The 70238-nt window shown below is 42.9% G+C and overlaps 6 protein-coding genes across 11 annotated transcripts in view; 2 read left to right on the top strand and 4 right to left on the bottom strand.

The window, feature by feature from the left end:
* LOC117769278 (transmembrane protein 182-like) overlaps positions 1–6991 on the bottom strand; it is a 9422-nt gene extending 2431 nt beyond the window's left edge. Inside the window, exons 1-3 of the mRNA XM_034598091.1 lie at positions 6629–6991; positions 655–781; positions 231–329 (exon numbers count right to left, since the gene is read on the bottom strand). Coding sequence (XP_034453982.1) covers positions 231–329; positions 655–781; positions 6629–6802 — 400 coding nt within the window. The 5' untranslated portion in view covers positions 6803–6991. The remainder of the gene's footprint in view (positions 1–230; positions 330–654; positions 782–6628) is intronic.
* LOC117769277 overlaps positions 1–17852 on the bottom strand; it is a 20588-nt gene extending 2736 nt beyond the window's left edge. The window contains exons 1-4 of one of the 2 annotated variants that reach the window (XR_004615190.1): positions 17589–17852; positions 16199–16910; positions 13783–13794; positions 9959–9968 (exon numbers count right to left, since the gene is read on the bottom strand). Coding sequence is in view for 1 of the 2 variants with exons in the window: in XM_034598090.1 (XP_034453981.1) it covers positions 16228–16910; positions 17589–17751 (846 nt within the window). In the remaining variant the exon portion in view is untranslated. Of the gene's footprint in view, positions 1–9958; positions 9969–13782; positions 13795–16165; positions 16911–17588 lie in introns of those variants that run through there. The other variant, XM_034598090.1, reaches the window with a different exon arrangement.
* Positions 17853–18966: 1114 nt separating this feature from the next.
* Positions 18967–32235, bottom strand: sh3bgrl (SH3 domain binding glutamate-rich protein like). The gene is made up of 4 exons (XM_034598092.1): positions 31963–32235; positions 22395–22580; positions 20296–20376; positions 18967–19904 (listed from the first exon to the last, which is right to left on the bottom strand). Exons 1-4 carry the CDS (start codon positions 32005–32007, stop codon positions 19869–19871), a joined length of 348 nt encoding a protein of 115 aa, XP_034453983.1. The 5' UTR covers positions 32008–32235; the 3' UTR covers positions 18967–19868.
* A 961-nt stretch (positions 32236–33196) lies between these two features.
* Positions 33197–36564, top strand: LOC117769280 (non-histone chromosomal protein HMG-14A-like). Of its 2 annotated transcripts, none has more exons than XM_034598094.1 (6): positions 33197–33352; positions 34331–34357; positions 34528–34557; positions 35227–35274; positions 35365–35484; positions 35575–36564. In XM_034598094.1, exons 1-6 carry the CDS (start codon positions 33338–33340, stop codon positions 35620–35622), a joined length of 288 nt encoding a protein of 95 aa, XP_034453985.1. In that variant the 5' UTR covers positions 33197–33337; the 3' UTR covers positions 35623–36564. The 2 variants fall into 2 exon arrangements, with proteins under 2 accessions (XP_034453985.1, XP_034453984.1); XM_034598093.1 differs by having other exon boundaries at positions 35224–35274.
* Positions 36565–46674: 10110 nt separating this feature from the next.
* LOC117768852 (histone-lysine N-methyltransferase 2D) lies at positions 46675–55718 on the bottom strand. 3 transcript variants are annotated; one of them, XM_034597258.1, is made up of 5 exons: positions 55515–55718; positions 53738–54215; positions 51104–51418; positions 47367–50737; positions 46675–47320 (listed from the first exon to the last, which is right to left on the bottom strand). In XM_034597258.1, exons 3-4 carry the CDS (start codon positions 51407–51409, stop codon positions 47399–47401), a joined length of 3645 nt encoding a protein of 1214 aa, XP_034453149.1. In that variant the 5' UTR covers positions 51410–51418; positions 53738–54215; positions 55515–55718; the 3' UTR covers positions 46675–47320; positions 47367–47398. The 3 variants fall into 3 exon arrangements, with proteins under 3 accessions (XP_034453149.1, XP_034453146.1, XP_034453148.1); XM_034597255.1 differs by having other exon boundaries at positions 46675–50737; XM_034597257.1 differs by lacking the exon at positions 55515–55718 and having other exon boundaries at positions 46675–50737; positions 53738–54423.
* Positions 55719–55989: 271 nt separating this feature from the next.
* Positions 55990–63279, top strand: LOC117768858 (charged multivesicular body protein 1b-like). 2 transcript variants are annotated; one of them, XR_004615111.1, is made up of 9 exons: positions 55990–56431; positions 57222–57319; positions 57439–57585; positions 58846–58914; positions 59013–59120; positions 59239–59282; positions 59566–59638; positions 62131–62302; positions 62960–63279. XR_004615111.1 is itself a non-coding variant. In XM_034597269.1 (8 exons), the coding sequence occupies exons 1-8, from the start codon at positions 56416–56418 to the stop codon at positions 62176–62178; spliced, it is 603 nt and encodes a 200-aa protein (XP_034453160.1). In that variant the 5' UTR covers positions 55990–56415; the 3' UTR covers positions 62179–62323. The 2 variants fall into 2 exon arrangements, 1 of the variants encoding a protein (XP_034453160.1); XM_034597269.1 differs by lacking the exon at positions 62960–63279 and having other exon boundaries at positions 62131–62323.
* The last annotated feature ends 6959 nt before the right edge of the window (positions 63280–70238 follow it).

Below are 70238 nucleotides of genomic sequence, written 5' to 3'. Positions count from 1 at the left end.
AAACCAAATACATTAATATTAATAATCCAATTTATTACAAAATTTGGCTGTGGGGAGGCTTTTAAGGACTTCACTATTTTACTTTTGAATATGAAATGATGTGATCTTAGCTTATCTTAGTAACTGTATAATGTAAATGGCCTTAATGTCAATTGTGCATGTGTGTGTGTGCAAGTTGTTGAAATACTGGCATGTATCTATGTGATTGTGTTTGGGACTTTGGGACTTACCTGCTGTTGTGTCATAACTGGGATGAGGCACCTGTCCAAGTGCGACAGGTAGAGGGAACAGGTAACCATGGCTACACACCTTGGACTCTGGCTGGTTCGCTACAGTTAAAAAGTAATGGTATTTTTAAAAGCTCAAAACCTAAAAAGGAAAACACAATGTGGTTCTAGCAATGACTTCATGCGGTTGAGTACAGCAAAAACTAAGATACGCCACAAAAGTGCAAAAGAAAATAAACCTATAACCTGTAATAAATGCCGACATATTCGTATTACTCTCCTGCTGTATATATTCTGTCAAATATCCAAATTATAGACATTTTTCCTTCCTGCACATGTGAGCGTGTCGAGCAGACCACACCACTGAGCATGAGACATTCAACCACATTGGACAAGCACCAGCAAAAACCTTGTTTTTTCTACGTACTGAAGAGAGTGGCCACGACTGCATGTGCTGCAGGCTCCACCTGGAACACACAGCGCCAGAAGAAGCCCTCATGGTGGAGGGTGAGCAACCTCTGAGGAACAGTGACTGGTTCCACTTCTGACTGGACCTAAGGGGGGGAAGGAGATTGTAGACAAACACAGACAGACACTAGAAAATAATTCAAGATGGATGAACTTTTATATGTTTCATCATCTGTCAGCACTTGTCTGTTAGCCGCTCTGTGTGAGTCTGTGCTTCAGCCGAGCTGTGGCATTAAACGTGGTTCTGATTATGGCCTGCTGCTCCGTGAGGTTTTTCAAGGGGGAACTTATGAAACACGCATGAGTGATACTCTCCGCTGGCTTGTCAAAAACATGATTGATGGCGCTGAATAACACACAGCAACTTTAATCATCCTCTTTTATTGAAAATGAAAGACTTTGTCGTTCACAGGGGATTTAGCTTTTAAAAATATATCCCTTACTTTGCATTTCATGAACTCTCTCACACATGTGGCACGAAAGAATAGAAAAATTTAAGAAAATTAAAGGGGCAGCACAGGAAGATCAGGTGACTCGCCATGGGGGAGTCAGCCAATGAAAGCAGTTGTATTTTCATGACTCTAAAGGAGCGTGGCCACGTCTGAGAAAAATAACCCTGGTGATGTCATCAGGATTATTTTTTATTTTTTTATCTTGCACCTTGAAACGTAGTCACAAGGGGAAGTGGTGGAAATCTTCCCCTACGAATTGTGACAGCCCTTCAAGAAGCCGTTACATCATAAGCAGTCGTCGGGGAAACCCGACACATCATCAGTAGTCATCGATGTATACAGACGAGACAGTTTTGCCGGGGATGTCATTGTAATAACATTGTTGAGATCTTAAATAAACCAATGCTATTGATTGCAGTTACTAAAGTGACAAACCTATAATATCAAAATAACATCTATGCTAATGCAGGTGAATCAATCACATTTGAAATTGAAAAGCTTGGATGTTCTGCATTATTTCACATATGAATCAAAAGCACACAGGCTGCTAGGAGTGGTCTATAGACAACCCTGCCAGGATACTTTGTTATTAGAGGATCAGTTAAGTTCAGTTACATCGCCACTATACGAGGGTTCAATCAAGTGCATCGTGTGTCTTCAAAGGGGGGGGGGGGGTGCATGCAAGGCATTCTGGGTTACCTCTAAGTTTGAAGTGTGGGTCAGAAAAATCGCAGTTTGGAGGGGTATAAAGCCCTACCCCTCGGCCCTACCCCTCGGCCCTACCCCTCAGCCCTACCCCTCAGCCCTACCCCTCAGCCCTACCCCTCAGCCCTACCCCTCAGCCCTACCCAACAGGGATTGAGACAGCCTACCCCTACACATGAATGTGAAAAATGAAGGGGTAGGGCCAAGGGGTGAAATGGGATTGGGCCTAAGATCCAGTGTTTTTAACTCTTACTACAAGTCACTAAAGTCAGATTAAAAACCAGGATGTCTCAGTCTCTGCTGCATGTTCGCGTATGAAAGTGAAATACCAAATCACTTCAGTATTAAATATAAATATCTTACTGTGACATGCACCCCACTGTCTACACCAGATCAGGTTCCCCAGAGGTATTTTTGTGGTTATGTGATGTGTCACAGTTAAAAATAATGTACTGCTGTGACTATTATTATATGCAGTTGTTTAGCTGGAGTTCACCAAACAGTTCTGAAAGCCAGCAGCAAGGTTTGCATTCAGTATGTGTATTTGTTTTGTAGAAGTGAACAATTACTTGCGTGCGTGCACACACACACATACTGGTTTCCATGGTCCATTTATCATCACCTGTGGGGACCACCCTTTCTAAAGGTTCTAGAGGTATGAAAAAAAACAGGGCCACTAACCATAACTTTGTTAGTTTATACACACCTTAAAATATCTAAATTGATGAGGTAGTGTTTTGACTAGTAGTGTGTTTTTGACCCCAAAATGGGGAAAAAAATTGTAAGCATGGCTGATGGGGACCTCATTTACATATTGTTTGCATGACTCGCACAACTTGTCATTAGACTAATGGGGACCTTGCTGCAATAAAGCTTATTTTTACTGATAAACAACCTATATCAAGTAAGTCCTTCCATTATTACATTTGTTAGAGCTGTTTGTTTAAAACTAACAAAGTTTAAACTAAAAAAGAACCAAAAGAAACTGCAGTATTACATTGATAACAATTTATCTGGGCTCAGTTGTCAATAGATAATGTTGATATATAACCTGTAAACGGTGGTAGGGATGAAAACCATCACTTTGCACAGAAAACCTTGTGCTGCTTATGTACTCATCTTCACATGAAGCAGAATTTAAGTTCAGTGTAACGTGGTTGAAGTGAATATTAATAGATGAAACTGTGACAGGCTGTCTCTATTTGTACAAAGAATACATCGTCAAAATAATTAAAACATATATTTTAATATTCAGAGCAACAGCTTACTACTATTCAATCACCCGACACTTCAATTCCATGAGATTAAACTCACATTTAAATTGTATAATTAAACTTGTATTGAATTCCACTTCACAGAAAAACTCAAAAGATTTGGTTGAATGAACCTCAAAACAAATTCAAGTTATCTGAGTTCTAAGGAATTCTTAAACAAATACAATTTCAAGTTTTGCTGATCCTTCCTTTTTAAATAACATATAAATTTTGGCCATTATTGGCACTTCAGTACAGAACAATATAATACAAAATGTTCAAATGCCTCTTAAAACATAGTAAATAAACACTTTCAGTAGACCTTTAGGACCAAGGTAGTGTCAGCCATACGGATCGATTCATGTGCCTTTCCACTGCTTTCACTTCTGTCTGCTTCCAGGGTGTTTTCTTCTTTTGGGCAGCTGTACCTTAAAGTGGTCAGAAAAACCCATTTGTAATGACAAGGATACCGAAGTGTGTGTGTCTGTTAAAATTCTGATCCAAAGTTATAAATCCTACACAGTGTATACTAGCCTCTAAAGTATAAGAAAAATGATCTGCACTCTAACTATATACATAATTACATTGCCAGGCAAACACTGATTTGTGCCTTCTGCCTGAAATTATCAGTGGTAAAGAGGAAATTATTAGGATTCAATTTTCTTATAAGCTGTACATGCTGTGTTATGTTAAAAAATAAATTGTTTATTCTAATCACCGACATTGGCTCACCTTTCCTGACATCAATTTCTCAAATCTTTCAGGAAGAAAAAAATGTATTTATAAAACTTTGGATCTGTTGGATAAATTTATCTAGGTTCCAAATGGTGATGGTGATTATGTTTAGTTGCTTTCGCAGTAGGAGTAATACTGTAAGTTATTACTATGTAACCATACACTCAGTATAAAATGGCATACCCAAAAAAATATCTGATTTATAGAACCTTGCACACGCAATGTTCACTTTATAAATCACAGTCCACCTGGAAACGTTGGTATGTGAATCTGCCTCATATCCCTCCCTCCACACGCCCACATTCAACCATAAATGCTCAATGCAAAGCACCTCATGAATATTGAATTATCCTGCTGACCAATGGGTTTCTACTGTGAATCATGGCATCAAGCAATGAGAAGAGGAAGCAGAATATTCTGACACTGACATCGAGGTGTTTGGTAGTGAGGTGGAGATGAAGAGCGATTTTATGGGACAGCAGTGATGTCCTTAATAAAGAAAATACACTGACACACTGCTGCTGATAATACAGTGAGTGAGAGTGAGGACGATAAAAAGAACGGAGCATGAAATAAAAAAAGATCTAATTCAAAGGCAGAGGCAAAAGTGAGTACAAATAATGCTGTTGGATGAAGTGGATCAATAATCTGGTCTCAGTTCATCACCTCAGGTCTGCATTAAAATTTTCCCATCTCCAAAATGTTCCTACGCATGGGTCAGAGTTAGCGTGGGAGTGCGCACATTCACCCATCAAGTTTGTTTTTATAAATCCCAACGTTTGCTTGACAAGTGGCCTACGCAAGTTTCAGGCACTCGTTTTGTGTGTACGCAACGGTTATAAATGAGGCCCCTGGTCTGTGGATGGATGCTTGTGCAAAAAATTGTGGGATTAGAAATATTTTAAGAGCGTTGTGTTAATAGTTTGTTTAATAGGCAGAGGAACAGTTTGTGAGATTTGCACATAATTTAATAATTTGGCTAAATTTCCAAGATGTGCTTCTTTCTTTTTATGACTGCTATCTAACACATTTGGCAATTTCTAGTTTAATTGTGCAGTTAAAATCCATATCCAAAAAAGAACTACACATAATTAATACTGATATTAAAAACATAGCAGAGGTACTATCGGTCAAAAGTTTAGACTTTAGAGGAAGGCCTCATCGTATTGACTCCTGAAGGTACCTCACCATTTAATGATATTGCTTTTGGTATATTGGGTGGTTGTGGCTACATTTCATTCCTCTCAGTGGGAGGAAGTGACTCCTCTGCTGTTGGTGCTATAAAAGTAAAACACTAATTTTTTTAATAACAAAATTATAAACAGCTTAAAGGTGGTCAGGGATCAGGTCGTTTCTTTTTCTGTGTCCATATGGCTGCTATGACATTGCCATATATGCCATTTCTAGTTTAATTCAAACAATGACAATTCATATCAAAAAAGAAGAATACACAATCATTACTGACATACAAAAGATAAAAGAAAAGTGTCATGAGTTCACCTCTAGAGAATAATAACAGAATTATTTTTGAATTATGGAATGTTCTGAAAAAGATCAACTTGGGGTCAAAGAAAAACTGATGAGCACCTTAAAGTGATTATACTTTACAGACTACATGATTTAAAATGTAAAAATATAATCCACTGAATTAATTGAAATAATCCAATTTGTGATTGCAGCTCTAAACACATTTGCAGCTCACCTCACATTCAGAACTTACTGACATTTTGTTATTCCGTCTCAGTCTTGGTACAAAAGTCTCATTTTCATTTTGGAACTGTGACACAATCTGTAAATAAAAGGTAAATGCACAATTATTTACATATAGTAATGTGCATTATAAGAATATTTCCAGCCAAACAAAAATGTTTGAAATAATAATAAGAGTTTGCCTTTCACATATGAAGAACACAGCAGGAGAATTCAAATAGGGGGAGGCACCTGGGTAGGGCAAGCCAGAGGCATGACATGATGTACGACTTCAGTAGCAGAAAGCATAGTGTTTTTGTTTACAGCACATCGAAGATGATGAGAAAAGAATAGTCATTATGTTTAGTTTTACGTTGACACCAATGCTACTAACATTTGGACAACAAAGAGTCAAAAGGGAGATTTTTTATTTGTATTCTCCCAGCCTCACATCTGTGGGGTGTTGGAAACGCTATGAACTTGCCTACTCACTGGCTCTGAATCCTTCGGATTATCTCCTGCTGTGTTCTCTCATTGGCTCATTCAGACAATCTGCAGAGTTTTTACTGGGGGGCTGACAGGAGAAAATATACAAATCTGCTTACCTTGTGCTTCACTTTTGCTCCTCTGCACAAGTTATTATCTTCTTCGCTGGTATCTTCAGCAAATAATCTTAAATGATTACCACCTGTAATGCTGAAAATGTCCACCCTGCTTAAAACCTTCCTAATGAGTACCAGGAAGTCGGTGGTACCCAACCATATTTGGAAGATGTGTGTATGTGTGTGTGTGTGTGTGTGTGTGTGTGTGTGTGTGTGTGTGTGTGTGTGTGTGAAGCAGTGGGTGCAGTACTAGCCAGAAACAAGTAGGGGCACTAATGAGCAATGCACACACACACACACACACACACACACACACACACACAGACTTACCAAAACACATGCCATATGGGCCGATGCTAAAAACTTCACAGGCACCTTCAGAGTAGATCCTGTATTTATTTAAAAGGGTTATCCTTATGGGGACTGGATTTTTGGTCCCCACACCGCAGCCGGTACCCATGACGTGACTGACACACACACACACACATTTGTCCTACCTCAGTCCCATTGACATCTTTCCCTCCTGTCAGGGTTGTTTGTGTCGGCCATGTATGTGGTCCACAGTTGTCACTGGCCACCAGCCAGTAGTCTGTACCAAAGGCCAGGAGGAAACACAGGGTCCCCACTGCCCCAAAAATCCCCCCAGCCAAGGCCGCAGCTCCCACCCTCATGACTCCGGCTGAAAATCTCCTCCTCTGTGCCCCTCTCTCCTCAGCTTACAGTCCTCAGGTCAGTGACTTGTCAAGACCCCTCACCGGTGTCCACTGTGCAGCCCTCTGCCCCAGCCCTGGTCCTAAAGAAAACAGTGTGGATCTCCTAGCCACTCCCTGCAGGAGCTGTGGTGGGAAAAGAGAGAGACCACAGCAACTGAGGAGGTCAAAGTGGGGGTGGGTGAGTGGATGGTGGGGGGGCTATTTTTAGGAGGCTGTCCTTGTCAAATTACCACTGGGTGTGCTGTGCATTTAGAAAGAAAACAAGGAGAGGCAGGACTGATTTGTGTGTGTGTGTTACAGTGTGGACGGCCTGTATCAGCGTTTATGGCTGCAAGGTATTTCTAAGGTGGGTGTAACTCTTGGAGAGGCACTTTGAAATTAAATTAGACTGCAGATGCAAATGACCCTCAAACCAGAGCTGTTCAAGAGGTGAAACACGAAGAGCAAAGCTTTGTCACTGGCAAACATTCAAAATGATAAAGCCCGAAGGTGAAATATTGAACACTTTTAATTGGAGGATGTCCATGAAATTGCTAAAAATCCTTCATAAACCCAGTCTCCACACCCCACAAGTAGTAACTTATAATTTTATGGAGCCAAAATACTGTAGCTGAACACACTGAAGTCATTGCTTTACATTCCTTTCTCACAGTCTGTGCTCATTGCTGCTTCTCGTTCTCGAAAACTGTCAGAGTTAAGGTGTGCAGGTGGACCCAAAAATGCAGAAGCAAAGTTCAGTAGCAAAACAAAAAGTGTCCTTTAATAAACGTACTAACAAAATACAAAGTCTCAAAACAGAAAAACACTGGAAATTAGAAAAGACTCAAGAAAGGCTAAACTGAAAAAACAGAAAAAACTAGGAACAAAAAGACACTGGAAACAAGACAGCGAAAATCCGTGACGAACCAACGACGACGAACTGACAAAGAGAAGCACAGGGACTTGGGACAAGGGAGGCAGAGTTGAATACAGGTGAAACACATGAGGAACAGGTGCAGACGATCACAGGGGAGGGAAGCAGGACAAAGGCAGGAAGTAAAGTGACAGACACAGAAGGAGCAAAATTTCACAATAAAACAGGGTAACATAACTGAAAATGAACACATATCCAAACACAAGGAAAAAACTGGTAAAAGTCAATAAACAAAAAGAGACCATAATCAAAGGAATCCAACCCTGGGCCGACAACGACCCATCTCCACTCATGGACGTCCTGTATAGTGGCCAAACCCAGGAAGATGAAGATCAGTATTTCACACACACTGCAACCCATCTTCTGGAAGAACTGGAGTTAGCTGGTGTTGCTGCTCTCCGACACGTTTGCCTCCACATACGGTCTCATGGTGACGGCAAAGGTCACAATGCTAAAGGAAGATCCTTCAAAATCCAATTTTACCAGACAAGGCATTGAGAAAACAAGATTTGGGGGTTGAAGTTAGTATTCTGCAGCACTCACGTTATGATACCAGAGAGGTGAAGCATCTCTTAGATCAGGTACGACATGCATGAGTAGAGGAAAACAAAGAGTGGGGCGATAACATCGGCTCTAGGGGTGAATTTTCATGTCAGGGCTGCCACCAGGCCAAAAGAGAGGCCTACACACAGGCTGTCGAGGCCCACCACCACCAACCTGCATCCACCCAGCAACAAGTCCAGCCGGGAACGACTCAAAGAGCTTGTAGAGCACCTTAGAGAAAGAGAAGTATGTTACATACAGTATAAAACTCTTTAATTCACAAATACATGTACATGTGAAGCTCCTCTGCCCTCACCCCAGTAATGGCATCATTTAGCAGCGACACATAAGGCAGTGAAGAAGAGCGGCAGCACACACACACCGTACAGAGACAGGCCGATCCCCAGCAGGATCCATAACATTCCAAGCCCTGCATAGCTGGATACATGAACAGAATCAGCTGTTTTATTGCACACAGGAATTTGGTAGAGACGAACCAACTACATTGAACTGACAAAGAGAAGCACAGAGACTTGTATACACAAGGGAGGCAGGGTTGATTTAACGCAATTGAAACAGGTGCATATGGTCATAGGGGCAGGAAACACGACAAAGGCAGGAAATAAAGTTACAGACACACAAGGAGCAACATTTTGAAAATAAAACAGAACTCAGAATAAACACGAACCCAAACACAAGGAAAACACAGGTTAATGTCAATAAACAAAAAGAGACCATAATCAGTCGGACAAAAAATCCAAAAACTCTTCATCTCAGAGTTTAGTCATGACAAAAGCGAAGCTGAGCTGTTTCCTGGGGAATCTTCTCAAAGGGGTTCTTGATGTCATGGAGAGATCTGATCCTCTCCGGCAGCTGAGGATTTTGGATCCAAGGTTGTTGGGCATGATGTTTCCTGGAGGGTGGGCCTCAGGCTTGTGGAGCACTCTGTGGAGAGAGAGGAGAAGCTAAAGGACTTAAGAGCATGTGTATGCTTAAAACTATTATTTCTTCAAAGCTAATTTGAGTACTAATATTTGTGCTGTTGAACTCTGACAACTATTTTCCAGAAACTGTCAAGTTTTGCGGTATTATTTTAGATACAAACAAACAAAGATTTACATGATTCTGTATATAAAAGTCTTTAGGACCTTGGTCCAGAGGATGTTAAACCCAAAGACGACCCTGCATTTGGTTTTATAAATGAATTAATTTGCATGTTACCTGTGTGAGGCCTGCCGAGTCCTGCTCTCACTCTGTGTGATCTATCGAACTCTCCATCGTCCTGCTGTTTTAATGGAAACAGAGGAAAAGGTTTAGTTTTTCTAAATATAATTCCCATTGCTATCTGCTATTATTTTGGCTAATTTCGCTTTAAGGGTACCATTAACTTGTTCTACTGTTCCCTGTGACTGAGGGTGATACACACACCCAAATTTTAGCTTGGTTCCTAGCATTCTGATCACTTGGGCCACGACATGTGGTCCATTGTCTGAACTGACAGTCACAGGCAGTCGAAATCGTGGAAAAACTTCCTTACATAGAAACTTATAGCTGCTGATTTGTGGTCGTGTTGTTTGCGTCGCCTCGATCCATCTGCTAAATCTATCGACTACAACCAGAATGTATCTCATTCTTCCTATTTTTTGGATCATGTCCACATAATCTATCATCAGATGCCTGCATGGGCCAACTGGTGGTGGGATGTGTGCTATTAGACCTGAAAATGATTTTCTTGTGTTGCATTGCGCACATATGTCACATTCATGCAACGTTCTATCTACTGTGGTTGCCATAAAAGGTGACCACCAAACCGCTTGGAGATGTTTGATAACCTCCCCCCTTGCGCAATGGTCAGAATCATGCACATTTCTAATTGTAAACCATAACAATGTAATGGGCAATACCTAATGTCCACGAGCGCTTCTCCGTAAACCTTTTTGAGGACTAACTTGCATGATTTTGATAGCTCCCCTTTTTAACAAAAAATGCGTTTTCGTGGACATCAGCCCTATCTTGCGCCAATATTGGGGAAAATAAAGATGTAAGGGGTTCACAATCTTCAGCTATGTTATAATCTTTAGCTACTAGGGAATCTGTTTTTTGATGCGCTGGGCATTTAATGATCGCAAGAGCTTTTGGTAGGTGCATTGCTTCTATAAGTTTGGATACGGCTTCTCCGTGCAATAGCTTGGTGCCATCAGCTCTAAGGAAGCCTCTCTGCTTCCAGATGTTACCGTGTACATGACATACACCGTACGCATATGCTGAATCTGTATACACAAACAACGTGAGATGTGTAATGACAGTTTAGATATGATTATAATCGCCACACATCACTGTTGTTAACAGTTCTCATATTTATTATGTTCATGTTTTCACACTGAGAGAAGTCAAGGGACTTGATGTGGACTGTTATCAACAGCACCGTGAGAGATTATCACCTTGATTATTACAGATGAGGAAGAAAGACATTTTATATATTTGTATAATATGTTTATTTCTTTCAGTACATCAGTTCTGGCTGAGATGATCTGTGGTGCTTCCACCTGCTGAACACAGAATAAACTGTAAGTACCAGTCTTGGCTAATTAACACAACTGATATTGCATGTGTCAAAAGTATTGTAATTATTAATTGTATTGTACAGTATCTTGGCAGTCATTGCTAAGTGTCATGGATAATATTGAGTCAATTTCTATATTCATTATGGTTGGTAAAAATAAATGAACACTGATTTGATACACTTTCGATATAAACCCAGTTTCTGATTTTTCTTCTTTGCCATAAGAGACAGAACACGGTCAGCACAGCTGTGTCCTTCAGGCTCGTCCATCCCTAATAAAATGACAGGAAACATAAAAGTATGGCATTATTGTAGACGAAGTGTTACTTATGAACAAAGTTTGTATCCTTATTTTCTGTGGATATTCAACTATGTATTTGAATATGGTTTTGGATTAAACAGTGCACTACCAAGACAATGAATGTACAGTATGGAGTTCTTTCACATTAATAGTATTGCATATATAATTTAATGCATTATGTATTATGTGCAATACTTTGCTTTGATTGTTTGTAAGTTATGAAAACAGGTCTGTACCTGGAGTCAGTGTTGAAGTGATGACTCAGTGTTCAGTCTGGTTGGAGTCCAGTTCTGTCTCATGTTGGACATCCACATCCAAAAATAAAAGTTTATTACTTCAAAGTTCATCAGATCATAATCACTTCATCTTAGGAAGCAGGTGGTGGACATCAGCCTCAGATTCTCTCTGTGACTGTCTATTCTAGTAAAATTACACTTCCTATAATTTATTTATATGTGACAAACAAATACATCCTTCTGCATGTTCACTTATTTAACAAACGAATGACAGATTCAGTAAAGTCGAGGCTATCAGAGCTAAGCTAACAAGCCAAGTACAGAGACACCAATACCTGCTCATCACTACTAACACATAAATAAAATACTGACCTAAGGAACTGGACCACAGACGTCTAATAATCTTCAGTTGTAAGTGTTCCCTTCATTTTTTTGAGCAGTGTATATTAAAGGCAATGAAACATTGGGGCACAGTGAAAGAATGTAATATGGAGACAGAAAACACCACGACCCCTGCCAATTCTTTCAATCCGAAAAAAACATGTTAATCATTTATATCCACCTCATGATCACTAATATACTGCTCCTGATGTGTTCTGTCTTAGAAACAGTCAGTATATCAGGATCTGTTTGAGGGACCAATATTTTCAAGTATAGTTTTTGCTGCTGGAGTAGACCTCTGCTGTGTAAATTAGTCAATCCTAGTCTTAAACTCAAAAGGAATTATTGAGACAGGCAGTAGGCTGTGTAGTAGGAGGCCCACCAAGCCACATGGTGGAGCCAGAGGGGGCATAATGTGTGGGCTGCCTGGAGAAGACAGCAGACATCTGAAGGTGGCACGCTATACTCCTCCTTACTATATACCTTAGTCTCATTGATTAGGTTCATAAAAACAATCAGCTTTGCAAATTTAAGAGCTGCTAATAATACTAATAATTCTAATGAATAGATGTCAACGGCACAACCCTTTTGGTTTTCTTATTATATTATATTATTACAGCCGGTGTCAAGTATAACATTGCGGGTGCAGGGGTGTTACTTAGACCCACTGAGTAGATCAGACCACCTCTATGCCTTTTTAAACTAAACACAACATAGGCAGCAGAGTCAAAAGCTGTCCTGTTTAAGGAACTACCTAAAATGTGGTTGCAATGAAAGTAAGATAAAAATAAATAAAGGAAATAACACAGTAGTACCAGAGTTACAAATCGCATGCATGTTAAAAATGAATTCTTATAAAAATACGTTTTTAGCAGTGATTTAAAGACAGGTAGTGAGTTGGGGAGCCTAACCTCGTCAGGCAGGGAGTTCAAGAGCCTCTGGGCCCTGACAGAGAAAGCACCAGGTCCCCCTGAGTAGTCAGCCTTGACCTAGGGACAGCCAACAGGGACAGGCTAGCTGATCTCAGGTTGCGAATAGGATTGCAGGGAGTCAAGAGCTGTAAAACGTAAGTAGGGGCAAGTTGAGCTTTGAAAGTTATTAAAAGAATATTTAATTCAATCCTGAATGTAACTGGCAACCAGTGAAGGGAAGCAAGGATTGGCCTGATATGAGACCTACTGTTTGTTTTAGTTAAAATACGAGCAACAGCATTTTGAACAAGCTGCAAATGAGTTACTAAGGTTTGACTAAGGCATGTATACAGGGCGTTGCAAAAGTCCAGACGGGAAAAGACAAAGGCATGTATTAGCTTTTCTAAGTCAGGGAGAGATAGGACTGATTTAATCTGGATATATTTCGTAGATAGAAGTAGCAGGATGTAATGATTTCATTAACGTGTGTTTTAAGATTCAGTTGGGAATCGAACGTGACACCTAGATTTTTGACTGTTTTAATATTGGTTGCCAGGGGACCGAGAAACTGTAGGAGTTTGCCTGCTGATCGGGACTGATGATTATTATTTCTGTTTTGTTTGAATTTAACTGAAGAATGTTAAGTGACATCCATTCCTTAATGACAGTTAGGCACTCACACGGCTGACAGGTACAGTAGATTCGGGTGTCATCGGCATAGGAATGATAAGTGATCCTGTTGTTGCCCAAGCTGCCCCAGCTCTGGCCACTGGGAAGAAATGGACATCCGGCAGAAGTAACCAAGCTGGCAGAGGTAGCGCTCAAGCACAGGGACATTGTGGGCTGAGTACGGCAAGGGAGGAGTGGTCTTGGCCTTGGGACCAGCACATCAACCTGGAACAAGGCTACTTTGTCTCAGAGGCTCAGCGGTGCAAAAGATACGCCAGCAGGAAGAGGCAACAAGGTGTGCAAAAGCCATCGCACAGGCCAGGCAAGGACAGTGGATGAGATGGGAGGGAGTGAGCAAGGGAAAGATCTCAGAAAGAGTTGTGGGAGATGTAGACATTCAGATCAAGCTTAACCATCAAGGTATCTATCTATGATGTCTTGCTGTCTCCCAAAAATCTCAGCCAGTGGTACAGAGACGACCCCACATGCTCTCTCTGCCCAACGCCAGTCACACTAAAACACATCCTGGTGGTTAACAAAACCAGCCTTACTCAAGGCCAATACACCTGGCGGTGTACCTGGCAGTACTAGAAAGTCGGCGGATGAGAGTCAATGCCCTTCCTCCTCCTTCACCCTGCTGGGCAGCAACAGCATTTGTTTGGGAAGGTGAGGGTCAAGCCAGACTCGCCACTTCAGGACCAGACACAGGGCAGCTAGTCGGAGCACATGACTGGGAGTTAATGGCAGACATATGGTAGAGACTCTGCTTTCCAGCTGAGATCGCTGCAACCAACCTCAGTACAGACCTTGTGCTATGGTCGGCCTCACTCCGGCTCGTTTACATCATCGAGCCTACTGTACCCTGGGAGGATGCAGTGGAGGAGGCCTACAAGCGTAAGAAGCTGAAGTATGCAGAGCTCTCGGGTTAAGTGCAACAATAAGGCTGGAAAGTATATATATATATATGAGTGTGGGCAATTTGGTTCAAGATCAAAATAAAAATCTGTATCTAGTGAATTTAAATGTGGTTTCATAAGGTGATACGGCCTTGGCAGAGGTATGCACTCTACTGAGAGTCATTCTAGTTTATAATGGCCCTGCAGTGTCCCGGTGAGGGAGCTGGGCTCGTTGTTCAGGTTAAACATCTCCAAAGAATTTATTCTTATTCCTATTTCTTTTTCTTTGTATTTAGTTTTTAGATTCACAGCACTGCATTATCTGGAAATTAACAAATAAATGCTCTAATTTCTGAACTGAAACTGTATAAAGCCTTAGAGACACCATCCTCTCTGGTCTGATAATTACGGATTTCCATCTTTTTGCACAGATGAGTGAATTGGCTCAGGTTTCCGAAAAGCCAACGTGTGTGTCAGTGCACGTTAATGGATCACCACTTCCCTCGCTACGTGTGCTCTGATAGGCCCAGATATGAGGAGCTGGGCCTCGCACTTCACAAATCAACCTCAAGCAGGCAGATGCATCATAAATCCACAGGCCTCTGTCGGTTCATGTTGGACCTCACTGTGATCTGCAGGTGCATTTTAAAGAGCTGCTGACTCCAAACAGACTCAACATGTCAACATGCTGGAAATAGACCATTTCGTCAGGTTGTGATGCACAGCTCCTCAATAAAGTACTTTTATATTTTACAGTTAAGTAAAAAATACAGAATCTAGCTCCTGACTGGCTGTGGCTCAGGAGATAGAATGGGTCGTCCACTAATCAGATGGTTTGTGGTTCAATCCCCAGCTCCATTTTGCATTCCCAGGTGTCATTGGGCAAGATATTGAAACACCAATTTCCCCTGAGGGCTGGGCTGAAGGTGTGTGAATGGTATGTGATAAAAAAGGTGCTGTGTACAGAAGCGCTGTATGAATGTGTGTGTGTGAAAGAGCGAATGCGACTTGTATTGTAAGTGGTTCATAAGACTGGAAAAGCTATATATAAACAGTCCATTTTACATTTACACAGGCAATATCTCCATAATGTAAATATCAAAATATGAATATTAACCTGTGGTACCATCACGTTGGCTGTAGTTGATCCGTCTAAATTTAAATCTTATGATCAGTTTGTATATTTAGAGGTTTGTCATGAAACAGGACAGATTGAGAGCTGTGGTTGAGGAATTATGTTTTGTAAATTATTGTTTAAAGATATTTTTAAAAAAACATGTAGACTGTAATTTCAGATTATCATCAGGTTCCACTCCCACATTTAAGAATTTTTGTATTCTGGCAACATGTAATGTGGCATTTACATTTGTGCTTTAGCTCATGTTCTATTATATATCTCCTGCTTCGCTCTGGTACTGAAAATGGAAATGATGAGCAAACTGAAATACTGCAAACAGCCGCTGTCGATCTCCATATTTAATGTTACAGCCTGGATGTGGCTCTGTGTTTCCCGGTTTGTGGATGTGTCAGAGCTCAGACAGCCTGTCATTAAGATCACTGATGATTTAATGTTTCTCTCATTGAGTTGGTTTACAGCAGAGGGGTTGTTTACAGACATATACATGACTATGCGTACACGAGGACTCTCCAGGGTGCAGTATAACACTTTACACTTTGCTCTGTTATATTACCTACCTTACACACACCCACTGTAAATGTCAGGAAAATAACTTCTCATGAACTACAGGTAAAGTTACTGTGGTGTAGTACAACAATTCAACAGCAGGTGGCACATGAAAGCAGGTCAAATTGAGGCATCATTTTTTATCAAGCAAGTAAACAAAGATGATGTAGATACAGAAATAGAAAATTAAAAAAAATATTTTTTACTGATCTGTGTCAAAAGAAAGAGTCAGTAGAATCAATAGAGTCAGCTACATTTCATTTTGCCTGATGTGTTCCTTCATGTTTCATTTCAGATGAGTATTATCATTCTCTGAAATCCTCAGCACAGGGGAGCTGAAGTTAGACGAGTAGGGAACTACGTTGTGGGTGCTCAGATAACTGATTTTCTTTTCCGCTCCTCCTCCTGGTCCTTCCTCCAGACTGACCTCCAGTGAGTCGGGCCCCTGTGGCAGCACTAGGCCACGCAGGAGGCTGTTCTCCAGGTACGGGTTGCATCGAACCAAGTTGTCGGTCAGGTGCTGCATGTACACCTCCTCCAGCTGTTTCTCCAGCAGCCCGTTCAGAACCGAGTTCGACATGGGCTCCAAGCCAGATCCAGGCAGGCCCAGGCTCACATTCACACTGGACCCCATGACCAGATATCCCTGGTCTGGTATGGATGAAACAGGCTCCCTCTGCAGCTCCTGCTGGGCTGCCCTCTCTGCGTGACGTTGAACTTCAAAGACAGGTGTGTACAAACCATGCTGGGCGATGGCGGCTCTCAGCGGGTTGTGCGAGATGCGGCCTGAGTCTGCCACCTGTAGGTCTGGATACAGTTCCAACAGGCTACAGTCGTCTATGCAAACTGTGAAGTCCTGGTCCAGGGTGAGGGCAGGTGGACATCCAGGGATTGAAAGGCCTATGGGGCCTGGAGGCCCAACTCTCAGTCGCTGGGGTTGGGTGGAGTCTAACTCTTCCTGATTTGGATCTGGTTACACAACATAAACTAGTCGTTTTCAGTTTCAGTTTGATTCTCATCAGAACTTTAAAACACATGTTAATCAAATCATGAAATCCTGCTTTCATCTACGAAACATTTCTAAAATCAAATCGGTTTTATCTCTCCCGGACTTAGAAAAACTAATACATGCCTTTGTTTTCTCCCGCCTGGATTACTGCAAAGCCCTGTATACATGCCTCAGCCAAACCATAGTTACTCGTTTGCAGCTTGTTCAAAACACTGCTGCTCGTATTTTAACAAAAACAGGGGCTCATATCAGGCCAATTCTCGCGTCCCATCACTGGTTACCAGTTAAATTCAAGATTCTTTTAATAACTTTTAAAGCTCAACATGGGCTGGCCCCCACATACATTTCGCAGCTCTTGACTCCCTGTGATCCCGGTCGTAACCTCAGATCGGCCAGCCTGTCCCTGTTGGCTGTCCCTAGGTCATGGCTGGCTACTCAAGGTGACCGGGCTTTCTCTGGAACTCAACAACACTCAGTCTCATAGTGTTCAAGTGTGATGTTCCTGATCCCCCCCCCCCACCCCATCTCTCTCTCTTTGCTATTCCGTCTTTGCCACCCACCTCCTCTCTTCCTCATTTTGCTAAGTTAAACTTTTCACTATGTTTATATGTTAGTATACAGTTAAGGAAGCTGTTTACCTGCTTCGGTTGAATATGACAGTGAATCTGTAGAGTCGGAGCTGGAGAGAGTACAGCTGACCTGATCCGTACCATGCGTCTGCGTTTTGTGTCGTCTAGAAGCAGAGGCAAGTTTCTTCTCCTCCCTGTAATGCTGCACTCTGAGAAAACCTTCGGCCAGCATGGTAGAGACGACTCTCCTCTTCTTCAATGTCTCTCCTTTTGCTTCTTTTGGTTGTCAGTCTGAAGTGCTCAAGACAGTGTGACACAGCCTGTTTCACTTCTGCAACTGAGAAGGGGCCCCTCCAGCCCAACTACATACTTCCTTTATCTGCAACTGAACACACACACACACACACACACACACACACACACACTGAGAAAAGAGTGTGTGTGTGTGTGTTTCTCTGATGCTGCTGTGTGGGTGCTGCTCCTAGGCCTCAGTCAGCTCCACATCCTCAGCTCCACCTCCGTGGGTGGTGCCTCTGTACACCTGGAGCCCTAATCCAAAACTGAGGAGCTTCTCTTCAGTCCCCCTCTTCCTCCTGCTCTGCTGTTGTCTGCTGCCGTAATCCACTGCCGTGTGTATTTACTTGTTGAGCTGTTTGCCCGCTTGTACTAGTGAGCTTTTTGTTATAGTTAGTTTTGGGATTCTCTGTTAGACTTTTGGCCAGGAAGCTGTAGGGGAGAGTAGCCATTTTGTTTCGACACAGTTTCCTCCTGTTTAAGTGCTGCTAGAGAGGTTTAGTTTTTGTACCTTTCTTTTTGTTAGACAGAAGTATGTTTGGTTCTAGTTAGGGATGAGTTTTGTTAGTTATATTTGGTTAGGCTCTCTCTGAAGTCGTTTAAACAACCTTAAATGACCTACTTGACTCCTGACATCTTTTAATCTGGTATTATGTTACTCCCCCTACCCCTTGACCAAATTGGGGACGTAACACCATCTATTGGATATAAAGAATAAAAGTTTATTATGAGGAGGCCGAATTGATTTCAAAATTAGTCGACTGTATCTTTATTAGGTGCGGCAGTGAGTGCTGTCGCCTCACAGCAAGAAGGTTCCCAGTTCGAATTGCAGTTTGGCCAGGATCTTTCTTTGTGGAGTTTCCATGTTCTCCCCGTGTCAGCGTGGCTTTTTTCTGGGTACTCCAGCTTCGTCCCACAATCCAAAGACACAGAGATTGGGGTTTCGCTTGACTCTAAATAAGTGTGCATGCAAGTGTGAATGGTTGTTTGTCTCTGTATGTTGGCCCTGTCATATGCTGATGACCTGTCCAAGGCCTCTCGTCAAATGGGATTGGCTCCAGCTCCCCCTGTGACCCATTCTGGATAATGGGTGTATGGATGGGTGGATGGATGGAATCTTTGTTATTTCGTAACCACCAATCCAGAGTCATGCTTGCGGTCTTATTTCTCTTTTATTTTTGGGAAGATACCAACTTATGTAAAACAGGAATTTATAAAACGATGTGAAACAAAATGCCACAAGCGAAGTGCAACAACTATCCAAGTCCCATAAGCAACAAACCCAGCAAATAAAAAAAACTGTCACTTTCACATCCCTCTGTGTTTGCATACATTTTGGCATGTTTTATCATTTTTAAACATATCTTATAGAAAAACGTTGCTATTAAAACAGCATTAAGACAATATAAAGTAAATAAAAACACAGGGAATGGGATTGTAATAGCTAACTCCTACAGAAGGTGCTGCGGGTTTGGGCGACAACATGAGTGGTGGGTGAGGAGCACAACATTTGACTCAATGTTTTCCAGAATTCAACAAATAAGACTTGTGCTTGATTAAACCTGCTGAGTTACACATATGACAATGGTGTCAACATGGACAACATTCTGTTTTGGCCAAACAATGAAATCCGTGTTACAATTTTCAAGGTGGGCCCGTTTTATTGTGTCTAATGATGTGTTCTCAGACAGGAAGCTACACATTCATGCTAATGGTTGATTGACATGCCATTAGGCCGAGAAGGCTTAGCAGACTGAGGTTAGTGGAGGACGCAGAGCTGTTTTTAGATGAAACCCATGATGCTCTGATGCAGTACCTCCTTTCACTACAGCTGACAAGGCACAGCTGAACACAAATTAATAATAGAAAAAAAAAACAATCGGGAGAAACCACCGAACATCAACATATTTATAAGCTAAGTGAAATGTTGCTTCTTTTTTTTCATTTCCTGGATCTTTTCAAGGACAGTCCGGGTCCAGGTCTGGGTCCATGTCTGGGTCCAGGTCTGGGTCCAGGTCTTAGCCTGAGGTCTCAGGTAGAAACAGTGTAAAGCTGCTACTGCTGGGCTTTCTTCAATAGGGCCTCGGCCTCCTGGAGAGAGACAGAGAGGGAGAACAGATGACAAGAGGGACAGAGTATTTTATATTAAAATGGAGGATATTGGTTTATATATCCCCTGCCACCACTCAAAGGAAAACCCCTCTGTTTCTATGGTAACTGGCACACCTCCCTGCAGTTCCTGTTAATACAGAGAGGAGGCGCCAGTGTGCAGGAGTAAGAGGAAAAGGGGTAGAGGCCTGCTTTGGCCTTAGATTATCATGAACAGATGTATTATGTAATGTGTGTGTTTTCTGCATAGAAATCACACTGCGTTGATAAATATATATTCAGGCACCGGTTTTACAGGAAATATGGTTGAGCTGCAGGAATGCAGTTCATTCAAAGGACAGCGATCAGTGTGTGTTTGTGTTTATAAGCTCACCTTAGAGCCCGGGGGAGCAGTGAGACCCAGAAAGGCATACACAGCGTTGTCCTCTCTGGCATCGAAGAAGGCCTCGTAGTTCTGAGAAAGGAGAGGGAGACACAGAGAGACGATTAGACGTGGATCGATCAGCGGATCAGCTGTCTTAAGTGTAAAACAGACTTTGGAGCAGCACCCGAGGGCGACAGTCCGAACAGCAAATGCCACAAGTCTGTGAGAAACAGTCGTAGTCGTGTTATTTGTCCAAGGACAGGCCTCAGTAGTCAGCCTGATAGCGGGGTATTGTCTTTGAGAGTAAAACCCTGAGTAAACAAACTAACACATTCACCCATTTACTGTTCGGTCATTTCTTCACTCCTCTCATTCCTTTGTTTCTCTCCCTTTTCTCTCCCACACACACATACCAGTACACACACACACACACACACACACACGCACACACACACAGGTTTCTCAAAAAGGGACACCACAGCGACAAGTATCCTGGGAAATGCTCTTCTGTTTGTCTGTGACATTCAATACAGCCCATCCTGCATGTGCGACTTGACTTGCAGCGATCCATTTGCTGCACATGATGCCTCGGAGCAATCAGGCTAAAGACCCTATGTCTATCTAATGGCAGTGAGACAGGACAGAACATCAGGGCCCATGGTAGAGTATATCTGAGCAGGGCCATCGCCAGGATGTTAGAAATACTGAGGTCAAATGTCCCAAAATCCTCATATGCAATCCCATTGCACCTTTCTGAATAGTTAAAATATAACGTGTGATTTTTCAGTTCTGTAAATTTTGTCTCCTCAAATGATGGTTTAAAGGAATAGTTTTTTAATAAACATTTTCTGTTTGCAGGGCATTAAATTAGAGGATCAATACCAGCCTCATATCTGTCCGTTATATATTAAGCTAAGCAAGCTGACAGTTAGCTTAGCGCAAAGACTGGAAGTAGGGGAAACAGCCCCAGTAAAGCTCACAAATTTACACATTTTATTGCGTTTTAAGGGGGTTTACCTATTTTTTTCACTCAGATTTTTGTGACGATCATAGAAATGAGATATTTTACCTTTAGACAGGCCCAGCTTAGCCATTTCTCTGTTTCCAGTCTATATGCTAAGCTAAGCTAACCAGCTTCATGTTCACTAGATAAAATGATATAGATCTTTGCAAACTGTTGAACTATTCCTTTAATTGGCTGATCTGAGACCTTAACAAGAAAAATATTATTAGAGAAGTTTAAAATTCCTCATAATTATATTAACTCGCTAACATTGTCATCGTCACAAACATGCTAGCCAACATTTTTTTTCAAATATCTGTGAAACAAAGAATTGTCATGTTTTTCAGCATTCACAACCAAACTGTCACCTCAAATTAAATAAATATTTGAATATGACACAAGTGTTCAGGGCTTGTAAGAACCTTTATCATTACTATTACTTACCTCTATTTAAAGATAATACACCACAATCTGAATTCAACACTGATTAATCTGTATGTGCATCTATCAATCAAAGGGTTGTTGTCAAGGCTGTTGCTAGGAGTCATTAGCCAGCATCATGACGCCGTCAGCTCTTTATCAGTATGCTAACCCTTAGCTTTTATGACAAAGATCGGTATAATCTAAAGAACTGCCGGAGGCGTGCTTCATTCAATAAGCTGCCTGGTAACAAAAATGTTGCGTTTCACTACACCCATGGCATTAAAAGGTGACCAGCTGAAAATATATGGTCACTCTATGCTTGCTGCATCTCACCAGATTGATGAGAGTGGTTAATTGGGGCCATAAAAAGAAAAAGACAAACATTGAGCTAACAGGAGCTGAAAGGCTTTATGAAGTCGAGGGGGAGCTGTAGACTCAGGTGATAAGTCTCTGTGGATTCTTCACTACGAGCGACACTTAACATTAAACAGTTATTTGATCTGTTATTAATGTAAAACATTAATAAGTGCAGCTTTTTACAGCTTTTTTTTCAGCATTCAGAACCCACCATGCATGATTTGTGTGTACTGAGGACACACTCCAGCTCTGTAGGAGTAGTACGGTAATTGCATGCAACACTCATTTGCCAACATTTCAGGGCATTTGTCTGCGTGTCTCTCACCCCGCAATATTTGCTTTCATTAAATATCTGTGGGGGCAGAGGGTTCCCCGTCGCTGGCCTGGACTCCTCCGGGATATTCTCTCTCATCCACTTCCGGTTGGCCTCGTTGGCCGCGATGTCACACTCCTCGTATTCAATCTTATTGGCCCCCATGAAGCCCAACACATCCTGCTGCTGCTTTTTGATCTGCGTGCAGGGGGAGATGAGAGAGAGAGAGAGAGAGGAAGTTGTCAGTTAGACATGTGTTAACTTGAGGAAACATAAGGGTTCAGCGTGTTGCCCTCAGTCTGTTGCAACAATAAGGACACTCTGCCTCTCCGCTGTGAGTAATAACACCACAGAGGTTCGCAGGCTGCGCTGTTACTAAGTTACAGCTCATTTGCTGACAAGTGAATGAAGTGGTATAAGAGTACTGAAGAGGGTGAACTCAGGCGAAGCTCGGCCGGGACAGACTGTGCTTTATCTGGAAGAAAAATGTCAGAGAGTGAGGAAGACGGCGACTCCCAAGACTGGGCTCCAAAATACTCTCCATAGTTTAAAATGGGACCATTTCAAAACCATTTGTGACACGTTGCATACTTTTAATTTGACAAAATGTCCAGACGACACATTTTTTGATAAAAAAGTGAGAAATATTTCCTGCATATATGTGTTGACAGTTCACACAAGATAAAATATATGGTCTTTCTCACTATATGGGATATTGTACTGTTTGTCTGTTTTGTCTGTTAGCAGGATTGCACAAAATCTAAAAGGGAAGTTTACCACAAAGCTTGGTGGAAGGATGTGGTATGGGTCTGGGAAGAACTCTTAAAAGTTTTATGTGGATCCAGATCAGGGGGCAGATCCCAAAAAACATTGTGAGATAGGATTTTTTTTGTAATTTTCACTGATTTCCCAGGACTTAATTCAAGAATCTTGATCAGGCTGATTTCTTTAAGTGGGTGCAATTCAGTGCAGCTTTATTGAATTTTTAAGGAGACTTTTGTGCCTTGGTGGAGGTATAGGTTCTACTGAGTGACATTTTATATTAATATGCAACCATTTGTGACACACTCCACACTTTTAATTTGACAAGATGTCTGGAGCAGACATTCTTATACAGAAATGTGAGAAATATTTACACCAACGAAAAACTTGATGTTAACAGTTTACACCAGAGTTGCTGTCTTTTTCACTATCTGAGATTTTTATCTTCAACAATAAAAATTGCAACTTTTAAAATAGTCTATCATACAAAACCTGTCTGTACAAAAACTCAAAGAGACGTGAAAGTCTATCAAGAATAACACAGTGACATCCTGTGGGCTCTCACCTGTTTCACAGAGAAATATAATAATGGCCAATATGCCAATGGAGGGCTGGGCTAAGAGTCACAAAACACTTTTGGAGTTTCAGGGGTAAACAGCGTTGCAGCCAAATCCAATACAATTGAAGTAAATGGTGACCACTAAAAAGACAACAGAAAAAAACATTAAATGCCTCCATACTGCTCCTGTCATTCAAGTGTCCGGAAGCCCCGACATTCAAATTCGACTCGACACCGCGTCATTTACACCGTGTTTTTATCCTAAATCTCTCTTATTCTCCTGCCTGGAGCCACATTCGTGTTTGCTCTCGCCCAAGGGGCACGTGACGCCATCAGCAATTCTTAGCAGTACCTGCAGCTATGCAGCGATGCTACCGGAACTAGCGATGCTACCGGAACTAGCGATGCTACCGCGTACCCCGTGTGCACCCTTGGGCAAGAGCTTGTGTGCAGTGTGTGCGCGCTAACGCGGCAGAGGAGGATATCAGAGGACCTTTAGGCTAAACAAGGTGTATATGACACTGTTTCAAGTCAAATTTGAAAGTTGGGGCTTCCGGACACCTGAATGACACCACAGGAGCAGTATGGAGGCATTTTATGTTTTTTTCTGTTGTTTTTTTAAGTTTGAAGATATGGTCACCACTTACTTCAATTGGATTGGATTTGGCTGCAACACTGTTTACCCCTGAAACTCCAAAAGTGTTTCGTGGACACAAACACTTCACCGACCCCTCCATCGGCATTGTGGTGAGTGGATAATGTGTGAATTTTCATTTTCATTATCCCTTTAAGTTGCTATATCACAGGGTAACCCCTATTACAATTACACACTTTAAGACCATAAAGATGCTAAAGTATACTGAATGTGTCCTTCCTGCTTCTGTCTCTGTCTATAAGGAACGTGCATGTGTTATTCAGTGTATGAAACTGTGGTCCAATGAGCTCTCAGTGGGTGTGTTTCACAGGGAGGATGGCCCTACAAGGCCTGACGGAAACAAGCGCTCCTCTGGGACTCGAGAGGAGGTAACTGGTCAAACACGAGCCAAATAAGGCCTGCTGCATGGGGACACACTCAACCAGCTTGTGCTTCACCACACACACACACACACACACTCACACACTTTATTTGTGTAAGAATGGATGTATTCTCTTCCTGTCAGTCCAGACGAGTCCACGCGAGGGCTCCACTAGACTTTATGGTTTTGCAGATAGGACAGGTGGATTATTCAACAGCCATCTGCCGAAACAACACCGAAACATGGAAATGAGGGAGCTGGCAGATTAGCTGTTGCACGGCTTGAATCATTTGACGGCAGTTTCACTCCCAAGGCCAAAGTCCTAAAAACAAGCTCCCTCCCCACCTGCTTGGGACAAAGCAGCCGAGTGGAACGCCACAAGCTCTCAAACTCACTTCAACTCTCTCTGTCTCTCCAAACACACACAAAGACGAGCCCCTCTCTGCTGGAAAGATTTTGCTCGGGCTCCTCTCCACACTTACTCAACATCTTGCTTCTTTGCATTGTGCACGAGATTGAACCTGAATTTCTAAAATGACAGGTTATACATAAAGATCCACAGACCCTGTTTTTCTCCTTCACTTGTGCCCCCTGACCGTTCCCCTAACAAGCCTGCATTGTACTGTTGCCAAGCAAAATTAATTTGTAGGGCAAACGGGCCTCATGCCATCTGCCCCTAACTGTAATTGCACAGTGAGAGTTCTCAGCTTGGGCCCTTTTAGACCTTTCGCTTTATTCTCTGGTGTCTTGTAGTACATTTTTTTCTTCCTCTTTAAATTGGAAGAAACCAAACTGCCACTATCGGGTGTGGTTTTTAACAACTACTCTTCTCTTGTTGCCTCACATTAACCCTTGTCTTTCAGTGAAGAAAGCTACTAAATGACTTATCAGTCCATCTAGATAAAACAGAGGGAGACAGAGTTGAGCCTGAGTCAGGCCTGCAGACAGTCAACAGACAGGACCGGGACTCATCAGTAGGATTTACATAACCCATTGCAAATGTATGCAAATATAGACAGTGGTTGTGTCTGAAATTACTCACTCACTCACTAACTAACCCTTACTCAGAGTTTTTAGCCAGGCTACGCCAGTCGATCAACCACTTGTTGACTGAAAGATCTCAATAACTATTGAATATACTTTAATGCAGTTTTGTACAGACATTCAAGATCCCCAGATGATAAATCCTGATGACTCTGGTGATCCAGTGACTTTTCCTCTCGGACCACCAGCTGCTCAGTTTTTACACATCAGGGAGACTGTCTTCTTGTGCATGCCTTCTAAGTCATATGCACTGTTCCTGCACTGTTCCTGCTCTAAACCCCACCTCCCCCATGTTAGTGGTTGGAACATGGACCAAAAGTCAAAAGTACAAATCAAACACATTTTTAGGCAGTTCATATCACAGTGATGTATGTTCAAATGCTATTTTTTGTTCTGGTAAGTATGGTTTCACTTAGTTGATGATATAAAAATGGTGTGAAATGTCATGCTCCATGCCCTCATTACCCCTGCGCAAGGCTCAATATACGCAAGATGAAAAGGTTCATTCTGGGATGTTTTGGCTACATTTCTGGATAGGGGGCCATCTCCCTTCAAACGTCCAATCAGAATCCCTTCATGAGACATTCTACTAGTGTCTGAACTAAGCATCTAACTATAGGACTGCTTCCATGCTGTTCTACTGCCTGCTAGGGTCTTAACACCAAGGTCTATTCTTTGTGTTCATGATATATTTAATTTGATTCTAATTTACAAATGTGTAAATGTGTTTCCCTATAAGTTTCTGCTGACTGAAATATCTCAACATCTACTGGATAGAATGACACAGAATTCTGCACAAACATTCATTGTTCCCAGACGATGTACCCGAGTGTCTTTAATGAACCCATGACTTTCCTGCACTGGAAAAATAAAATTGTTAAACAACTTTCAAACATTACTTCAATTGGTAACAAACTAAGGGAATTCAGTTTTTTTTAAAGTTTGTAATTGTGTCAATATAACTTGGAAACTTTGTGGTTGAACAAATTCAGGTTATTTGTGTGTTACCAATTTTTTATGTTGCTCCAATAACTTAATTTTTTTCATGTAGCACCACTAAGAGTGTGACCATGGTTTGCTGCAGATATTAGTGTAACTTCGGTGATTCTCATACTCCTCCTCTAATGGCATCATCACATCAAATTTAACTTCACCCAATACCTTGCGTGAATTGAAATTTTATATGACAAAAACATGCAAAACTAGTGACATTCCCATCAGCCTCTGCTGTACTTTGAGTTGAGTGCAAATTAGCAAAGTGCTAAAAATTGTCAACATAGTAAACATTATACCTGCTAAAACATTGTGTTAGCATGTTAACATTAGGAATGTGGAAATGTTGCCAGGTACATTATCACTTGTACTAATCTGATTTCAAAGTTTTCTTCCTAATTTTATTTCACACGACACCAGAGAACACTGTTAACACTGTTAACACAAGAAGAAAGAACTGCTGCATCTCAACATGATTTAGATCAGTCAGTAATGGAACGATCACATGTGCATTTTTACTCCTGCAACACTATGCGCTGCAGAGTTTAAGTCATTCAATGAATCCTTTCTATACACATTCTGTTTTAAACAGCACAGCACACAAGAACAGATACAAGAGATGAGAAGTCGGTTTAATTGAACTCACCTATTGTTGCACTGATCATTATTTTTGACAATCTACAACCATGTGGTGTTTGGTTTATGTTCCACATGATCATCATCATCATGTGACAGTGTGGCAGCAGGGCACTGAGATTACATTCAGACCTGATCAATCCCAGAATAGGGTCAGAACTCTGACATCATCAGGCAGACATTGATTAGAAGCACTGTATCCACAGCACAGGCTCTGATCAATACAGTGGAAACTGATTGTGGTTGGGAGTGATTCACTCACATGCAAAGGAATTCATTTTTTTAATGTTTTAGATACTGTAAGATTAAATGACCTCTCTAATCCCTCAGGTGTCCAACATTAGAATTTGGAAAAAGCTCTCTCTGGACCAGAGGAATCACTCGCAGCTCTTTGTGACTGTGAGAGACAAAAGTTTTTGTCTTGTACTGGAACTTAAGCAGCAACAGTAGCCTCTACCCAATCCTGTGGTCAGTCAGCATTACAACATCATTAGAACAGTGTCTTACACTGCTGCTCTGGCTGGGTTCCCTCACTGCAGCCCGAAGTTGAAACAACAGCAAAAGGCCCAAAACCTGACCTCTTGTACAAACCAACTGACTCACAGCCAACTTGAGACCATAAATGTCAAACAGACAGTGAAGACCGCCCAGTGAATCTGAGATTTACTGAGGAGAAGAAAGCCTGAGACTTGAAAGCACACACAGATAAAACATTGGAACATAATCTCACACAGAGTGTAATCAAGCTGTTGCTGAGTCTTGGTGCATTTACTGTGGCAATGAGGAAACTGTACAATATGGCTGCAGGCAGTAAATGTGCTGTTTTCACACAAAGAGTCTCAGCAAGTCTAGTTGGCCTAATGGTCTAGTCAAGATAAACGGCTGTGTGTGTGTGTGTGTGTGTGTGGTCTAGGTATTACCCATATAGTCGCATTGTGGGGACTTGTCTCCCTTATGTGGACAAAGAACAAGACCCCATGATGTCATCAATTACATTTTGAGGTGAATACATGTTTAATGTTAAGTGTTAGTCAAGTAATGGTTGAGGAGAAAGTCTCAAGAATGGGATAGACTGTAGAAATAAGATGTCCTTGTGGGATTAATTAAGTATTGTGAATCTCTCGGAGAATGAATGTAAGTCTATGTGATGTACTTTGTATGTGTGTGTGTGTGCGCTTGTATTTATTTCTTTAGGACCTTATTTTGCAGCATAAACATTGGCCTTGTCAGGACCAGTAGATCTTACGATTTGTTTCGGCTGTCCACAATGAATTGAAATCAATGTAAAGGCCTAATTAGGATAGCTATGCAAACCTGTGTGTAAGTATGTGTGTGTGTGTGTGTGTGTGTGTGTGCGCGCGTGCGTGCGTGCGTGCGTGTGTTTGCATGTACAATTTATTTATTTACATGTGTAATTTAAAGCATGTTTGCTATTGAAATTTAGCCTGAATGTAACCAGTAGGAAAACATGGAACTACTCTCTCAAACATGTACATACAAATCTCATAAGAACATTGTTTAAGCTTTATATTAGGATGTGTGTATGTAGTATGACCTAATCTTTACAAGACCATCGGCGGTAAGGTGAGAAGCGTCTCCGGGGAATTGACAACGGGTCAGAGCAACCTTTCTTCAGGTGACTCCAACTCTCTGCTTCTCATTAGTGGCTGGAAATGCGATGATGTCAGCACTCGCTCTGTTTGCAGGGAAAACACCGTCCTCGTTGGATTGGCACGGGTCAGAGGTCAGGGGGGGGGGGGGGGGGGGGGATAAACTGGCAATCAGTCCTTTGCTCAGAAACACTTACTCTCACTGGCTGTGGCAATAATCTTTTGTCTTTATAGCTTATACGGGTTGATTCCACAATATGGAACTAACTTTATATACAGTCTATGGGAATAATGTGAGACTGTAGTTTAGTGTTTTACTAAATAGCTTTATGTTATAAGGCTGCTATATTCTTCTTCATATTACAGCTTGAAAGATAACATTTATTCCAGGGCTGATATTAGCTTACATGCAGCAAGTATGGACTAAAGAGGAAGAAGAGCCAGCACAAGCAACCTAATCTATTCACCATACCTGCACATTGAGGAACAATCATGTTGACATGCAGCAGCTTGCCTATGTTCTTCATTATCTGTTATTACCATACTGTACTTCTCTGTAACTCATCTTTATGGATTATTACACATCTTTTGTGAATCAGCCGTGGTTGTATTGTATTACAAATTGACAGGTTATTTCTTAAACCTTGGCCATAACATTTTGCTGTTCTATGAATCATATTCTGCAAAAAATGTATGAGCATAAAAGCTATTAAAGTGCTTGTCCACAAAATAGTGGAAAGTCTTGGGAAATGGATCAGTCTGAATAATCCTGACGGTTGCACCATGTGATCTGCTGAATCTGACACATTCCTCTGGATCCCTTTACACTGTCTCCTTCGCTTCACTGCAGTCATTACCCAAGTCAAGCTTGAGCTTGAATTGTTGGTTTTGAAATACTCCTTCTTGTCTCCCTGTTTTTGGCTCTTGCTCCACTCACATGCCTAACTAGACTGGAGCGATTCATGTCGCAGTGGACACTGGTGGATGGTGGAATGCAAATCACATTGTTGTGTGCGGTCACTGATGAAATCTAACTACAAGCCTGGGGGAGGTCAGAGTTTCCACCATCCCACACTTCCCAAACACATTCTCGAGACATTTTTAAATAAGTACTGTGTAAGTCAGACATAGAGTTAGTCCTCTAAACTCTATAATGTGACAGCACATCTCAGTATTAAATTAGAGGGGCACTCAGAGAGAGCAAGCCTCCACCAAGGACCAACAGTCAACTCATGAAACCACATTTAAAATTACTAGATCGGGATTTCTATTTGGATCTGCACCAAAATGCACACACTCATAAATTTTTAGTTCCCGAAACATGTCTGATTGTTTTCATCAAGATCCATATTCACTGAAAAAATCAAGGTAAACATCCAATGTCCCTTTGTTACAGAATGTGAAAAAATCATTCCTGGATCTGAACCATGAACAAGATCCACAACAACATTTAAAGGATTCCGTCCTGAACAATTACACATCCTTCCACCAAGTTTTGTGGTAATCCATCTAGTACTTCTGCGTAATCCAGACCGACAAATAAACACAGACGAAAACATGGAGGTAATGAAACCAAAGAGGTTAGTCAACACACTGTAGCGGATCACGACGAAACAGACATGATGCATTAACTGTGCAATGGCTCACTTGAATCAGTACACCAGTGCTGATGCAGACTGTAGATGATAATGTGAGTATAAGTCTGTCCGTGCAAAGAGCAAATATCGTCGTCCACCAACGGCAGAATCTACTAAAGACAGATCGAGGAGGGACAGTGCATTTTCCAAGACGGGCTCCAGCACGGTGATGGCATCACTGGCTCTAAATTCGGACTTTACAGCAGGCTCCATGTCCTGTAAGGCTGCTGCTGCTGCTGAGTCCTTATAAATGTCATTTACTGTAAGGGCAATTAAATAACTCAGTGCTGTCCAACTGAAAACAAGCTCTGGGTTTGATAATTTCCTCTGTGCGTCAGCTATGAAAATGAGCTGCTCGAGGAGTGTAAATCATCCTAAATGTGATCTGAGCTGCAGGATGTGACAAGGGACTTTAATCTAAGTGACTTCTTTGTAGGGAGATAGTGTGGATTTTGATATAAGTCTGTTATTTCTTGGCTAATTCCATCACAGCCCTTTCAAAAGTGCAATATTTAACGTTTTAATAACAACCTTAAATATATGAGAGACAATGCTTGGATGCTAGAAACACTCTCAGTTTATGTCCAGAATCTTGCAATAGCCATGAGTTGCATAGGTTTAACTGCAAAAGGCAACACACTAAAGACAGATTTCAACTTCTACTGTTGCCCAGCGTAAGTCTACGCTGACCCAGACCTCCAACGAGTCCTAAACAGTGCCTAAGCATTTCTAGGCTGCCGCTGCATATCTGAAAAAGGGGCCCTGGAGAATTGCATCACCATCATTCCTCCCCACTCTGGGAGAAACTGGCAATAAAAATGAAGCTGAAGCTGCAGGCTGCAGAACAATGAAAGCAAACCATCAAGACTCTAGAGCACAACTCCTTCGTCAAAGACACAAGCGGTCTGCGCAGGCATCAGGTGACAGGGTGTGGAGAACTTTCAGTACATGTATTGATTTGTAACCGCATGCCCTTTCCTGTTTTCAGTCTGGTTCCAGTTGCAGAAACGCATATCTGTCACTTCAGGAAGCAGAGGGAGAAATGTGTCCTCTACTCGGTTTGTCACCTCAGACTTCCCCCCTGCCCGTGTGACAAAGTTTGAAAGGGACAGAGACTTTTACAGACTCCATTTGTGTACAGAGTGCTGAGAAGGGCAGAGCTGCATGCTTTCTGATGAGTCAGACCACTCCAGACTGAGTCGCTGACAGTCGGGTGGACATCACTTATTGAGTCCAGTCAAACTTCAGCCTCCTTTCAGCTGGATGCTGCAGACAAAACCACGCACATGCATATACAAACGATGCTTTTCTTGTGTCTCTTACCGAGGTGGATCCGGAGGACGTTGCTATGTACACTTTGATCACCATGATAAATCCCCGATGCTGACTCGAGTCCGGTTGGTCGGTTGGTTGTCCTCGCCCCTTTGCAGACACTTTGCAGTTCTCGGATCGCTCGGTGATGAGACAGAAACGCAACAATGACAACAGGAGCGAAACTTCACCGCGCTCGGATGCCGTGTGTCAGCTGGAAAGGCAGCGCAGACTATGTGCGTAAACGCTCCGCTTCTCGACCCTGGATGGAGCTAGGCATTCCTCCTCCGCCTCCCCGCCCCTTTTAGTCTCTCCCTCTCTCTCTCTCTCGCTCTCTCTCTCTCTCTCTCTCTCTCTCTCTGAATGTGTGTGTGTGGAGAAAGAGCACACACTTGGAGACACGTACACGCACGCTCACAAAGAGCGAGAGAGAGAGAGAGGAAGAGAGGGGCAGTGGGCCTATCATGGTGGCACCACAGTGAGAGTCTGAATTTTTAGCATCGAACCCATTGTCTTCGCGCCAGACACCCACCCATTGTTCCTTTACGCATGGAACGAACGCACGGTTGCAGGTGTTTTTAGTAAACACAGGCGTGGTTGCACCATACGTGTGAACGTGTATGCATGCATAAATCTGCCATGATTGTGATCACTGCTGAGCGCTTTGTGTAACAGCACAGCCTGTGGAAGCGCCGTCTTGTGCAGCCTCGTCCATTATTAGACGGGCTCTGTGGGCCCCCTGCAGGCGTCTGGAGCAGACGGCGCACGGCTCGTTCCCCCAGAAATGAATTTCGGAAAGCCGACTGACAAACAAAAAAAAAATGTGTCGGGAGAGGAGTGGGCGCCATATTGGACTCAAAGTGTATTTGTGGAGAGGTGTCTCCTCGCAGGGCTGCTGCAGATGTGCGCCCCCGGCCTGTTTTATTAGGCGCAGCCAGCGTGGATGTGTGGCTTTAAAGCACCGGGGCGCGCTGCGCTGCCGCCGGTGGCCTGTGTAACGGTGCACACGGCCGTGAGCCGCGGGGCCTAACGGTGCACGGCGGGCACCGCTTGGTGTCGGGGCCAGCGTGTTGCCCTCTCTCGCTCTCGCAGGCTCCCTCCAATCGCTCCCTGCAAGAAGGAGCCATTCGAGCAGACCCCGAGAAACATCACCGGCTCCAAAAAATTCCAAGTGTTCTGCAGCCCCGAATGGCGTCACCCGATTGGCCGAGGCCCTATCAATCATGCCTTTAGCCGCACCCCTCCCCCCATTCAACCACTCGCCTCTCTGTTCCAGTGTGTTTACTACACTGCCGAGCATAAGGGAGACACTCGTCTTCACATGCACTGAACCCACAGAGAACAACAGTTTTAGTTGTCTTTGTAAGAGCAGCTCCCGGAGATCAACATGCCCAAGAGAAAGGTGCGTATCCTCCAAACCATCCAAACACTTTGAGGCGCCTCTCTGCTCCCAGAGCAATGCAAACGACCGGGAAGACATCCCTCTGAGACATTACTTAATTATAACGCAATGTGTGACGGTTTTTCATCGCCGCTAATTTTTGCCTATGTTCCAGATATAATGTGCATTTTTTGTGTGTTAGTGTGAATATTTTCCTGTTCGCACACGGCCTGTATTTGGTGTCGGAGTGTGAGCGCCGCTGTCCTTTGGGGGAGTCAGAAGTCTCTCTCGGTCTCCATGCAGTTAAAGCACAAGCAGCAGCCATGCTTTGCAGCTCTCGTCCACCTTCGTCGCCGACCTACCGAGAACAAACGCCCCGCTTATCGCCGTTCGCGCGCGCCGAACCGGCCGCGGAGTGGCGCCAGAAAATGCCCCGGTGCTTTTACTTTGCGTTTTGACCGCGAAAGCGAACATTCGCCGTCGCGTTTCGGTAAAATTATATATTTCTCTCTTTGTTCGTGGTCCCAAATGGCTGCGATGGCGCCGCAACCGCCGCCCGGTGGCGCCCGCGGCCAGCCTCGGCCAGAGTCCCTCCCCCCTTTCTCGGAGACCCTCCAACGCGCCAGCTTTCAAATTCCGAGCTGCATGCACTGAATGGGAGAAGGAGATGGGGGAATGAGAGGGGAGAGCAGGGCCTGGGCCCCCAGAACATGGCTCCAGGGGCCCGCATGGCTCAGCCCTCACAGCCTGATCCTGAAAGCACACATTGCCACAACACCACCAGGCTGTGACACATTAAATCTAACTCTATTTAGGATAAATTTTTATTTTGACACCAAACTCAAAAGCTTTTTCAGCAGGTCTGTAATTATCCATAATATGCACCTGAAGCATTTAACAGCAGTTTGCTGTTAGTGTAAACACAATTAAACCGATAATAATGTTGTATATGATAGTTTTTCTATTTTAACTGTTTCTGTTTGTGTTTTTCAGTCACAGGGAACAGAAGGAGGGGAAAAGGATGAGGTAAGAGGGCGAAACACTGAGCAGCACACAACACATGAGATAAGAAATCATTTTGAATCAGTTTATTTCTTAAAGGAGGTACTTTGATATCAAAGTCACATGTGTGTTTTCTGAATACAGTCTCAATCAAAATAAAGACCCCCTGATAACAGTCTTCTGTTATGTTTCAGCCCAAGAGGAGATCGGCTCGGTTATCAGCGGTAAGAAGAAACACAGTGTCGCTACACTAATTTACATCAACAGATACAGTTCATTAACATGGAAAACCTATTCTAATTCTTCAAAGGGCTCACGCACACACAAAACTGATTAAATCAAGTAAATGCTGCTTTTAGAGACACAAAAACAAAGAATTATTCTTCTCACAAGTGCTTCAGTTTGATTCCCTTGACAGAAAACTACTAAACACATAATTTTTTACAACATCAAGCTCAAGAATTAGTAAAACACATTTATGTACTGCATTGCATAGTTAATAAGTTGGCAGAAATCTTAAGATGAACAGATGGTTAAGTTTTTAAAATATATAAATGTCAGCAAAAGTAAAAAAGTGCAGGATCTGTTTCTAAACACAACTGCACATGTATCTACTTGTGTTATTAACTAAATACCAATAGAGGCTCTCAGAATTCCAGCATTTCATGTCTTAATGTTGTTTTAATTCCTCAAACAATTGAGACATTCAATAAACTTTGTATCAAATCTCAGTGAAGGTCTTTATTAAAAGAGACGATTTTAGACGTTTGTTTCTTTGTCGTCCTTTAAAAAAGTGTCTTATTTGAGCCGGATGTTCTCAGAATAACAAGAAAAGCTGTAAATTGGCAAATCATCGAGGTCTTACCGGCATATTTTCTCTTTTCTCTCAGCAAAGACCGGTCGCAGCCAAGCAGGAGCCAAAGGTCAAGAAGGCAGCGAAGGTAAGGAGGCGCTAGGCCCGAAAACGATGTGTGACACAGGTAGACGTGCAAATTCAACCCACTAACACTTCTGATTATTTGCCACTGCAGAAAGAAAAGGCCGTGAACGACAAGAGGGAGGAAAAGAAGACCAAGAAGGCAAAGGAGAACGCCGAGGCAGAGGCGAATGAGGAAAACCACTCCGAGAATGGAGAGGCCAAGACCAACGAGGTGAGCGGACGACAGAGTTCTCCGCCGCAGGAGAAGTCCGGTATTGCCGACTTTAGAAAAGTTTTGACCCCTGTCGTCTCCGTCCCACAGGTGGAGGCAGCCCCTGAGGAGGCCAAGGAGGAGGCCAAGTCCGAGTAGCACCACTGCCCAAGCTTCCTCTTCCTCCTCTACACCAACCCCCTACCCCCACCCCACTCCCCCCAGATCCCCCCCAGCCAACCTGCCAGCCCCCCCACCCCCTCCGCCCACAAGTCTCTCACACGGCTTTCCCTCCAAGGCGTATTGTTAACAGGGAATATTTTTATCAATGATTTTATAAGTATCCGTACAGATTTTTAGCACAAAAAGCAAAGCTGATTATGGAGCGCCTTGCAGATTTGCAGTGGTCATATCAAGTGTCTGCAAGCAAGATGAACACACTAAAATCTTTTTTAATGGCATTTCATGATTGTCGAAGGCTTGTTGGTGTAGAAAGTGTGTCCCTGCTGGATTGGCTACGTCGTGAGTTGTGTATTCCTGTGTTTTTCCGCCGCTCGCCCTGCCCCCTGATCTCCCACTTCCTCCTTCTCCTCCTCCCCTATTCTCCCCTCCACAGGTTAGACCTTCCTCCCCCCCCGACAGTTCAGCTTTTAGTCCATGTTTTATCGACAGTTTTAGCCATGTTAATGTGGGGTGATTTCTTTTTTAGACCTCCTAAATGTGCAGTGAGTTTCCCTTTTTGCTTCCGCCTCATGGTCTTGTTTTTCTGTTTTGTTTTTTTTTCTTTCATTTAAATCGTGCTTTAAAAGAAAAAAAATTTAAGCGATGTTGAAGAGTGTTGTCCATAAGAAAGAGGAAGACGAACATGCGAAAACATTCCGGGAACAGCGATTGCCTCCGACTCCGTCTCCTAAGACGACCCTGGCGTGACAAAACAGCTCCTGCTCCATCCAACGCTGTCATGTCAGCTTTTCTAAACACTCTGGTTTTTTTAAAACGATCAAAGTTTGGAAACCTTCTCTGACAAATGCAGGTGTCTGGTCCCTCTCTTATGTTCTGAAATTCTCTTAATAAAAAGAAGTCCTGGGAATTTTCCTCGAATTGAGTGTCTCCTGTTTGTTTCTTAAAAGCACCTTTTTATTATGATAGTTGTAGTTTCTATATTAACAACTGTCAAAATTATAAACTTTGTCAACATGTATCTACGCCAGTCCACTTCAGGGATAGCTCACAGTGCAGCTTAAAAGCTCCAGCGGCTGGTTTCATTAATAAACACAATAATGTTTATCTTGAAATGAAATTCTAAAGCTACATAGTAGCATAATAACAAGGCCTCCAACAGGTTGTTTAGCAATCTTCATTATTAACAACATGTGAGAGGTTTTCACTGTACGAGGACATGTTTAATTAGACCTTTAATGCACACCATTGCATTCACTTTAGTAGAAGTGGGACTTGTACAACAGGATGGTGCCAAGACCTCCGACAAGACAAACCACATCTCTGAAGTAATTTCACAGCAGACACATCCCTTGTTTAAGGATGCTGCCGAAGGAAACACGTTAGGTTCTAACAAGGGGCAATTCATAGACAGTGGAAGTTTGAAACTCAAACCAGCTGAGGATTTGGACCTAGATCTTCCAAGAAATGTGATTTACTCCACATATGTGTTGCTTCAGCTACATAGTGAGGTCACGGAAGCAAAAGGTCACAAGCTGGGACGCAAATCCAAGATTCCCCGACAGTAGGAGACATTTGCTCTTTCATTCATCATCTTTAAGGATTCATCCTTGTCAATCACTTACATTTTCAAGTTGAGGACATGATACCAAATAACCAAATGAAGGCCTCTAGTGAAGCCTTTATATTTCATGGCCCTGTCTTGTCCTCCAGCAGCATGAGACTGCTGGAGGTTACAGCACACGCCATGAGTGTCTATCCACCCAGCATCTTCCCTCCCCTTCAGGCTTTTGCACATTCATATTTAACTCTACATGAACTCAAGCGTGAGCGCCGTGACCTAAATCAAACACAACCCTCAGACAAAAGTATCACCGCTGCATGTAAGCCACGTCGTTTAAAGACGGTTGCATATTTAGTATATTGCACACAAAAGCTGCATGCATGAGTTCACGGTGGAAGCCACAGACATGATAGATGCATGTCGTTGATTAAGCAAATGCAGGACTTGCACAGAGCTTTGTGTGAGCCCTTGCCTCCAGCACTTGTGTGTTCGCCGGACTCCTTCAAGCCCCAACCTGAATTCCCTGTGCATTAAATAAGCAGAGAGATATTTTTATGTGATCATAATGAGTACGATTGGTGACCCCCTCTGCATAATAATCATCTCTAAGCATTTGATTTGCAGCATCTGGCTGCAGCAGGCTATCTGCAGTGCCAGTTTAACTGTAAATCACTTCCTGCATTTCTCCACAGAAGGCAAAGCTATGCTCATTGTTTAAGTCTTTTTCTCCCGCTATTCTGAGCAGCAGCTGCAGCTCCTCTGACCTGCATTGTCATGGCCGAGCACCGGGCTCCATTTTGTCGATATTATTTTTGTTGTGTGCAGAGCGTTATTGCACAGCGCCGTCGCTAGATGGCAGCATTTGCTTATCTTTTGGTTCCCCCTGCAAACACCGCGGAGCTCCCATGCTCATGGCACCCACTTTGATTATCGTTACAATTTATCAGCTGATTGATTAAAAGTGTTATTATTTTTGCCTGAGGCATATTATCATTATAGGCTCCATTGTGAAAAACACGTCAAACACTCAGAAATGGATCCCCCAAGGCTTTCATCCTCCTTCATACTCTCTTTTAATCCCCTTTTCAGCATCATCTGTTTGATTTGTTTGCTTTTTCTCTTCTTGTTTCCAAGCAGCAGTTCAATTAAGAGCCAGTTCTGAGGCTCTGAATGGAGCCTCCCGTGAGTGAGGATCTATTGATAAAGTGCAGTGATGTGAAGGGAAACTGAAGAGTATTGATTGCGCAGAATGTTTCAGATCTCAGACACACGGTGGCCTCTCTTTTCTGCGCCACCTTCTTTCATCTTGTGATTCTCCTCAGCTCTGAAACCTTCACTGATCCGTCCATTTATCCCATCTCGTCCAAAACACAGCAGCTAGACTCCTCACCAAATCGGCTTAAAGAGATGGCATACGGATGTAGGCCACTTCAGGCAATGAGGGAGCACATCTGACCTTCTTGTGGATGTGAGCCTAAAGTTGTAAACTTACAAATGTGGCCCAAATATCCCAAAACAAACGTGGGCCACTTTTGGCAAACATGAGATGCTCTAGGCAAGGTGAAATCTGGATGTAAACCTTGAGCGGCCCATGTGGTGAATGGTGAATATGGCCCAAATATCGTTATACATATTGGGGCCACCTTTTGCTCCTTTGCTTGACATGCAGTATTGTTATGGCTTACTTGTGGCCCACATCTGGCAAACAGGAGCGGAGCGCCCAAGTGCCATCATTCTACGCAGGCCGGTGGGCCGGATGTGGGATGTGGCCTCTGGGCCAAAACAATTTTGCTATGTGGAGCAGCATGTTACTCCGATTTTACCCTCTCTTCATTGGCTTCCAGAAAATTTTATAATTGATTTTAAGATTTTATTACTGACTTTTAAAACCCGTTCTAAACTTGCACAGAAGTACATTTAGGATCTTTTGACACCACATGTACCCAGTCGTCACCTGAGGTCCTCAGTTAAGCCCTACTCACCTTTCCACAGTCGCAGACTCGCTCTTTGGACCAATATCCCTGAGAAGATCCATCTGGCAAAGTCCTTACTTACCAAATTTAAATCTCTCTGAAAGACTAATTTTTATAGGTGTGATTTCTCCTAGTTCTGATCTTACCAACTCCTTAAGTTCTGATTCCTTAACCTTTCTTTACATCTCACCACAGTGAATTATACTACACATAAATAATGAGTAAAGTGTTGGAGAACAGAAGAGCAAAGTTTAAGAAAACAGGGATTATATTAATTAATTTGTTACATATCCCATACAAGGGTCTTCATCTCAGCTGGTCCAGGATTATTTACACTGATTGCTGCTGTTCCCTGAGTTTTTAAATGTCACATGCATAGGTCTTAAATGCAAGTGGAAGAAGAGAACCAAAAAAGAGTTTAAAACTGTGGGAAGCTCTCAGGGTCTGTGCTCAGAAGCAGAAACCATGCGACTCAAAAGCCCTATAATCATTTTATTATGTTTTATCTTCTTTTTACTCTTTTCTCATGTGTAACATTTCTTGTCTCTCCATCTATGATCTAATGCTGTGTGATCTTCAAATTGCTTTTAAACAGTTTGCTATTGATTGCCTGCCAATTCTAATTTTTAACTTGTAAAGCATCTTGTTGCTGTGTTTTGAAATATGCCATATAAAGTTTATTATTATTACTAGTGTTGTTATTATTGTTATTATTATCTCCTGACTGCATTCATACTAAGATGCAGACGTATAGTTGAAACGTCTAAGAGCTAATCATTCTATAGTATTAATATGTGTGTGTGTGTGTGTATGCTCTCTCTCTCTCCCTGCTCTGCCTGTACTGAATGTTTGTCTGCGAGCTTAACTGTCTGTCCGACCATCTGCCGGTCTTCCTGCACCATCCTCTCCTGTCTCCTTTCACTGTCTAGCTGCAGTAATCCCAAGGGAGTTGTGACCCAGCCGTGCACAAGTGTTCACCCTCGTCTCTCTGATAGGTTATGATATGTTGACTAAAATAGCCCATTTTCCCTGTTTAAACATGCACATATCCCATTCTGTCATCCCACGCATTACCAGGCCCCTGTCTCCTCCCCCACATCACCCATTCACGTCCACTGTCCACATCATTCTGGTCAAGGTCTCACACACAGGAGGGGGGCGAGTGAGAATGTGTGTATGTGTGTGTGAGGGGGTTTGTTGTGCGTAAATGCACCCACCCACACCTTCGCATGTGTGTGTAGTACGAAGAGAGGGAGAGAATTGTCTGTGTAAAGGAAGAAGATGACCTTTCACGAGGGAGTGATTTAAATGATGTCCTGTCGTCACCAGGGATACTGGCGTGTGAATGTGGATGAGCATTTGTTGTGTTTACACATGCTCACACACACACAAACACGCACTCAAGTTGCCAACAGGTACACAGTCACAGTTTAGTGTGAAAAGGCATGAGTCAAATGTCATCCCTCCAGACTGGACCTCAGTGATGCCTGAGATGAACAGATGTTTGGTGGCAAGGTTCTCCGGCGTGCTGCTCCGAAAGGATGTTGCTGTCTGGCTGTCTTAAATTGTTTGCGTTCAGCTGTCTTGTTTATCTGCCAGGCCCACTGCACTCACTCTTTGGGGCTGGGATGTACAAGATGCGAGTGAATGGGAAGCGGCAGGGTGAGGAGAGGGAGAGGAAGAGAGAGTACCGAGGGGGGGGGGGGGGGGGTGTAGAGCTGGATGCAGATGGGGATCTATTCTCTCCACACACGCAGACAACATGGAAATGAGTGGGCGTCTGTGACGTCAATCAGTGTAGACACACACACACACATGCACACACACACAAGCACACACACACAGACAGACACACACACACACACACACACAAACACACACACACACACACACACACACACACACACACACACACACACACACACACACACAGAGAGAGAGAGAAAGACACTCCCCTCCTCTCCTCTCTCCCAGTCCCATGCTAATACACGCTTCAGTGCAAACAGCAGCAGTGCTACGGATCACAGGCATAAACAGCAGCACACACAAACAGCAGCCGCACTCCCCCCCCCACACACACCACCACCACCACCAATACAAACATGAACATACGCACACTCAAACACACAAATCAGACTTTCATCCCTGACCTCGCTGATGATGTCAGTCCATCATTTCTGTCTGTCATACAGAAAAAAAAAGAAAGAGCCACTCAGATCCTTTAGTGAAGTAAAAATAGCACTTTAAAAATAAAACAAATGATATGTTACAGTCCCTGCACTGGAAAACATACAGTGCACTCAGAGACCCCCTAACATTCACATTTTATTGTGCTGTACATGTAATTCTAAACAGATAAAATGCCATTTTTGTCAATTAATCTGCTCCCAGTAATCGTCAATAATCCACAGAGACAAGATGACAAGAAAAACTGAAATCTTTCGATTTAAAATTATTTAAAAAAAAGCCTCTTTGGCTGCATTAACACTTTTAAATCTCCTTGGTCAAAGTCTCCAGAGGCTTTGAACACCTGGATTTAGGCAGTTTATCCCTTTCTTCCTGGTAGATCCTCTCAAACTCTGTCCGGTTGGCTGTGAATCGTCTGTAAACGGACATCTATCCACAGACATAATTCCAGTCTCTGGCTGGACCATTCTGAGACAGTCAGAGACTTGTCCAACAGACACTCCAGTATCTTTGTGGCTGTATACTTGAGGATATAGTGACGCTGAAAGGTGAACCGTCATCCTAATCTCAAGGTGAATGCAGTTCGGAGGAGGATTTCTGCAAGGACCTCACTGTATTTGCCTTCATTCATCCTTCCCTCACCTCTGTCCAGTCTCCCTGTCCCTGCTTCTCAGAAAACTCCTCATACCATGATGCAGCCAACACCATGGTGCACTGTAGGGATGGTCTTACCCAGGTGATGAGCATAAGAGAACATTAAGTTCTCGGTCACGTCTCGGACCAAGTTTGGCCGGACAGCTTAGTCTGGTGGTTTCAACTTCTTCCATTTTGAGAGATATTGAAGCCACCGGAAACATTCCAAGTGTTAGAAATGGTTTTTAAACCTTTAACCTGATCTATACCTCATCACCATTTTTGCAGAAAGTTCCCTGGACTTTCATGGTTTGGTTTGTCTCATTTTGGGTTGAAGATTGGGGGGGTTTAGGTCAAATAACATGGTCAAATACTGGATAATTTCTGAATAATCGCTTGATATACTTTAGAAATAAATCACACTTTGTATGTCATAATTGCAGATAATACCTAGCTTGCTATACTAAGCTATAGCCAAAGAAGCAACAATAAAAGTGGGGTGAAATAAGTTATTCTTTGCTGGTGAGGCGAACTAAATTGAATCGAGAAAACCAACATTTATCGTCTTTACTAATATTTTTCATGTGGTGTGACGGTTTGATCATTTTGGGGGGTGGGGGAGTTGATTATTTGGGAGGGTTCTAATCCCAATTACCAGGTAAATTACGCCCCCTAGGTACTTCCACAGGTGTGTGTCTTTCTAAACTTTGTCCTATCTCTTCATTTTGCCATAGGTGCTAAGTGAATCCTCTGTCACAGAATTGTAAGGCCACATGATGCAGAAAATACATAATAGGAACACTGTGTGCTTTGTGATGTTAAATAATTGGTAAATGTCTACAACAGCCAGCTGCATGTACAGCTGTACTGCCTCGCTCACTAAATTGTACCCCTCACTCTGCTGTAAATCTGCCTTTCCGTCCGCCTGATTGATCGCCTCTTATGTAAGCTTGTGTCTGTGTCACATGGCCACCATTATGATCCATTATGCTGCATATTTAGTTTGCATAATTAACAAAGTAAGGTCTCTGCGACCCACAGGTTGCTGAATGGATTCGATACCAAAGAGACAGATAGTACAGACACCATTCAGGAGACATAATCATCTCAAACTACACTCGGTGCACTATGTGGATTGATGCAAGAGGAGTTAAAGCAATTACGGTACAATTTGAGCCTGGAAATAGCACGGATGGGTGGAAGCTGTACGAGGAATAACAAAGCCGTATGAATGACAGGTTCACTTCCTCAAGGTTGTCTGATTCAGGCTCCATGCATTGCGAGCATTTGGCATGTTCGCCTTTAAGAAATCATTCATCCATGTCACAGAGTCGTGACGACACAGACTTCTATCTTGAGAAATGAAAAACTATTTTTGAAACACTCCTCCCTGCCTCCCCAATTTTGCTTTTAAGGATGAATTAGCTGATAAAGTGAGAGTGTATTAATTTAAATGAGGCGGAGGTGTGTGTGTTTGTTGAGGAAGGGTTGGAGGCATTTGTGAATGTGTGTGTGTGTGTGTGTGTGTGTGTGTGTGTGTGTGTGTGTGTGTGTGTGTGTGTGTGTGTGTGTGTGTGTGTGTGTGTGTGTGTGTCTGTGTGTGTGTGTGTGTGTTGTAAGCTGCATCACAGAACCAAAGATGCAGCAGCCAATTTCTTTGGCAATTGCTCCATTTCTTTGAGTGAAATGGTTTTCTTGGCTGTTTTTCATCAAGGTTTTTATCCTCTTGTACCCTCGGTTGGGAGAGGACTGAGTCATAGCAGTCAAGGAAGCAGTTGGGTGGGAGGAACACAGTAGGTAGGGAGGGAGGGAAGGAGGGAGGGAGAGAGGAGAAAAGGTAGAGGACGTGGGTGGTATGGGTTAAGGGGAGGGGAGGGGTGAGGGATTTTGTAGTGAATGAAAAAATTATGAATGGTGAATACTACACATCCATTTCATTACCCGGGGTTCATCAGTCACAGAAGCAGAAATTCTGTCGGAGAAGGAGCATAAAATCCTCACTAATGATTTTCTACATTAACTGTGCGACAGCAGGTGTTTTGTAATCCCAGTTTTATTTAATGGTTAATGGTATCCATATATAACACTCTCACATGACACTTTAAAAGGGGGCTGGAAATCGACAGAAAGTTACAGAGGAATTAAGTTGCACGACATGATGAAGGGTTTCAAATAAACTGTCTGGCAGCCATAATGATCTTGATTCACACTGGAGCAACATGTTTATCTCTTAAGCTCCAATACAAACACCAACTTGATGCTTTTGTCTCCATTTATACTCCAGAGGCTGCATGTGCCCACAGGCTATTCCTATTTTAACACCTGCAGACATGTAGAAATAAAAGGTTGGATTGTTTAAACCTTTAAAACCTGTGTGAAGATGATTCAAACGGGGCTGAGGACACAAGTCAGATCGAATGTGTGAGAGATGGAGAGACAGATGTGTGGGTGATGTCCTCTTTTGGTCTAAGTGAGTTTGTTTGTCGAGGGTGGACGGGTGGGCAAGCCATTAGGAAAATTAATGCGTATGCAGCTGTGTGTATGTGCACACTTGTAAGTGTGTGTGCGTGTGTATGTGTGCGTAGGTGTGTGTGTGAGTGTGTGTGTGTGTGTGGTGTGTGTGTGTGTGCCCCTGCTCTGACATCACTGCTGCCGTCACTGCAGCCACCTCACAGTGACTCCCTTGTGACTGGGGGCCTGACAACCTCCCACGCTCTCCCCATCAACTCCCCTGCTCCCACTCCTCGCCTCATTTTATCTATAACCCCCCCCCCCCCCAACACACACAAACACACACACACACAATCACAATCACACACGTACACAACACCCCAAACCGGACTCACTCTCTTGTCCTTTGCTTTCCGTCTCAACTATATTTTTGCATCTATCCCTCTCTCTCTCTCTGTCCACTATCTTTCTCGTTTTCATTTCACCCACCTCTTTTTCCTTTTTTTCTCTGCTTTCATCTATCTCTCTCCCCCTCATTTGGTGTGTGGGTCTTCCCTGTCTTCCGTCATGCTCTCTGCGCCCACGGTGCTGCCTGTCTCCGTCTCTATGGAAACCCCAAGTGGACACGAGTGGCTCAGAGGTCTGTGAGACACTGATACAGACTCTATTAGATCACATGCTCTTTCACATGCTTTGCAACCTCGTGCACATAAGTGCGAGCCTATAGAGTGTGTAAATAGATAGTGTGTGGCAATTCCACTACTTGCCATCACACGAGCAACCCCTGTAGAAAGAGATGCCCCCATCTCCCAACGTGGCCATGACCTATCATTGGTGTGAAAAGGGAGGAAAAGAGGGAGGCAGTGAGGGAGTTAGAAGGCAGCCCCATTATTTTATTATACTGTGGGTCTCTTCAATTAGTAGGTGGAGAGGGGGACCACCTGATACCACCTCCCATCTGAAACCCACTCACTAAAAGACGCGCACATATTCTCCGACCCCCTCCTCTCCTGTCTCCCCTCGCCGTCTCACACATCACCAACCATATTCTCCTCACATTTACACATTGTTGAGCCTCCTGTGTTGCGTAGACCGTGCGTCATTCGGGTCCAAACACATCTGAAGGATGGTGATTTGCGATAAGAGGCCTCACACAGACAGAATTTCACAGCTTTGGGGCGCTCTCCGGGGCACCGTCGTGATTTGACGGTCACACTTAAGTGGATCATTGCGGTGGGAAATCATGGGCAGGATACGTAAGCGGTACAGCATATCATTTGGGGGAAAAGAGGTAGGGAGGGGGGGTGAGTGAGACTGGAGCAAAAAGTGAAAAAAAATGTAAATTTTTAAAATAATTCACTTTCTCTCACATCTGAAGGTTTGTTGAGTTTCCACCTTTATTTTATCAAAATGTACATGAACAAACTACAACAAAGGACTACATTAAAGAAGACATCAAAACGGGCAGCAATAACAGGGGTCAACAACTGAACACACACCCGACCCAACCCCGAGCCCACCCCAGTAACACCCCCAGTGCAGTGAGATAAAGACATGCCAATCATGTCTCACATTTAGGCACTTGATTTCCCTACCGAACCATCTTTGGTCATAGGTTGCTGTTGCACGGATCTCAACTTAGATTCAAACAGGTTTGATGTGGATTTGAACTTGTTGATTCTGAACTGAGTTAAATTGAGGATGCTGATTCAGGCTGCGAGGAGTTTAAATGTAATTCCTTCAGGTTTGGACAGACATGCGTCTGCCATGTTTAGAGGTGACCCAAAGATGGTTGTAACCTGACTACCTCCACTTAAGTAAACATTAGCATTAAAAAAAATCGACACTAGATGGTACAATACTTCACGTGATTACAGAAAAGACTCCACGAGGAAAGAAATCAAGCACTTCATCTCAACACAATTTACCTGAAAACAATTCAGTGTATTTGCACACAATATACTGTAATCAATGCGCAGTACAGTCTATTGCAAAGGCATTGTTGTTGGCATTTTTCTGTAGGAACAAACCAGTCTGTTTACCACTGAGTATTATCTTTGCAAAAATAGATAGATTTGTATTATATTAAAAGCCTTTGCTTTGACTTCAGGATGTGAATTATATATTCAGCTACTCATGCATTGTCTAACTTTGTGTGCATACAGTATACTGTATGTACGTATGTATGCATGTATGCATGTATATTTGTGTGTTTTTGTTATGCATGCATGTGTGCATTTTGATAAAAGTACTGTACACACCGGCAGACTTGTCCCTCAGTATCTTTTCAGAATACACCCCTGTCAGTAAAAGAATAATGACGGTACATTAAACTGGTTAAGAAGCATAGTAGTCACACAGTATTTGGCAGTGAGAGAACAGTCCTAATTTATCCATGCACAATATCAACCACAGGCAAGGTCCACATTCTGAACAAAGCCATTAAGAACAACACAGTAAGAACATGAAAAAAGTGTACGACAATTCAAGAACCTGGAAGTGTGTTTGCACGTGTGTGTATGTTTGTGTGTGTGTGTGTGTGTGTGTGTGTGTCCGTGCATGTGTGTGAATGTCAACAGCACAGTTGGTTTCCCAGGGAGACCAAAGGGCGATGACTCATGCAGTGCATACAGCATTTTCTGGAATTCTAACAATATCGGAAGAATTATTATTTTCCCACAAAGCCCAGATAATTACATATAATTATGTTAGAACCTTACAGAGAACTCTGGGAGTTTACTGTAAAAACCCACTCAATCCTGCCCACATAGGTCTATTATAGACCAAACAGTTTATCCCTGGATAATATTTCCATTCTCCAGTTTTTTCGTCATGGCAAGCACCTTTCCCCTTGTGTTATGTGTGTTTGAGTGTGTGTGTGTGTGTGTGTGTGTGTGTGTGTGTGTGTGTGTGTGTGTGTGTGTGTGTGTGTGTGTGTGTGTGTGCTTTACACTAGTCCAGTTTGTGTGTGCAGGTGTAAGGGGTAAGGTTGGTAAAGCAGAGTTGATCCCCCTTGGGGTATGTAGTAGCTGCAGTAGCTGGGGTCTGCTAGATAGGGGGCACTGTGCTCTGCAAGGTATGGGGCAGGCTGGTAGAAGCATGTCACATGGTCTGTGTTTGGAATTATGTTCTGCTCTCCTAGAACCTTCAGCGCCAGCACTGTGATCATATTCAGTGTCTGACGCCTCTCGTGTCCCATCAGACACACCGTGCTGTCGTCCACCACGCGACGCAGCGTCATCAGGTACTGGTACTTGCTCCTCTCCTCGCCGATGAAGTGGTTCTTCAAGTAGGATAGGATCTTTCTCTGCTGCTCCTGCACATCAGGGAAATCGATGAAGAAGCGTGAGCACATGTAGCGCTCCAGTGTCTTTATCTGAGTTTCGCTGGCCGGTCGGTAGTCCCTGACCAACAGGTTGCTGTATTTTAACAAGCCACCACCCCGAATCTCCTCTGGGTTCCTGGTGGCGATTAGGCGGTAGTGCAGGTGGTCCATGGCTGCTTTGAAGTCACCGTACATGCTCTCTGCCAGGACCTCGACAGCAGGGACCGAGCCAGACGCCCAAGGAGCATTGCTCTGTTCAGGCATGTCTGCAGTTAGCTCAGGGGCCTTTCTGATCTCAGGCACCAAGCTGGATGCCTCTTCAGTTTTTGGAGGGCCAGATTCCCCTGGGCTTCCAGACTGAGAGTGAGGCAGCACAGGCGAGGTTGAGCTCGGGATGGTGATCGGAAAAGAGACAGGCTCTGCAACCCCAGGCAACGGCGAGATATAATCATGCTCCTTTTTATCATCCAACTGCAGTAGACTAACCTGTGGCTGAGGGGATGATTCTTTAATCTGCTCATCGCTGCCAGTGTTCAATATCAAAGGCTCCGTGTCTGGAGATACCTGAGGTACGAGATCCTCCGACTCCACCGGTGGGGTGAGGCAGAGGAGGGGAGGACTGAGGCAGGGGGAAGGTGGGGTGAGACAGAGTGGGGGAGGGCTAAGGCTAAGCATAGGGGGAGTGAGGTACGGAGGCGAGCTGAGGCAGGATGAGGTAGGGCTGAAACTCAGGGGCATGGAGCTAAAGCTGGTGGTGAGGCTGACAACGCTTGGCAATGGAGGGGGAGGGCTAAGACATGGGGGAGGACTGAGGCTGGGGGGCGAGGGGGTGAAGCAGGGAGGGGAGAGGCTGAGCACTGGAGGGGTGAGACAGGAAACGGGGGTGAGTGCGATCTCTTGTGGGCTATTGTTGGGCTGATTCGGGTCCGTCTTTTGGGTCTCTCTGTTTTCATCTTCATCACTGAGCTCAACTTCTGAGGTATGTGCAGGTTCCTGGGAACTTGAGGTTGATGCATCGGTGTGTGAAACTGATCTGTCCTCTGAGTCCAGAGGCTCTGATTGGTCGGGAGTTGAGACAGTTTCTCCAGGCGAGGACTGGCTTTGCTCATCAAACGCCTCATGTGTAGATGGTGTCTCCTCTAAGCTCTGAATACTTGTCTCACATGAACCCTCTGCGACCGGCTGAGACGAGGATGGCGGGTCTTGGGGTAAAGACGTGAGTTCCACAGCAGATGCTGTGATATCAGGGGCTGCATCAGGAGCTAAGGTAGGGTCTAGGTTTGAGGGTAGGTTAGTGGAAGGGTTGGATTCAGGCTCAGGGTTTGCTTCCGTAGAGATACCGGTTGTTGTGGTAGTTGTAGCATCTGAGCTTGGAGCTGTCGACTCTGGGTTTAAGGCTACCTCAAGTTCAGGGCTGGCGCAGGGGTTTAGATCTAGACAGAACACTGTGATAGGTTCGCTTTCAGACACAGAAGTGGGGTAAGGACTTTGGGTAACCTTCCTGCACATCCTGCGAGGGGGTTTTGGGGAGGAGTGTTTGAGCACCACCATGTGAGACAGTCTCTCTGAGGACTTACAGGCGGGAGGAGAGGAGGAGGTCTTTTTGTCAGAATCAAGGCTGGGCGGTACAGGGGAAATATCCTGAGTATCTGGAGGGTTATCGGCATCAAGTACGTTGGGGGATTTTTCTGAGTTATCTGTGTGTGGTGTGCTGTGAATCTCTGGTGTATCCTGTGTGTTGTGAAATGTTAGAGATACTGAAGAGAAGGAGCAGGAACAATCAATTCCCTGTGTGTCTCCTATGTGTTGGGCTTCTGGTGCTGAAACCTCTTCTGTCTCTTCGCTGGTTTCTGATCCATTTTCCCTTTCTGCTTGTATCTGCTCGCCTGTCTCCGTTTCAACGTTTTCTTCATCTGCTGACTGTGTCTCTTCCTTAGCATGTGGAGATGTGTCAGTTACTGGAGCAGACACATGTTCTGCGTTATCTTTCTCATTGTTCCTCTGATCCTCACTGAAACTCTCACAGAAGTCTGATTCATCAGTGCGCTCTGTTGTGTGTGATTCCTCTGCTTCTGCCTGCCTATTGTTTGAGGCTTTTGGCAACTCGGACTGTCCGATCTGCTCTGTGAGATCGTTCTGTTCGTCGGGGGGTTTTGTGTGGTCGGACAGTTCTTCCTGGACAGGGAGTTCCTTGTGGGTTGATTGTGCTGGTTGTGGGCTGTCACAGGGCTGGGTTTGCTCCGACTCTTCTACCTGTGTTGAGAGTTCGGTCTTGTCCAAGAGCTCTGGCTCGTGTGTGAGTTCAGTTTGAGCTGGTGTTTCAGTTTTCTCAGAGGTTTCTGACAAAGGGTTTGAGGATGTCTGGTCAGAGATGTCTGTCTCCCTGTGTTGTGACATTTCCTTCAGGTCTGCAGGTGTTTTGTCTTTTTCGTCTTCTTCCACTTTAGACTGTGTTGTCTCATTTGAATTTTGAGTCTGTTGTAAGAGGTCTGTCTGCGACTCCTTCTCATGCACCTCATCTTTCTGCTGAGTCTGGCTAACCTGATCCCCCTCTTTGCTGGAGGATTCTCCACCAGCGGGACTCTCTGTTTCTGGAGCAGTGGCCTGTTTGAGTGGCGAATGAGAGGCTTTACTTTGGCTCTCCTGCTCCTTCAGCTCAACTCTATTATTTCTGTGCCGTGACTCCTGCTGCATGTAGGACTCCAGGAGGCGATCCAGAATGATCTGGAAGGAGTCAACACTGAACTCAAACTGCCTCCGCAACACGCTAACGAATTTGAGCTCCAGGTTTTTGCCGCTGTTGTTTGAGAGGGAGATGAGGCTCCAGCGGTCGTGCTCATTGAAGACCTTCACCATTTTTTGGACGTAGGCCTCCTTCATCGTCGCGCTGCTTATCCGCTCCCTGTTGACGCCGGCAGGCAGGCAGTCCAGCAAGCAGCACAGCACGGATTCTTTAATAACCTGGGAAAAGAGGTGGTCAACAACATGACACCCACAACTAATGACTGCAATCTTTTTGCAGTTTTGCTTGTATTATTAAATTGAATAGTGTGAGACTCCTGTGGTTTCTGTATAATGAAGTTAAAGAAACAAAATCACTACTATTGAATCAGCCTTAATGTAAAATATTCTGCAATTTGATTATCTTTACGATTACAAGAACATCATTATTACTATAGCATAACAAAAATCCATGCTGCAACACCCCAGAGAGAGTAGATATTTACTGCCATTTTAACAGATATTACAGCAGAATGAACCCTAATGATTTCCTCTAATTACACTGACCTGCTTCCTTCTTACAACTGAGCACTGCAATAATCGTACCTGGAACTCCTCCTGACTGGGCAGCTCCACTCCAAAGATGATGTCCAGGTCTTTGTAGCTTGTCCCGTTGTCTCGGACGAGGACATGGCTGGCCGTGGAGCCGTTCAGGCGCACATCTCTCACAGTGATCCCCTGCTTCTGCAGCCTGGTCCTTACGGCTATGATGATGTCTCGAGGACGCAGCTCCAGCGTGGGGAAGTTCCCGCGTCCGTGGATGGGGACCACCTCGGACAGGACCTGATGGAGAACTTCGACCTGCTCGGCATTCAGGCTGTGGAACCGCTGGCTGGTTTTGGTTTCAGACATGCTGCTGCCCTGGAGGGAGGGAGAATGAACATTTATTACAACTCTACCAACAAAATGTGTTATGTGTTTAGCTCTCTTGCTGTCCCACAAACACACACGTAGCACTTGCTCACGCTCCCTGCCAGTCTGCTGTCTGGAAGTCACAGTTTGGCTGACAGCTTTTCCACAATGCTAATGTAAATGCTGTGTTGACAAGCTGGCACTTGGAGCAAAGCATGTAGATTTGCTTTGCAAACATTTTCCTGCAGTGCTCACCGACATCATACAATCTGACATTCATCATAGTTTTTACTAGATTTTTATTCGACCAAGTTCTTTATAGTTTTTTTTCTTCATACTAATCACACACTCCATTTCAGTCAGATACAATATCTGGATCAGGGTCCACACCAGCACTATATCATTACAAATAATGAAAATGCATTTATAAATAATTATTGTGTAAGAGGATTATAATTACTATTATCATCATTATTATAATGACATGTAAAGCCAGACTGAATCTTTGATTATTGATTGTTTTCACCGGAGGAGCAAGGGTTAGGCTGAATGAGTCATCACCAGCAGACTGCATTAATCACACTAACGTCACTAATTAAAGACACACATCTGTTTTCGTGTCTGTGTGTGCGGCACATGATGTGTGTGTATTAGGAACAATGAGTGGCGCATGCATTCATTGTGAGTGAGAGCAACCTTTTTTACAAAACACCTTTTGTAAATTGCAAGACAAATCGAAACAGAGTGAAATTTAACACCAGCCAATTATTTTCTCTGTTTGGCTCTCACATGTGTAATCCTCCTGGCAGTTACTCACGCAGCACTCCGCACCCAGACTCCATCAATCAATCTCTGCAAACAAGACTCATTTTTTAATAGCCCAAACAACATTTTCCAAACTGAGCTGCAGTCAAACGAGTCTCTGTTATGTGATTATTGAGCGTGTGTTAGTGGGCGCATATCGGAGTGTTTTGAGGAGAGAGAGAGAGTGAGAGAGAGAGAGAGAGAGAGTGCTTGTGTTTGAGTGTGCAACTGTGGTTCATAGCAGCCCATTATGATCTATTGTTTGCTTTAATCAATAGTTGTCACTCAGTGCTACAGCTGAATGCTGCTGATTGCTATGATTTGTCAATACTAGCAGGGTAAACATTGGGATACTAATGAGTGGTAATGGGATGCTTTCTGGTAGCAGTTTGTCAGTCACCAGAGGGCAATACAGTTGTCTGTAACAACCACGAACACTCGCACCATTTTCAGAAACAGCACTTTACTCCATAACATCCGTAAAAGCTACAAAAGTAAACCTCAAAACGTGGCATCCTTACCACAAGACAAAGAAGTTGAGCCCGACAACAGAAAGGTCCTAAACGGTTTGTGGACGACACATGGGTGAACTTCAAGACATCCAGATGTGATAAATACAGATGATGACACTGCTCATATATATATGTATATATACAGTGAAACAATGTGTTGAGGAGGCAGGGAGGCACTGCAGGACTGTTTTTCTGCTGGCCCCTGTTTTTATCCCCCCCCTCCCCTTTCGCATGCTTCTGCAAACTTGCAGCCTGAGTGACTCATCCAGGCGTATCGGCTCAGCTCTCACATAATCTATGGCCAATGACAACCCAACAAATCCAAGGCTCTCATAGACACGAGGCTATAGATCTAAAACAAACAAAGACAACATTCCCTGGGAACTTATAGTTTCCTATAGTCTCTGATAAATTTGATAATAGAACCAGACAAATATATGACTTCTCTGTCTGTATGTAGGGGCTTTCTTTTACATATGGGACAGAGTGGATAGAGCCATAATATGTAGACTTTTAGTGTATTTATCTAAATATCATTATTTCTTTTCTATTCCCCTAAGCTCAACCTTTGTTGCAAGCCTAAAAGTCTAACCATCTTTATACCACTTGTCCTATAAGGGTATATGACTAACTATATACTGTAAAAACATATAGAGAATAGGATCTTTAAATGTCCTCTTCTAAACTTGTGTCCTGACAGTACTTTTCTAAGAAGTGGGAGTGGGAACCCCAGCAGCTGGAGGTTATAATTCACATCTTGTGCAGTTTCACACTCCATCACTACTTATAAGATTTAGTGGGAATGATCCTCGGTCCCTTGCTGAGTTCCACTCTGTCCTGCTGGGCTTCACTCTAATCACCTAATCACGCACTTACTCACACCTAAGATCTGCCACATGAACGCAATTAACCGCAGCTAAGTACCTGCGGGATAAAGAAGCTGTGTATACTCTGAGTTTATGTATGTGCACACGCATCCAAAGTTGATTATTTAGTGGTGGAGGGGTCTTACCTGTTGCTGTGGCGTGTGATGGAGCGACCGGCTCCAATAGGGGGGGATTTAAAACCTCGGGTATCCAGCGAGCCTCGGGTCCGCGGAGTGCGCGTCTCCTCTCTGGTTAGTTTTGCTGTTGAAGTCCCGGTGCGCTCCGGTGGTGAGACTCGGTGCTGACGCGGCTCTGTCGCTTCCGAGGCGCGCGGGGCTGGAGTCTGCGCGAGAGTTCATCCGGGCGGGCGCTGTCCGGGGGGCGCGTGGTGCTGAAAATGAGGAGGACCGAGACGAGTCCTCCGCTCTTCTTGTTTTCTCCCCCGACCGCCCGGAGCGTAACGCAGTTTCCATGGCGACCTGCCGTCATTCACTTGTGACTGTGTGTGTGTGTGTGTGTGTGTGTGTGTGTGTGTGTGTGTGTGTGATGTTGGGCTTTGTTTGTTGTTGTGGTGGTGGCGTTAACAGGTGCTCTGGAGTATGTGCAGCAGCTCCATGATTGTCCCTAACAAAAATAACAATAAAAAAAAGTTGAAAATACGACTTTAATTCCGAGGGAAGCTTTAGTCCAGACCTGTGCGTTGTAAAAGTCTTAATTAAAGACCGAGTGTAAAAGACTCTCAGGGTCATTATAACGTATAAGTGGAAACGCTGGGGAGACTCTTCACTGTGTTTGTAAATGGAGGTTAACCCTATTTCGTGTGCTGAGGTGCCCTTGGGCAAGATACTAAGCACCACATTTTCCCTGTGAGTGTGTGTGACATAGTAAGGGCTGCACAAAGACGCACTGTGTGTGTCGGTGTACAGATATCTTTGTGAGGATCATTTAGAGCCTACGACCTATTGAGTGATACTCCTCCCTTTCTGACCTGTTTCTGACTTTGTATGGCTGTTTCAGGGTTCAAACTTGGTTTAGGGTTGGGGATAGAATTAGGTTTACGATTATAATTAGGTATGGTAAGGGTTAGGCATTTAATTTTGATGGTTAGGGTAAGTAGCTAGGGAATGCATTATGTGAATAAATGTCCTCACTAAGATAGACGAATGTACACACAGTGTGTGTGTTTGTGTGAATGGTAAAACTGTACTGCAGCACTTTCAGTGGCCATCAAGACTATAAAAACACAAAATAACACAATTTGAATTGGCTTTTGTATGTTTAAATTGACTCAAATCATTAGAGCCACAATTCAAATGTCAGCCCATGGTCATGTAGGGGTTGACATCAGAACTTTATAGGTTTATGCACCCATTTTAATCCTGAGGAGACCCCCCCTCCTCCTCCTCATAGGACCCTCTTATAATGACTGAACACTTCATTTCTGAAACACTCCTCATCCACGTCAGACACAAATCATTATATCTTCGTGCAGTGGCCATATACAGACTATCAGCAGATACAGCATGAGTCATACATGCCCCCTCCCCCTGACCCAGCCGTTAATCCCCCCTGCCCAACCCCAACCCCGGTCCCTTCCACTGGCCGGTGCACGTACACACAAGAAGCCTTTTCTTTCTCTTTCCATTCTCTTCCATTCTGCATCTCCATCTCTTCCCCACCAACCAGCTTGATCCCTCCCTTTGTTTTGCCTCTGCCTCTGTGCACGCGACAAAACATCAGCCCCAGATGTTACCACACCAGGCCCTTCACGCCTTACTCAGAAATAAAGTTATAGAAAATTGCGTTGAGGCGAGCAGTGAGTGGCTCCCGAGAAAAAAGGTCAGTTTACTCCTTTCTTTTCTTTCTTTTTTTCATTTACAAAAAAAGCACAGATGACGTCATTAGACGTGTACCACAACCTACCGAAACCGGGAACAAACTATTTTTAGCCTGGATGGAAGTTGTCTGCTCTGGACACGCGCGGCCCGACCGTCTCTCAAACGCTCGTGACGTAGAGAGGCGCGTGCACGCTCATGCAAAGTCGTGACCATGTGACGTGACGACGACTAGAGAGAGACAGACAGAGAGAGAGAGAGAGACAAACACACACACACACAGAGGGAGGTAGAGAGAGAGAGACACACACACAGAGAGATAGAGAGACAGAAAGAGAGAGACACACATAGAGACGGAGGTAAAGAGAGATAGAGAGAAAGAGAGAGACAGAAAGAGAAAGAGAGGGAGGTAGAAAGACACACAGGGAGGGAGGTAAAGAGAGAGAGAGAGAGAGTGAGACATAGAGAGACACACAGAGAGGGAGGTAGAAAGAGACAGAGAGACAGAGAGAAACACATATACACACACACACACACGCGCACACACACAAAGAGAGAGAGAGAGAGAGAGAGCGGTATTAGCGATTTGTGTTCAAAGATGAAGATTAAGTCAAGATAGTGCCTGTGCCGTTTTCCAAACAGCAATCTTAATCAAGTTTAGCAGAAATCATATGCCACACAGCCCTTTCTGTTTCATATGAAGTCGTTTATCAATAATAACAAGTAACTGGGTATAAAATGTAGTATTAGCTCAAATATGAAGAAAAATCACTCCGCGGATTGGGAAACAGTCGTTTCGAGCTGCCACCCTGAATTTAACTGAATTTAAGCAAATACGGAAGTACGCGGGAGTGAATGATCTCGCCTCGCTCCTCTCCTTGAATGCAGCCCGAGTAATCCAAATAAACAACTGTGGGAAAGAAGCTAGTGGCTGAAAACTGTTTTCTATCTGTAATATATATATATATCTGTTTGTGTCAGACCTCATCATGTCGCATATGGAGAGTATCCTTTCCTGGCTAATGGTATTCAGTAATCTACCAGTGGAGGTAGCTGCTAGCTAACTATCAGCTTGGTTTGATAGCTAACCACGTAGCTTGTAACTTTTGCCCAGTCATTCAGCTGTGAAGGAAAACAAGGAGAGTTAGCGAGCTAATACCTGTGACACGTGTTTAATTTGAATTTATATTGGTGAATCAATTCGTCTTTAAGTTGTTTAACTTTGTAATTCCACTGCATGTGTTCTCTGGTATTACGTATATAAAGCACCTGCTAGTGTACTATATATTTATAAAGTTTATTATTACTATTAGTCTCTGCACTGAGTTGGTTTGAATTAGCTGAATGTCGTTAGATGCATTGTTATATGTCCAGTGCAGGGCTGGGTGATTAAACAATATCATTAATTATTGGAATAAAATTTAGATCAACAGCAAAATATCAAAGGTTCAATATACTGTTAATCAATATAATGCCTATGCATTGTGCGGCACAGTGAGGAGATATAACACACACATATAACATATACATGATTGAGCTTTGCCAGATTTTAAAATGTTTTGCTCTTTGTGTTTGTCATTCTTCTCGTGAAGAAGAGTTTAAAACCACAACTTTCACTCAAGAGCAAACTTGAAAAGAAAGGGACATTTATTGTGATGATTATTGTTATCGACTTAATCATTCATCTTTTCATTTACAGAACATTCTTGGCCGTATTGTCCAATGCTAATCCATTATCAATATAATGGTGATTTCCACAATTACTGCTCTAAATGATCCTTTGACTAGTCACAAGAACACTTATTCAACCTCAAGTTTGCGGCCAAGGAGCTACAGCGCAACTCAAAGAAATGTGACAAAGAGGAAAAGGCAGAAAAGGCTAAAGTGAAGCGGGTTGGTTTGTATAATTTGTTTATTTACCAGAGACCAGGAGCCATGGCCAATCTGAACTGCAGAATAACTACACTGTATTATGTGTATATATATATACTCCTCTTTCTTTTGTCTCTTAGGCCATCCATAAGGGCAACATGGAGGCAGCCCGGATCCATGCAGAGAACGCCATCCGTCAAAAGCATCAGTCCCTGAACTTCTTGAGGATGAGCGCCCGTGTGGATGCAGTGGCGTCCAGGGTCCAGACTGCTGTCACACTGAACCAGGTCAGGACTGAATGCCAATGAGTCACAGAGGCCTTTTGGGGTGTTTATGAGAATCAGGGAAAAACACACCAAACCTACTCCCTCTCTATTTTTTTTCCAGATAATGATAACCCCACCATGTCTCCTAATGTAAGGTGTTTGCATTTTAAAGTTATTATTACTAGCCTGGTCAACATTATAAATTTTTTATCATTATGTTTTGAGGAATCTTCTGTCTTGATGAGATTTTGATAAATTAGATGAATGTAAATGAGGATGAGACAGTTGGATTCAAAGCAGGGACATTACAGTTCATTGTCGGGGTCCTACCATGTAATTTAAGCAAAACAACAGGTAGTCATAGTCATAAGTAGCCGGTAGTCATAAACTTTATCAACCCAACCACCTACTGCCTCCTCGGTCTGTATCTTAAGAGTAGCACCCTGTATTTGCAGGTCAGAGATGTAGAAATGAAATGGCTTTAACCAATATGTGATACTACTGTCATAACTATGGGTATTAATATTTACCAGATAATGCCATTCGCTGTGCATGAACTTATCACAGTTACTATTTGTAAAGTACATCTTAATTCAGAAGGTGTAGAGCTACACGATGTAACCACTTCACGGCAAAAAGTCCAAAGGAGATTTTCACTCTGTTAAAAGCTCTTTAAAAAGGAGACGGATCCGTAAACAAAACACCACCAATTACATTCAGTCATTAGATGTGCTTCAGATTTTGTGCTATTAGCATCTCGCTCTCATAAGAGTGTCAGCCTCTTGTAAAATGCTTTAATGCAGGTGCACTCTGAGACAGGGCTCCTTTCATAAAATAGAGATTAATTGTATCTTTAGAAACTGAAGCAGAAGCACAGCATGAGATGGTATAGTGGAAAAAAACACTTCTTCGAACATCTGTATTTTGTTGTAATGCTGCTGCCTGTCTTATAAAACATGAATAATATAGCCCTTAAATATAATAAACTAAAATCAATTATTATTATGTTTTGGATTTGCAAAGATTAATCCTCAACCAGGATCATCTTTGAAACGTTAGGGATGGTGTAAGGATGACAGGTTGTCCTGAAAAAGTATCTGGTTAAAAAGCTAAAAGTGACACCTAGTGGAAGTATTAGGATACAGCACTTTAAGATAAGACTCGTCAACAGCCATGTCACAGTTTGACATCAAATACCCTGAGCCTGTTTTAAATCATGAGAAATCTGACTTTTAGAAATAAAGAAGAACATAGACTCTATTTCATGTGTTTTCTACACAGGTATCTAAATCCATGTCTGGGGTGGTCAAGAGTATGGAGGCTACACTGAAAAGCATGAACCTGGAGAAGGTAAACTATGAACCCACACACAAAACAAAGTAAAATTGATATATGTTTTTTTCTAAGACCTTTGAAAATTTGTTTTTTGCGTCCACCCTCTTCGCCAGGTCTCCGCATTAATGGACAAGTTTGAAAAGCAATTTGAAACTCTTGACGTGCAGACCGCTCAGATGGAAGACACGATGGGCAACACCACGACTCTGACGACACCTCAGGTAACAAGCCCCCTTTTGTCATAACAAGAGAAAACTTCTGTGCTCCTGCTGCTGCTTATGAGGACCTTCTTGTCCCAGAAGTAATTCAAACATTTTGAAATTCCCGTTTGCTGCTTAGAACGAAGTGGATATGCTGTTGCATGAGATGGCTGATGAAGCAGGGTGAGTACGGCCCTTATTTATAGAGAACAATAACAGCGAGACAAGCAAAAGCATGAATGGAGCAGAAACATAAATGCAGGGAAATAAAAACATGCTATACCTACTTATTAAATCTAGAAGGATACAACTTTTAAAAGTCAGAATTTTAATGATTAATGCTACAGTTTTAAAGAAGCTGTGTTGTAAGGTCAGAGTGACTTAATGACCTCTGTTTTGTTGATTGTAGCCAAAGAGAATTTATCGTAAAACTGCCCCTGTGTGAATCTCTTACTCTCTTTTGTAGTTTGGATCTTAACCTGGAGCTTCCTTCAGGCCAGACTTCCTCACTGGCCTCGACTGTGGCCTCAACAGAGCAGGTGACACATCCACTCTTATCATTGTGAATTTCCCTATTTGATGTGTTTTGTATCCCAGGACAGAATTTTCATTTTAAGTTTACTGCCTTTGGTCATATTGTTCAAGTACGTAACTTAGGGTTTAAAGGGATAGTTCACCGAAAAATTTAAATTCACTCATCATTTATCATCATCATGGAGGGCTGGGTGAAGTGTTTGAGTCCACAAAACACTTCAGGAGTTTAAGGGGTAAACTTAGTGGCAGCAGAATCCGATACAATTGAAGTCAGTGGTGACTTACACTTCAGACGTAATAAACCAACAGAAAAACACATAAAATGCCTCCATACTGCTCCTGTGGTTTCATCAAAGTGTCCCCAAGCCCCAACATTCATATTCGACTCGAAACAAGGTAATTTACAACAAGTGTTTAGCCTAAAGGTCCACTGGAAGTGGCTAAGTTACCAGACTTAGCACCACGATGGTGTGTCCGAGTGTACGTGAACGCACCTCGAGGAAGATATCCGAGGACATTTAGGGTTAAAACTTGACTCTGAATGAAGCCGTTTCGAGTGGAATATGAATGTTGGGGCTTGCGGACACTTGGGTGACACCCAACAAGCAGTTTGAAGGAACTTAATGTTTTTTCTGTTGTTTTATTTTACGTCTGAAGTGTAAAGTCACCACTCACTTCAACTGTATTGGATTCGGCTGGAACAAAGTTTACCCCTTTTAGTTTAGCAGAATTTTGGCCTCAGTTTTAGCCTAGTATCACAGATTGGGCTAGAGTTAGTGGTCAGTATTTTTCTGGAAGTTTTCTGGAAGCTGGTGAAAGGAGAACTCAGGCAGCAGCTGATGTCTTATGCAGAAGATTTTAATGTAGACTTGATGCATCAAGGAGACCAGAAGGTGAAACAATATACAAACGCTGACAGAGTAACATGAGCAATTGTCACCCCCAAGTCTGAAGATGTCTCCCACAGCATCCCAGTATGTCTTCCTCTACTTGCGTCACCCATTCTAACAGCACATCCATGAAAGACTAAAATTGCTGTTACTCTCTATGTTACATGTAGGTGTTCGCATCCTATTGGATAGTTAAGCCTAAATTATGCATAACTAAATCACACCATGTCCATATGGCTTGCCACTGGTGAAATACACAAAAGAGTTAGAGTTGGTGCCTGAGTTAGATATGAACGTCCCTCAGCGTAGACACTACAATGTACTGTTGGTTGGCCCTTTATCTATAACCTGACCTTGGGTACTGCTAAGAGAGTGAAGGGAGTACCTGTGGATTTAGACAGACACTGTTCTCCTGTACAGATATAATGTAATATACACTATATACAGTACATAATATATCAAGACATGTACAGTAATTTGTGAGGATGGTCAGAAATTCCGCAACATGCATGTAACCACGAACTTCTCCCTCCAACAAGAACACACAGAAGTTATTATTCGTTTATGCTTCAAATTAAATTGAATAGAGAAAACCAACAACTTTGTCATGTTTTATAACAATTTATATTTCTAATTCAGCGTGAGGGTATGATTATTGGGGTGCGATACACAGGCCAATTTTGATAATTAAGGGGTGTTACAAATCACACCGTAGTTCTCATCGGTTCACATTAAGTAGTTTCACCAATTTTGTTAGAATAAAAGAATAAAAGAAAGTGATGCTCCACTGAAACACTCACCCCCTCTACGAGTGAAAAGTGTTGAATAATTGTAGTTTTTAACAGTGGCTGTGGTCAGCTTGAAATATATAGGAAACAATGTTTCCACAATGAACAAAACTAATAAATTACCAGAGGAATTTTTTCAAACACAGCTCCACACCCATCTCCACCATCGATGTGAATATTCACCATGCTCAACACAATAAGTGTTGCACTAAAATATCACAGGGTGCACAGCTTCTGCTGGAGCTTTTTTTAGCTTCATGGTGGACAACACCACGACATCAAAACAATTCACATGTTACTTAGTGATCATACAGATGCGACAGTGGAGAAGTGGTGAATAAGACGAGGAGTGTTTGACTTGTTCCTAAAAGTTTTTTTTGGGAGTTTTTCCTAACTCCTGTCGAAGGTTAAGGGTTGAGGATGTTGCACCTTGTTAAGCTTCATGAAGCAAATTGTAATTTGTGAATATGGGCTATAAAAATATCATTTGATTGATTGATTGACAAAGATGGTTTGATACATTTTCTAACCTGACGACTCACCACTGGACTCCACTATTGCAGCCATCTCCTTAAGGGTTAAGCGCTCTCTCCAGTGGTGATTCAATGACATATGTTTTGTCTGACTTGAGGAACTATTTAAACCAAGAAGGATTTCCCCATTTAATAGCCACTAATATAATAATAGAGAAAGATTTTTTAAAACTGACTGATCCCAGTAGGAAAATATCCATGCCTCAAAATAGTGGACTGCCTGTCTGTTGTTTGTTTGCTGTTACTGATTCACCTGTGTTGTGTTGTGTTTGTGTGTTGTCATCAGGACGAGCTCTCCCAGAGGCTGTCCAGGCTGCGAGACCAGGCGTCATAATGATGCAGAAAAGAACAAGAGTTGGAGGAGAGAGAGGAGAGCAAGAGGAGCAAAAAGAGGAAAAAGAACAAACCAAAAAGATACTACATGCCTGCAAAGCTCTGTGCTCTATTTTTTGTTCCAGGTATTTTTCTCTTGCAAGGAATAGAGAGACGTTGCCTCATAGCAGGAGAGGATTGTTTTTAGAGAGGTGTTGTTTACAGTCCTGGTGTTCATTACATCACCCTATGACAGCATTAATTTGCACGTTCATATTTAAAATGTATTTATTAATATTTATTAGCTCAGCAATAACACTATGCTATGTGTTAATTTGTTGTTGTTTTAATTGTGTATTGTTTAATAGCCAATTGGGCTATTCAGTATGCACAACATTTATTTATGTATGTATTTATGTATGTATTTATTTACTGATGGAGAATTGCTCAGGGCATGTTTTGACCGCATGCCTGAGGATCTTTCCTGGTGCATCTCTGTGTTTTGCTTCCAGTTTTGGCTGCAACTCAAACTCTTTTTTTAAATATTTAATCCAAAAAGAGGTCTCACGATAAATATTTGCCTTGAAAGAGCTGGAATATTTTAGATTTTCTTTATGTAGCCATAACCACTGTGGTGGATCGCAATGCACTTATATACACAGACAGAATGTCATTAAAAGAAGTTTCAACATGTTTTAGTTGTTGCTTGTTTTGTTATTTCATTGCTGTGAAGTTTGCGCCTCCACATGCCAACATGTCCCTCGTGTTTCCATCTCACCCCTCCTCTCTCTCTCCTCCAACAGGGAACAGATGAGAGGTCAAAGGTGTCACCTGTAGAGGAAGCGGCCTTCTGCCACTCGCATGCCAGAGCCTCATTACACACACAGACACACACACGCGCAGTTTCACCATATATCCCATGGGGGCGGTGAGTCTCAGCTGGGAGCCATTACAGGTGCCGTCCAAGCACACACAAATATCTTTACAGGAACACACCCACAGCCCTGTAGCTGATGGGAGTCCTCCAGAGTGGCACTCCGCCACCTCTGACCCTTTTTGTGTCCATTCCAATCATCATCAGCGCAGACTTAACTACATTCACAATCATCATCAGTGGCCCTAAACTGACACAGTTCCTCTATTTTGCCTATTACCAGATACTTTGATGAGCGGGACGTCTGCAGTTTGTTTGAGCACACACGCTTCGTTATACTCTGACCCCCACTGATCCACCAGTTGTCAGTCATTCCTGCCAGCAGTTAGATCACCTGAAATTAAAATTCCACGTCCGTCTGTTAAATTAAGGTAAATTTCGTTTTTAATCTATATATAGCCCCGGTGGTTCCTTTCTTCTCTTTAAGCATGATTAAAGCAGGGAGAGTCTGTCATGTCCTATTTTCTCTCTGTCGGGTGCATCCTAACACATGGTGCGGGGATGCTTCCTCCAGATGTGGTGGAGAATATTCCAGTACGAGAACTGCTCAGGGGGAAACCTGTGTTTGTGTGTGTCAGGTGTTGATACCTAGTGGTTCTCCCCTCCTGTGTCCCGTCAACACAACCTTGTCCTGATAGCGAGTCCTAGAGGAGTGTAAGTTGCTGACAGGCAGGGATCCGGTGAGCTGGTGGTCCTCTCCCCGTGGTTGACCTGTCTGCTTCTGCAGAGTGGGGGGGAGAGCTGCTCAGAGCCACACACATGCTTGATGGCTCAGTGAAAATGCTCTAATTGCAACGGAGGGGGCTGGTTGGATTTGTACATGAGTCACACACAGGATATGATACAGGATGTCCAGCCAGGGATCAGCAGGAGAGAATACATGCAGCTAAATCCCAATATTTTATCTTGAGAATTAAATATCAGGAAACACTAATATACTAGTGCCTAACCTCTCGGTAGGTTCATAATGATTTCTCAGAAGTTTCCCAGAAAGATTTATATATTGTGGTTCTCATAAGAGAAAAAGCGATGACGGGAACACGCATAACTTTGAGTCATTCAGTCACTGCACAGCCTGACCTTCAAACAGTATTGTCTGGAAACATAAGCACATCAAAATAATAAATATGTTCAATAAACTTTCCACAGAATACAAAAGTGAATTTATATTTTCTTACATTTAGTGTTGAAATGATTAATTGACACCATTTTGATGCAGTATTTGATTATTTGTTTCTGTAAATCTTTAAAGCAAAACTAGTATTGGGCTCACTCTGAGCTCTGTGATGTTATTAGATATAATGATTAATGGATTGATCAAAAATAGAATCAGCAGATGAATCTATTTTGAAAACAGCTGTTAGTTGATACCACAGACTGTTTATAAAGGGTTGATCCCCTACTTGGGTTTGAAATTGCTATTTTGCCAATACTATCACATTTCATTTGAATATTAGCAAATTACGTTATGATTTTGTTGTTATATATTGTATACATATTGTTTGCGGTATTACCTCTTAAAGATGTGTTGTAGTTGAGATTGTATAGAGAGATTTGTCTTCAGCAGTGTTTGTTGTTGGAGAGCTATATGTCCCTGTAAGGTGGCACAGGCTCCTCTTTCCTCTCCTGAACTTCTTTTTCCCTCACAGGCTCCCATTTGAAAGATTCAATTACTATGCGTGAAGGGTCAGGTCAAACACAGGAAGCCGAGCTGATTGGTTCTACTCAGATATCGATGGGCATGTGTGACCAATCGGTGCGGCCCAGGGCTTTCCTCAGTTTCCATCTGCTGCTGCCGCTGATGTGTGTGTGTGTGTGTGCGTGTGTATGTGTGTGTATGTGCGTGTGTGTCTAATCGTTCCAGCCAAAGGTTTCCACTCACCTCTTGACCATTGCTTCCTGTCAGATGTGTTAACGCTGCTTTTAATCAGTTTTACTGCCTCATGGGCACACACACACTAACACACACACACACAAACACACACACACACACACGCCAATACAGCTGGCCCTATCCATCCCTGCCCTGCAGAGCACGCTTCGTTAAGATTCAACCAATCCTCTGCTCACACCCTCACAACCTCTGTCATACCCACACACAAATACACACCTGATCCTACCACCCCTCTCCTCACCCTGTTAACCCCCCTCCACTTGACCCACACCTCACCCCGTCACCCACCCTGATATCTCTTACAGTGAAACAACCCGTGAACAAGGACATGTAGCCTTGTCTTTTACTCTTTATTGAGGCTGTCTGCCAGTCTATGTGTCTACACTGTATCACACTATACAGCCCTTTATCTTTATTGCATTATAGTTATTCACCTTACACAGGGAACTGTTGCCTCGGGCGATCAGATCACTCATTTAATCTGTGTGCTGCAAAACTGTGTTGACACTTTTCTTCTTTTCCCTCTGTGTCTGCAGTGCGCTTTCTTTTTTTTAGCTTTAAGGAAGCAGCTTGACGAAAAAGAGTTGTTTTGACAACTATGGATTAGCGTGAAATTTGCTACAGATATTCATGTTCAAGTTTTCCTCAGGATTTCATGTTCCCCACGGCCTTATTTCCCCAATCCTCAACTTTCTGACTAAATTCCAACTAATTAAATCCCATCAGCCTCAGTTGTATTTTGTGTTTAGTATTAATTAGCAAATATTGATATGCAAGCAGGCTCAACTAAGATACTGAACATGTTAACATGTCATCGATAGTTATTTAGCAAATTTTAGTTTGGATAATAGAACCTGGATGTTTTTGTACATTTTATGTTTTACTTAAAAAGTATTTAATATAAAATGGATCTTGTTATCTCCTCAAACAAGGTTATGTTTTCACCTGACTTTTGTTTGTTGGTTAACTTGTTAGCAGGATTACGCAAAACCTACTTTACAGTTTTCCCCCAAACTTGGCAGAGGGATGCAGGGGGTGCTGATGCAGCCTAAAGGGTGGATCAAATTCTCATTTTCTAATTTTTTTATGACAAATTATTCTTTTAGGTTATCAGATCTATTCCCCCTTTCTGGGTTAGGGTTAGATGTAAATCTTCTGTATTTATATAGAGCTTTTCTAGTCTTGATGATCACTCAAAGAGCTTCATAGTACAGTTTTGCCATTCACCCATTCACACATACATTCATGTAGTGCATATATGTGAAACTGTTTCTCCAACACACATCAATCATACACTGACAGCACAGCCACAGGGGAAATTTGGGGTTCAGTATCTTGCTCAAAGACACTGAGGCACACGGAATGGGTGAGACTGGCATCAACCTGCCAACCTTCTGGTTAGTGGAAGACCCACTCTATGTCCTGAGCCCCTGAGCCCACCATAAGAACCAGACAATAATGTGTGTATGTTTGTTAGGCCTTGAAAAAGGGATGTGTTATTCTGAGTGCAAAGTTTAAAGAGGTACACAGTTAAATAAAATGTAGTTCAAATAACAATCAGTAACATCATATATAAATAAATATGGTTGTGTTTAACTACATGTTTCACTTCTATAGTATAGGTTTAGCGGTAAATATGCTGCAGCTCTGTAGTTGACAAGATGACTGTTTCCTTATAATGAGGGAAACAGGAAAAGAGGAGATCTATTAATAAGATTTATGGAATTACATTATTATTATACCATGGATGTAACAGATCTGGTTGCGTGTGTGTGTGTGTGTGTGTGTATGTGTAAGAGAAAGAGAGAGAGAAAGAAAGAGAGCGAGAGAGAGTGTGTGTGATGCATATGGTAAAACACTCTGCAGGTCTGCTGTTAGTCACACTGCCGCGTCTCAAATTGAATTAGCGTTGACAGCGCACAGCGCCAGCCGCGTGTATGTGTGTGTGCACTGGGGGCACTCGCTGTTGGCAAGCTGTCTGTGTATGTGTGCAGGTGTGTGTTTGTGTGTGTTTGTGTGTGTGAAACAGAGGAGAGGAGAGGGCCTTCTCCCCTGAAATCAATTAAGCGAGTACAGTGCTGTAGTAGTGGGGGTGAGAGGGGCACATCCTGTAGAGGGCAGCCCAAGACAGACAGGACCATCTGGGGCAGCAGGCAGGTTGACCCTGGGCTGAGACATGAAAGAAGCGGGGCACGGATAAGAAGAGAAGAGAGTACAAGTCAACTTTAAATCACTCCTGTCTCCCCAGCCCATTCCCCCACCCCTTCCCCTCATCTGCCATCCGATACATCAGCCATGGACCATCATTCTCACTCACTCACTCTCCCTCTCTCCCCCCATCTCTCTTTATCTGTCCCAGGAGTGATAACCTGTCATACACAGGAAACAAAAAGAGGTAAGAACGATCTATCCTTTTGTCAGAGACAGGCGTATAGGGCCAAAGAGGAAAAGAATATCTCACATCTCTTGTTCCAAAAAGGTTGATTTATAGGTTTGTATTAAATAAAATCAGTGCCAGAGAGGGCCTCGCTGTAATGCAATTATTCTCTCTCTCTCTCTGTCTCTCTCTCTCACTCTTTCTTACATGCACACACACACACTCACACACATGCACCTGTAGAGCCCCCCCTTTGGTCCATCAGACAGGGGAAGGAATTAGCTCTCTCCCTCATTTTCTTGGGGGGAGGGATGACCCCGTGTGATGGACAGCCAGGGTCAGAGTTTGTGTTGTGTTGGTCATAAGCTGAGTGTTGACAGCCCTCTCCCCACCACGCTGCAGTCTAACACACAGCTCCATTGATGACCAAACACTACAAGAAAGATTGAGTAATTGAATTACATCAACCACGGACATGGTAAAACACTATCATCTGTGCAATGTTGACTTTTTTTGAAGGGATCCCGTTGTTTATTCAGTATTAACAGAGGCACATACATCACTACAATATTTTATAAGTATGCTATTATGCCACTGGTTAAAGAAAGATTCAGATCGATTACCTTATAGCGGAAATGCCAATATTTAACAATACTAAATTGCAAATAAGATAATGTAACTATTAACAACAAAAATACTTTAATTATACTATTTAATTATCCTAATAACAGTGGTGGAGGAAGTATTAAGACTATTGATTAAAAATGGTAAATGATAATAAGAAAGTTATACAACAATTGAAGAAATACTACACCATGAGTAAAAGTCCTGAATTCCCAATAAAAGTTACTTGTCATATATTTAAAATTGTAGTCATTTTTAATTTTGAGGTAAAATTGTGTTTCTTCCTTTTTAAAGAAAAAAAAACTTTAAAAACCCACTAGATTCGCTTAAAATACTGGACAGTGTTGTATGGTGTGTTTTTCTTCACCCACAGAAAAGCTCTTGTTCACATGACAGCCATGAAAAGTAAAAGTACGGATCATTCTAAAAGCCCTTTTGTAATATTATATTACATTATGACATTATTTCAGTGATGGATTGACTTGTAAGCAATATTTCCATTGATTAAGATTTGTTTGATTTAATATTTTATCATTACATGTTTTAAATCAGTCTCCTAATTTGAATGTAAAATCGTAACCCAAAAATATATCTAGCTGGAGGGAAAAAAATGGAGAAAAGTTCTTATATCTACAATCTTTGATAAATGCAGAATAGAAGTAGCATAGTGCTGAAAAACCTGGAGTGTTGCAGCCCTCTCCATGTTACAGAAACATGCCTGTTTTTAATGAACATACAACATTGCTGAGTGCGAGAGCTGTCTAGGTCATTAACACTTTCTCTGATGAATGACGTGAGTGTGTGGCCCAGATGAAGCTCTTAGAGGAACCCCCCCCCCCCCCCCCCACACACACACACACACACACAGACACACACACACACACACCAGGTGCCAGGCCATATGTTAAAGATGTTTGTCGTACACTCATCTAACCCCTGCTCCTGTAAGACAGGGGTCTGTCAGGGAGCGCATGCCTGTGTAATGCCCCAGTGACCCCTGTCCACACACACGAGGACATGCAGCAAGGAGCATGAATACACACACACATACACAGAAACATGCAAATACAGGAAGGCTCCTCCAAGGTCCTGTCAACACGCCTGTGATCTAATGCTCCTGATCACAACATGGGCATTGAGAGGAGAGGCGAGGACCTTCACTATTCATGAGGCAGTGTCCGGCTAGATAGGGCAGTAGTGGAGCGCTTAATAACTGTTAAACTACCCTTGCTTTTCACATTACTCACTCAGTGTAATTCAATTTCAGCCACAGCTGGTTTCACTTTTAACTTTACAGCTGAGCCCAGTCACGTCCCACAATCTGACCTGATAAATAACCAGCTTTTATTGAGTTTGCAGAGAAAATAGCGTCCAGTATAAACCCGAGCAAGAGACGGAGCCGAACCCGAGCAAGGCTGGAGGGCATGAGGCCGAACAGGAAAAGGTGTTTGTGTGTGTGTGCAGGTTAGTAGTTGTGTATACATCCCAGTGCTAGTGAGCAAGTGTATGACTGCTATTATTAAGAGATAACTGACGTGTGTGTGTGTGTGTGTGTGTGTGTGTGTGTGTGGCGTGTGCAGTGTATGTTAATCTAATAAAGGTTAGAGTATATTTACACGTTCCGACTCTCCGCTGAGCTTCTCTCCTGTTTCAGGATGCCATTTCACATGATTGGAAACAAATGACTTCAGGATCAAATTTCTCTCCCTTTACTACCCGTCAATCACTCAGGAACGGCCCAGAAACTTTCCCTCCTCGTGTTATTACACAGTTGAATCAGCACAGTTTCCATGTTATTTCAGCCACCATCTTCAAGAGGATTATGTTGTACCCGTACCAAGCAACTCAACAAAACGAAGACACTAACACGCTAATGATCGACAGGCTGATTACATGTTAACCCAGTGGTCGTTAAAACTTCGGGGGTCTAGCAAGCTCTAAAGCAAGAGTGAAGACACAGTCTGCTCGGACGAGAAAGACGAAAGGAAAAGTTGGAAATATACTAAAAATACCTTCCTTCTCGAGATTTAAATAAGAAGAGTGATAACCACGCTTACAATGACAGCATCTCTAAAGCTCACTAAAAAAACACGATGTCTCGCTTGTTTATCAAAAACAAGAACCACATTGTAACAATGACGGATGTTGTAGGTGCTCGGCATATTTCCAGCCGTCAGACAGAGCTAGGTTAGCTGTTGCACTTGTTTCCGTACAGATAGGAGAATGTTATAATTTTTTTAATCAAATTTTCTG

The sequence above is a fragment of the Hippoglossus hippoglossus genome, chromosome 10 (assembly GCF_009819705.1).
Source record: "Hippoglossus hippoglossus isolate fHipHip1 chromosome 10, fHipHip1.pri, whole genome shotgun sequence".
NCBI lineage: Eukaryota > Metazoa > Chordata > Actinopteri > Pleuronectiformes > Pleuronectidae > Hippoglossus > Hippoglossus hippoglossus.
This window is presented reverse-complemented; position numbering and strand designations above follow the sequence as displayed.

Excerpts from the sequence above, each read along its gene's own strand:
- LOC117768852 (XM_034597255.1), bottom strand. The coding sequence starts at position 51,409 with ATGTCTGAAACCAAAACCAGCCAGCGGTTCCACAGCCTGAATGCCGAG. Across the intron at positions 50,738-51,103 it reads CCAGTCAGGAGGAGTTCCAG|GTTATTAAAGAATCCGTGCT; the intron begins GTACGATTATTG and ends CTCTTTTCCCAG.
- LOC117768858 (XM_034597269.1), top strand. Across the intron at positions 59,121-59,238 it reads CGACTCTGACGACACCTCAG|AACGAAGTGGATATGCTGTT; the intron begins GTAACAAGCCCC and ends TTTGCTGCTTAG. Across the intron at positions 59,639-62,130 it reads CTGTGGCCTCAACAGAGCAG|GACGAGCTCTCCCAGAGGCT; the intron begins GTGACACATCCA and ends TGTTGTCATCAG.
- LOC117769280 (XM_034598093.1), top strand. Across the intron at positions 34,558-35,223 it reads GATCGGCTCGGTTATCAGCG|CAAAGACCGGTCGCAGCCAA; the intron begins GTAAGAAGAAAC and ends CTTTTCTCTCAG. Across the intron at positions 35,485-35,574 it reads GAGAGGCCAAGACCAACGAG|GTGGAGGCAGCCCCTGAGGA; the intron begins GTGAGCGGACGA and ends TCCGTCCCACAG.
- sh3bgrl (XM_034598092.1), bottom strand. The coding sequence starts at position 32,007 with ATGGTGATCAAAGTGTACATAGCAACGTCCTCCGGATCCACCTCG. Across the intron at positions 22,581-31,962 it reads CGTCCTCCGGATCCACCTCG|ATCAAAAAGCAGCAGCAGGA; the intron begins GTAAGAGACACA and ends CCCTGCACGCAG. Across the intron at positions 19,905-20,295 it reads CTGCTCCCCCGGGCTCTAAG|GAGGCCGAGGCCCTATTGAA; the intron begins GTGAGCTTATAA and ends GTCTCTCTCCAG.